This window comes from Dioscorea cayenensis, chromosome 8, assembly GCF_009730915.1.
Source record: "Dioscorea cayenensis subsp. rotundata cultivar TDr96_F1 chromosome 8, TDr96_F1_v2_PseudoChromosome.rev07_lg8_w22 25.fasta, whole genome shotgun sequence".
NCBI lineage: Eukaryota > Viridiplantae > Streptophyta > Magnoliopsida > Dioscoreales > Dioscoreaceae > Dioscorea > Dioscorea cayenensis.
In genome coordinates, this window is record NC_052478.1 from 10,407,215 (window position 1) to 10,479,303 (window position 72,089).

The following is a 72,089-nucleotide window of genomic DNA, read 5'->3' on the forward strand; positions in this document are numbered from 1 at the left end:
TTTTGAATAGCAAATGTATGACTTTTATTCATGATGCAAATGCTCTAATTTAGTATTTCCAACTAAAATGCTTTTAAAATTCTCCCTCTTTCTAATAAACTTCTCACCATATTGAAAATTGATATATATTTTCTCTTTGATTCACCTTTTTGTTGTGTTATATAAGTGGCCATAAGCACTCTGCGAGTACCATGATCATCACAAAAAACTTCAAATTAGATTGAGCAATAGTTGCCACCGTAATCAATTGTAGGGGTCTTAATGTCATTCATGTTTCATTTTCCATAAGAGCCTCAAGACTTTTCAATTCATAAAATTTCCTATAAAAAATAAGCCCAAGTTTTTTAGTCTAATCATCAATGAAGGTAATTAAATATCTTTTTCCTTCTATAGAAGATGGTTTTATTAGTATGTACATAAATACGTGAATAAACTCCAAAATACCTTTTGCTCTCTGTAACTTTCTTTGACGAAATTTAGAATGATGCCAACAACACATTTTTCACAAACATAGGAAGGAATAGAGATTTAAGAAAGACTAATTACCTTATTTTTCTATTGGAGAGTATGTAATTCACTGAAACTCAAGTGGTCATAGCAAAATGCCATAACCATGAAGGGTCTTTCACTCTAGCCATCGAACAAGGTTAAACATTTTCAATCTTCAATGTAAGCAACCTATTTGGACACATTTGAACAATAGACATGGCTCCTCTAAATATCACAAGCGCCCTTCTAAATAGTGATAACATATCTTTTTTTATTGTAATTGACTAGCATGATAACTTATTTTCAAAGTCAAGAACATAAAGAACATTAGAAATAATTTCTATGAAACCATTCTTACTTTCTTTCTTGATAGCACCCTTTCCCATTACATTCATAGTAGAATAATTACTAAAAAATTACTTTAAAATGAAAGGCTTCATTTAAATAAGTGAAAGAAGACTTCCACACATGTGGTTAATGCAACATATATTTATATGCCAAAAGTTTGACTTGAATCCATTATCAACTTTAACCATCATCAACAACATTTTTGCTTCCTTCCTCTTCAACAAAATTTGATTTCTCTCCTTTTTCTTTGGTATTAGACATCCTAGTGTGATGTTTAGAATGATAATAATCAAATTTATGACATCAAAAGGACTTTAGTTTGAATTTGCCAAAATGTTGCATATTATCAGTCTTAGATTTGAGATTGGTCATCATTAGCTTTGAAACGCTTGCGGGCATCTTTACTTTCTCAGTATCTTTTACCTTTACCTTTGCACTTCCTTGTCTTCTAGAATTTGAGGAATGAACAAAGATGGAAGGAGCTCTTATGTAGTGGAACTTTTGTTCATCTTCAGCTCATGAACTAGCAAGGAGCTTTGTAGGTCAACAAGAGTGAATGCATTTATGTCTTTAGATTCTTCAATGGCCAGCAAACAATATAATCAAACTTCGGTATTATGGAGTGAAACATCTTCACCATGTTGATATCTTCCATCTTCTCACTATAGAATCATATCTTATTGCTTATATCCATTATTCTAGCACAATAGCTAGTGATAAATTCACTATTCTTCATCTGTAGAATCTTAAACTCCCTTCTCAAGGCTTGAAGCTATACACATTTCACTTGAGTAGATCCTTAATATTTCTTCTCCATGGAATCCCAAATGCCTTTGGAAGTTTCTTTGCGAAGAACTGTTTCCAAGATGGGATGATTAAGTACCTGAAAAAGGTAATTCTTTGACTTCGAATATTATAAATTTCTCACTTCCGATTCTATTTTAAAGACATCTATTAAGACCATGGCATTTGCAATTAAGTTCTTCAATTCCAAATTTAACAACTTCCTAACACTCTTTAGACAGTAGAAAATTCTCCATAAGCATGCTCCAAGTAATAGTGACCATCAAAATGTGAGATAAATGCTTGTACAAAATTGGTAGAATTCCCTAATTGGTCCCTTTACTATTTCAAACCTACATATTTGGTCCCTCTACTAAAACTTGCACCAATTGAGTCCTTTTACTTTTTAAAATAGGAAATCTCAGTCCACACAGAGATGGTCGTTCTATTTGCCATCTATGTGTGTTGACGTGGTTTTTTTTAATGGTGGAAAGTAGCCAGCTCATCATTTATGTTTCCTACTAATAAAGAATGAATAAAGATTGATGATGATCGCATTGCACGTGCCAGAGAAATAAAAAGCCTTCGACTTCGAGGAGAAAGATGAGGGGCGATGGAGACAGCGGAGAATGAACACTAGAGGGGTCGGAGGAGCAGCAGAAGTGATCGAAGATCTACACTTACAAGGCGCCATGGCACATTTACGCTATAAATTGAAGCGTTCATTGGGACAAGAAATACCACCTCACCATTGCCAACTTGATGGAGTAGTACCTGAACCGCATCGAGATCGTCCAATTTGACAATGCCATAGGTGACATCCGCTCCGACCCCACGTTCTCCTTCTGGCCACCTCCACCGACTTCCTTTGGTTGTGGCATATCCATGATGATAGCGTCAAACTCAAGGCCTTCCTCAATGGCAATAGGAGCTTGGAGCTTTGCGGCCCACTCACCTCCTTCGACTGGAATGAGGTGGAGCCCAGTCGCATTCGCACCTCCTTCATCGACACCACCTGCACCATCTAAGGCATCGAACGTGCGGTTGTAGATACCCAACTCATTGCCCATGACAAGGAGATCTATGACATCGCCTAGGGCGGTGTCAATGTCTTCGCCTCTGTTTTCACAGACAGATCCATCCTCATTTTTGACCTCTGTGATAAGGAGTACGCCACCTTCATCTACAAGACCTCCGACCCCACTGAATCCCAGCTTATGATGCTCGGGTGGAACAAACAAGACCACTGGTACATGGCTACCATTATCATGGACAGCCCCAAGATCATGGTGCTCGATATCCACTTCCCTTGGTACTTTCCTCCATTATAAAATCCATGTTAGCACACACAGATGGCAAAGAGAACGGTCGTTTATGTTTGTACTAAGATTTTCATTTTAAAAACTAAAAGGACCCAATTGGTGCAAGTTTTAGTAGAGGGACCAAATTGACAGATTTAAAATAATAGAGGGACCAATTAAGAAATTCTACCTACAAAATTATTATTTGAAGTTATAGTGGTGCTATTCTTTCTCATGTGTTTTTTTTCTAACCTCATCGCTCTGATACCACTGATAATAAAAAGATAAATGATTTTTTTAATCAAACTGCTGTTTTTACATAGCAAAATTAATAGATAAAATGCTTTTGACAATAAAATAAAACATTAACAATAAAAAAGAAAAAAAAAATAATGATAGCTCCTCTAATAAGATCATAAATCTTATAAGCACACTTTGAAATAGTGATCACATAGTTTTTTTCTTACACTTGACCAGTGCTTATGGAATTATGTTTCAAATCAAGGACATGAAGAATATTAAAAATTATTTCAACAAAACCATTATTAGTTCTCACCTAAATATCACCTTTTACCTATCACATTCGTAGTAGAACAATTGCTAAAACATACTTTAGAATTTAAGTCTTCATTTAAATTAGTAGACTTCCACACATGTGGTTATTATGCCTGTATTTACATATTGAATGTTGACTCGAATCCCTTATCAGCTTGAACCTTCATTAACAATATTTTTATTTCCTTCTCTTCAACAAAATTTGATTGCAATTAGTTTTTTTTCATATTGGGTAACCCCATTTGATTCTAGATTCATCTTCAAGTTCTTTGAAATGTCTATTTCCATCTTTATTACGTTGGTCTCCTTTGCCTTTACCTTTACCTTTTTCTTGTTCTCTAGAATTAGAGAAATGTACCGTACCAAAAGGAAGATCTTAAAGTGGGCTCTCATATAATTGAGCTTTTGTTCATCTTTTATTAATGAACTAGTAAGGAGTTTTGTAGTTTAGCAAGAGAGAATATATTTATGTCTTTGAATTTTTCTACAGAGAAAATAGTATAATCAAACTTTGGTTTCAAGGAGGGTAATATCTTTACCGTAGTGACATCGTTATATTCTCATTATATAATTACATCACGTTGCTAATCTACATTGCTCCAAAACAATAGATAATGATATGTTCACATGTTCATCTGTTGAGTCTCAAACTCCTCTCAAAAATTAAAGTTGTGCACACTTTACTCAAGCAAATACTTTATATATCTTCTTCATAGAATTTCAAATATTCTTAGAAGTTTCTTTGCAATTGTTTCTCACATGGAATGATCTACCTAAAAAAGATACTTTGTTATTTTCAAATCTTTTAACTCTCTTGCTTCCAACTTTATTTTCAAGATATTTGTCAAGACAACACAATTTACAAGTTCTTCAATTCTAAATTCAACAACTTTCAGATGTTTTATAGGTTGCAGAAAATTCTCCATTAGCATGTTACACATCATACTCATCATTGAAAAGTGAGATGCCTACTTGCACAAAACTATAACCTAAAGCTATTGTGGTGCTACACTTCCGAATGTGTTTTTCTTTTCAACTCTTCAGCTCTTTCGCTCTAATATCATTGTTAACAAAAAAAATGAACAACATCATTAATAAAACTTTTTTTAAGAGTAAAGTTAATAAATAAAATATCTATAAAAAAATAATCACCAATAATAAGATAAATCACTGATAGTAAAACAAATCAACTAGTATCTATTATAAACAAACTCTTATTAAATACGACATTTACTAATAAAACAAAAGCTTTTCAAATCATATATCTCATCAAATAGTGTTATAAAATGTTATATAAACATTGCTTTTTTTTTCATCTCAAATCAAACTTGAAACTTTGAGGATCGATGGTACCTCCTCGTGTGTACATGAATTTTTTTTAATTATATTTAAATAAGTTTTTTTAAAAGTGAGCTTAAATTGCTTATGTGGACTCAATATCACATCTTTAAAGTAATTAGTAATTAAAGTTGTCGTTTGTTTCCTATATTGAAAAAACGTTTAATTTTTGTTATTTTTATTTTGAATTAAAGTCATTTGTTTTAATTTTGTATTTAAAAATATTAATATACAATTAATTTGTTTCAAAAATATTAATATTTCATTTGTTATTATTATTGTAGTGAAATGAACAAATATGGGGTAATGTCAATGTTGATATAATTTTTAATGCCTTATAGTGAAATGTTTCAGTACTTTTTTTGTTTTTAACATGTTATAATGGTAATACATGTGGCTTAATTTTTTTGAAAATTAATTAAAAACTTTTCCCTTAGTCTGCTAACACGGAGTCAAGTATCATATCAATATTTTTTTTTTCAGAAAATCTAAAAGTCATGTATTTATGTATAAACGATACATAAGGCTTAGAATCATACTAACATTGGAATTAAAATAAAAAATTAAAAAATGTAAATTATATTAAAGAAGAATAAATTCTTTTTTAATTCACAGAAAAAATTAAGTTATATAAATAATTGTAGAAACCACAAAAGCTTCTTGCCTTCTATGTTTAAAAATATTCATTTACCATTTTTCTCATAAAAATATCTAAATTTAATTTATTATTTTTTAAATAAAAAAATCATCTAACAATATACTCAAAATTATGTGTCAACCATTGTATAGCCCAATAGTAAGACACTTGGGTGCAAGAGGGAGAGCAAATGTTCAAATCCCTCCCCTAGCAGTATTGTTTCTGTCCTGTTCATGCACTGCACACTTGGTGCAACTCTGTATTTATATATCCCTAGCAGTATTGTGTAGGTCACATGTGAGAGAAATAGCTGTTTCACCCCTCCAAAATTACAGGATAGTGGGATTTTTTTTAGGAGATTTATAAAACACCATAATTGGTGCAACTCTGTATTTATATATCCCTTTGGCAATCCCTTAAATGGGGGCACTTGTCATTTATTAGTAAAAAAAAATTATGTTTGGTTGTATTTATAAAAATGAATACTTCTTCCAAATGGCTTTTCCAAATAATCATTTTTTTTTTAAATAAATGAAAATATTTTTTTTCAAAATAAACACTTTCTTTTAAAGACAAAGGTTGTGATTTGGCAATTTGTTTTATAAACAATCATTTGGAAATTTAAACTGAGCAAGAAGGAAAATTCCAAAATGGTCACTATACATCAAAGTCCAATAACTTCACTGCTTCTCCTCTTTCCGTAATCCCTAAGCAAGTTCTTGGAAATTTCTGTCACATTTGATTCTTTGGTGAATCACATAAGTGGAGAGCCTTCAAGCTTTTTTCAGTTCACATACTTAGACTTGAGAGAGAGAGAGAGAGAGAGAGAGAGAGAGAATGAAAGAGAAAACAATAAATGAAACAGATAGAAAAGCATCTAAATCTTATCATAGCTCAACATTAAGAATCCAAACACTCACCAATTTTTTTCTAAAGTTTATATGATAGTGGTGAGAATCAATACCATCTTTCAAAGTTCAGGAATAAAGCCACCACTAGCCTCTTTATTGGAACAAAAATAAAAAATATATTGGTTGGGCATCAAAATAACAGGTCTGCTGCAGGCTGGACACACCATTACTTAAAACTTTTCCTCTTTTTATTATTAATATTTTGCTATTACCACATATATATATATATATACTGAAAACAATGAACTCAATATCATCAAATATTTTTAAAAAATAAAGATAATTTATATATTAGATGTGAAAATGATGAGCTTGACAACAAATTGCTTGTGTTGAACATAAGGGTATGCAGAATCAGAAGCCAAAGAAGTATATAATCACTGTTCCATGCAAACAGAATAAAGTGAAGTGAAGAAGAAGAAGAAGAAGAAGAAGAAGAGGAAAAGCTTCTTTGCCAAAGGCCCTCCTCCTCCTGTAATGCTTTCTAAAAATAAACCTTTAGATCTTAATTTGCTTTTGCAATCTCAATCAATACTTTTTCTTATTCCAAACATGAGAACCCTTTCAGATGAAGCTTAATTAACACCGTGTCTTCTTTTCTTTAACAAAGCTTCAATCTTCTCCTTCAAAGAAGGCATTATTGGAGACACTGCATGATGAAATTGGAGGTGGAGGAGACTCATGAATTACCACCAAAACAAACAAATCCTTCATAGACTCAATCCTCATAACAAGACACCACCAACTGAAATAACTGTCACTGAAACATCACACATTTAGTATCAAGATGCAGCAGTTGCAGCAACAGCAAGATGAGTACAAGCTCAAAGACACAAAGCCACAACTCGGAGAACGGTGGCCGGGAGGAGCAAAAGGCGGAGGATGGCTATACGGTATCGGAGACAGGCCGACAAGCACATACGACCTCGTCGAGCAAATGTACTATCTCTACGTCCGTGTCGAGAAGGCCAAAGACTTGCCGGTGAACGCCATCACCGGAAGCATCGACCCTTACGTCGAAGTAAAACTAGGCAACTACAAAGGCAAAACTAGACACTTTGAGAAAAAGACCAATCCAGAATGGAAGCAAGTGTTCGCATTCGCAAAGGAAAGAATTCAGTCATCAGTGCTAGAAGTGTTCATCAAAGACAAAGAAATGGTGGGAAGAGATGATTATGTAGGCAAAGTAGTGTTCGACCTGAATGAAGTTCCAACGAGAGTGCCACCAGATAGTCCATTAGCGCCGCAATGGTATCGCTTGGAGGAACGGCGCGGTGAAGGGAAACTCAGAGGTGAAGTGATGCTTGCAGTGTGGATAGGAACACAAGCAGATGAAGCCTTTCCAGAAGCATGGCACACAGATGCCACATCAGTGCAAGGTGAAGGTGTCTACAACATTCGCTCAAAAGTCTATGTATCACCAAAACTCTGGTATCTCAGAGTGAACGTCATTGAAGCTCAAGACGTGCAGCCGAATGACCGGAGCCGAGTGCCGGACGTGTTCGTCAAGGCGCAAGTTGGGAACCAAGTGTTGAAGACACGGACGTGCACTGCGCGCACACTAAGCCCACTCTGGAATGAGGATCTAGTGTTTGTAGCTGCTGAGCCTTTTGACGAACACCTTGTGCTTACCATCGAAGACAAAGTGAGCGCAACCAAAGATGAACTTCTCAGCAGGATAACACTCCCACTAACGATCTTTGAAAAGAGGTTGGATCACAGACCGGTGCATTCACAGTGGTTTAATCTGGAGAAGTTTGGGTTCGGTGCGTTGGAAGGGGATAGAAGAAAAGAGTTGAAGTTTTCAAGTCGGGTTCACTTGCGCGTTTGTCTCGAGGGTGCTTACCATGTTATGGATGAATCAACCATGTATCTCTCCGACAACCGTCCGACTGCACGGCAGCTCTGGAAGGCACCCATCGGCGTGCTCGAGCTCGGGATACTTAGCGCGCAGGGGTTGCAAGCCATGAAGACACGCGACACGCGCAGCACCACGGACGCGTATTGCGTGGCTAAGTATGGACAGAAGTGGGTGCGCACACGCACGATCATTGACTCGTTGAGTCCCAAGTGGAACGAGCAGTATACCTGGGAAGTGTTCGACGCGTGCACTGTGATAACGCTTGGTGTGTTCGATAATTGTCATCTTGGTGCTGCGAATGGTGCGGCTGTGCGTGATGCGCGCATCGGTAAAGTTCGGATCAGGTTGTCGACTCTTGAGACTGATCGGATTTACACACATGCTTACCCGCTTATTGTATTGCAACCGTCTGGTGTAAAGAAAATGGGAGAACTTCATCTTGCTGTGCGGTTTACTTGTCTTTCGTTCATTACTATGATTCATCTTTACTCGAGGCCGTTGTTGCCGAAGATGCATTATATTCATCCTTTTACTGTGAATCAGTTGGATAGTTTAAGGTTTCAAGCGATGACAATTGTTGCGGCGAGGCTCGGTCGGGCTGAGCCGCCGTTGAGGCGGGAGACGGTGGAGTATATGTTGGATGTGGACTCGCATTTGTGGAGTATGAGGAGGAGTAAGGCAAACTTTTTTCGGATTATGGGATTGCTTTCTGGGGTAATTGGAGTTTGCCGGTGGTTCGATGATGTTTGTCGATGGAGGAATCCGGTGACTACTTTGTTGGTGCATGTTTTGTTTTTGATTCTGGTTTGGTACCCGGAATTGATTTTGCCGACCGTGTTTTTGTATATGTTTGTTATTGGTGTTTGGAATTACCGGCGACGGCCTAGGCACCCGCCGCATATGGATATCAAGCTGTCATGGGCGGAAGGGGTACCTCCGGATGAGCTAGATGAGGAGTTTGATACCTTTCCGACAACCAAAGGCCATGACATTGTTCGACTGAGGTACTTCATATTTCAGTATCCGTTACGTGTAGTACGTAGTCTACTAGACTATTTCTTAAGTTTGATGCTGTTGTACAGGTATGATAGGTTGAGGAGCGTGGCCGGAAGAATACAGACTGTGGTGGGAGACATGGCGACGCAGGGGGAGAGAATACAGGGCGTTTTGAGCTGGAGGGATCCGAGAGCGACATCGTTGTTTGTGGTGTTTTGTTTGGTGGCCGCGGTGGTGTTGTATGTGACTCCGTTCAGGGTGGTGGCCATGGTGGCTGGATTGTTTATCATGAGGCACCCCAGGTTTAGGAGCAAGCTGCCATCAGTGCCCAGTAACTTCTTCAAGAGATTACCTTCAAAGATTGACAGCATGCTTTGATTAATACTTTGCTTGTCTGGTTTTTGTTTCATTTGGTATGTCAGTTGATTTCATTACTTTGGTGGTACATAAGAGTATGTGTGTCTCTTTTGTGGTTATGATCTTTGTGTCATCTATGATATGGACATATTACTAAACTACTGGTTTTCTATGTTTCTTCAATGTCAATGGATGTTGCATATTTGATTTCATGTTATTTGACCAATTTTAATAATGAAACAGACAGAGGACAACACACAAAGGTAAAGCAGATGAATGGCAGATAATTCTATAAAGAAATTCAAAGTACGTTCATTTGGATTCACAGATGCTGAGGATTTGGTGCATATCAATCAGTTTATAGTTCATAACTGGAAAACATTAAATCTCCAAATTGGGATGAAGATTCAAATGACAACACATCTCTAGTAATTGTGAGACTCAACTAGGCAGAATTCTTCTCAATGAAAAGTAAATATAACAAAAACAAGTTCGGCTCGTTGAATGTTTCAAAACCAACATCACAAACTAATCTTTGGGACAAATGCAAGGACATATAAGAAAGTAGTTCCACATCTAGAAAACAAGTTCATGAGGCTTCATGCCTGACCTAAGAGAAAACCTAGCACCAAGATAGGCCTTCAAGTCTGGGACAGCTTCAATAGCCTTGATCAAGGGAGCATCCACAGCCTTTTGGTCATCTTTCTTCTCCTGGGGAAGTGTTTTCTTGTCCTACATTCATGCAAAAACACAGGATGGAGTATTAAAATGAGGATAATGGCAGAGAAACGTGTATGAAAACTAAATAAATCAAGCATACACACCTCTTTTTCTGTTTCAAAGAACTCGCCTTCAGTCTTCTTTTTCTTCTTCTTTGCTTCCTTCTTAAAATATTTATCATCAAACTTGTCAACATTCACTCCAGAAATATCCACCTTGGTCGATGTCCCAATAACATAAGACTGATTGACACGACGCAAAGGCACACCATTGACCTTAAAGGGGCCTGGCCAAAATGTATAACTTGATATTAAATGGTGCCAATAAGATAGCCTATAAAGATGTGTATTTTCAATTGAGCAAAACAAGGTACATTTGAAGATGTCAAATACAGTGATCAAATGAACACTAAAAAACAATGACAAGCGCCAATAAACATAACAAGCATTAGCAAGACACAGAATAATCAAAGTTGTTATTTGTTAAATACAATGAACAAATGAATACCATAAATTATGTCCATGCAACAATAAAGATAATATCGACATGCCATTTTACAACAAAAAATATATTAATTAGGAAACAGTATAACAAGCTAATAAACAAGCAAATCTTCAGAAAGTATAAATCATGGTTTGAAATAAACAAATATATTCCGCAAACTGAAAGTGTAAAGGTCCAATGCCCAGATTAAGGTTATGCCCTATCCATTAACATAAGGCTATTATTCAAATCAGCAAGCAATTACAACCAAAAAATAACATGCTACCAATTAAATCCATAATCATAATTCCTGTTTCTAATTCTCAATAATAATAGTACAGATGACAATCGATTATTTAATTATTTTCCTTCAAGGTTAAGCACAAATTTAATCCTCAAGCTGTTACCCAATATCGAAATCAAAGCTCAAAAACTTCAAATTCTGACTAAAGAGAAATGCTATATAGCCGAAAACCAAAAGCTAACATTCAATTGCAAGTTGCATGTACAACACTAAATCTCAACACATCAGCATACCCCAACTTCTACACAAAACACAAGTAAAAGCAGAGAGCACCACAAGGATATCATCACAATATAATGCAAAATTTGCAAACAAGAGAAACACACACAGCAAAAAAAAAAAAAAATAGCATTTTTAATCACATCAAATCACTTGCAAAACAAATGTAACTGATAACCAGTCATCAATACAGGATCAACATTACCATGTTAAATATCCACAAAGCAATTGGTGCCTACCACACATGATGCACAAACTAAATAGCATACCAAGAAGCCATCTTACTGAATCAACATTATGAATAAACCCAACTAATGCAATGACAAAACTATAAGAATCACAATGGAAAGTTTTTCGCATCAATATACCAAATGAGTTTTCAGGATATAACAATGCTATCCCTTCCAGCAAGCTCTGAAAACTGACCTGAAACTAAAAGCAACCCAGAAGGAAGCTGCTTCAAGAAAACAACTCTTTTTCCCATGAACCTCCCAACAAGCAGGATCAACACAGTCCCAGGAGTGATGCTAGCCCTAAAACACACAAAAATTTCACAATATCCATCAAAATCATAAGAAAAACCAAAATGGAAAAAAAAATCTAGGATCAAGAGCAAGACAAACAAACAAAGGATTCACTTATAAACCTGAGCTTGGTAGGCTTAGGCTTCCGGTGGTTGGCGATGGGCTTCTTCACATCATCAGCGGGGTAAAACTTGGGTGGTTTCTCGGCAGGCTTCTCCGCCGCCGGCGCTGGGGAGTGCTTGGGCAATGCACCGCCGTTCTTCGCCTTAATTGCCCAGATCCCGCGCTTGTGATACATCTTAGACTTCGAGAACTTGCCAATGCCCCGGATGAGATCCGGATTCCGGCTGGCAGTCCTCGGCTTGTTCAACGGCGGTGCCATTCCGACCGAGAGGAAACCCTAATCCCAAGAGCAAGGGGGAACCGAAGAGAGGGCGGCTACGAGAAAGAAATGAAAACCCTAGATCAGATGATTTATAGTAACATTAGTGCTAATCTTGAGGCAGATGAACGTTAGTGATTTGCTGGAGGAAACCATATAAGCTTAAACTGTTATATATATTTATATATATAAATAATCATACGAATATATAAATTATACCACTTCATAATCTTTTGAAGAGCAAGTAAACAATTATTAATATTTTAAGATAAAGGTTAATTTACCTGAATATCTTAATTTTGTATAGTTCTAACTAGGTTCATGTGGTTGGTCTTGATACAAAAACTCATGCCCAACTCCACAAGCAAGGCAGTCAAGTTTGTTTTTCCGTGAAGTTAAACACGTAAGTTGGTCTTGGCTTACCATATTGTAAGCCACGGAGACATCAAAGGTGATTTTATTATATTATTGTCATTAATATCGTAAATCCGGGGTGATTGTACTGTAACAAAAACTAAGCATAAGTAATTTTATAAAGCTAAGTCATTTAAATAGAAACACACAAAAAAGTATGGTACTATTTAGATTGTTTTAAGTGTGTGTTTGGATTGTGATAATGGTTCCCCTCTTGGGAGGAACCATTATATACAGTGATGGATACCCATGTTTGGGTATCCATCATGAGTCATGAAAACCCATTGAAGGGTAATGGTAATCCATTAGCTAGAGTAATGGTCATTACCCCCAAAAGTGGGGATAATGACCATTGCCCCCAACTAAAAAGTCTTAAATACCTTTTTTATTAAAAAAAAAAAAAAATGATTCATCTTCTTTAGCAAAATCCACTCTTGAACCCTTTGCAAACTTTCCTTTCTCTATTGTTTATCCTCACAAGTTTCATTTTCTGAAGCAGAGACACCGGCACCATCGTGCTTCTTACTTTCTCCATTGTCTATTCTCCGCACCACTCCACCATCCGTGCTTCTTCCAGGTTTTTCACAAACTTTTTATTTCCTTTTGTTAAACTTTGTGAGCATTTGTCAAAAAGTTATCGGCTTCTCATCACTTTCTCAAATTTGTAAGCATTTAATTGTGAGAAAATGTTGACTAACATGAGTTGAAACTTGTACTATATAATATAATAGCGCATTGAAAGCAACTTTGATCATATCTCCTGCAAGCCTATTGAACTTTTGTTGTAATTTCAATATGATTTGCTTTATTAAATAACATTACTTTTTCTCCTTAAATAAATATTCCTCCTGCTTGATTTTTAATGAAATTCATGCTTAATAAAAATTTTATAGAATTTTTATTTGTTATTGGTTTTATACAAGTATAATATATGTGCATATATAAAACTATTTGTTTGATGCTTAGTTTAAATTAAATATACTTATTATGATGTTATTAGTCACATTCCTTAGAAAAAAAATTTTGTTAGTGTGTCATTAAATGAGTTCCTTGCCATGCCCCATCTATTCAACATAATAACAATATTAATAATATGAGTATGATTAGTATAGTTTTAGTTCTATTTGCTAAAATTGCTATGTGTAACTATTTTTTTTTAAATATGGACGAGATTGCGCAGCTCTGACTTTATTTCGTAATGTACTTGTGCCACTTTTATATTTTAAATGTCATGACCGCCGTATGTGCAAAAAAACAACGCAACAATAAAAAAAATATGGTGCAGTATGATATAGAGTCAACGTCAACTAGGAGACATAGACAATGGGAGTACTTGAACCAAGTTGTATATGAAAGTGACATAAATTGCATTGATAAACTACGCATGGATCATAGGTGTTTTCATAATTTATGTCAAATACTGACCCACACTGGTGGCCTACGAGGCACAAGAAATATCATGGTTGAGGATATGGTTGCAATATTTTTGAATATTGTGGCACACCATGTCAAAAATAGAATAATTAAATTCAACTTCATGCGATCCGCTGAAACAGTTAGTCAGCATTTCCACTCAGTCTTGAAGTCAATTATTCTTTGTTATGATGTTCTATTAAAGAAACTTGAACCTGTTTCTGAAAATTCAAATGACCCAAAGTGGAGATGGTTTTGAACCATTGTGTGTTGAATATTTTGTTTTGTATATTATTATTTCTCTTGCGAATGAAGAAACAATTTATGTAGATCACTCAAGATTTCTAGGTGTGTGTTTTGCAATTTGAAAGTAGTGTGAGATAATTTATCATAACAATTATTATGTTATAAGTTTAATTTAAACATTTAATTATAATAAATTAAAAAGAATAATAATATTATGAATATTGTATAATAAAAAATACTTAAAACTACCAAAAAAATCATATCATTTTTGCAGTTAATTATAAAAATTAATTAAATTAATTATTAAAGTGATATATTTAATTTAAAATTTAATTTTAGTCATTAAAATAACTGTCATACATATTTTACAAGTATAAAGATTATTTACATAATACATATTAATTAAATCAATAAATTATTAGGTTTATATATTATTTTAAATATTTAATTATATTAATTGAAATTAATAATTATTTTTAAAATAGTTTATAAATAACTCACTATTTCGTACATAATTATCAATTTTTTACTTAAAAGGGTATAAACGTAATTTGACCATATTTTTTTCATCATTGTTTTCTATTCCCAATAACTTATCTTCCAACCAAACATAGTTTTTATTACCAATCCTATCACTTTATTTTCATTTCCATTACTTTCACTATTTCTAAACCCATTACCCTCATTCTCATTCCAAGAACCAAACGCACAGTAAAGAGAAACATATTTTCAAAGAATTTTTGGCTTTATCATCGATTACTCTTTTGTGACAAGTTTAGATTATTATCTTAAAGTTAAATTGTCTTTGAGTTTCTACGTCACTAAATAGAGTTGTCATTGTCATTGAGACGGTGATTCATCAAGAGATATAATCTCCTATCTTGACTTTGAATTCACAAATCCGTCCTCCGACCCTATCCCACAACTTGGGTAAAAAAATGAAATTTTCCTATCCCCACATCTAACGCAGACTACCTAGGTTCAGAATTCCAAGTCACTAAATTTATTTTTCTTAAAAACTTTAATTTTATTTTTTTAAGAGAAAAATATTTATAATTTTTAATTAATTAATATATTGGAATAATGATTCATGGATCCATTCTCTTATACTTAATATAAGTATATCAAATATATTATTTTTCAATAATATATATTTATTTAATATTAATAAGTTTCTAACTTTTTATTGACAAATCTCTCTGTTAATAATTTAAAATAAATCTTTCAAACAAGCTGAGAAAAATAAAACATAAATAATACAAATCTAGGGTTTTATTTAGTCTTTTTAATTAATAATGTTTGTTTAAAAATTTGATAATTAAATAAACATATAAGTTTCTTTAACTTTATATTCACATATTTTATAACATAATATATATAGCATAGATTCTTCATCTACGAGCACAGTCAAAAGTGGAATATATATGTGTGTTTAGATTTGATTTTGGATGGACAATGACCATCCAATTCAAATCCAACGGATTTGGTTTTGGATGCTCAGTAATTTTTAATCTAAACCATCAAATCGTGATCGTAACAGTAACTCAATTAATCCTAACTATTCAACCCTATTTCAACTAGGACATGCAGGAAGATTTATAAAAATCAAAACCTTCAAATCCTATTTCTACTAGCACCTATAAGAAATTTATAAAAACCAAAATACAAACCCACTACCCGTTTCGGAACCCATTTGTGTCTATGTCTCTCTTTGTGCATTGTACCCTACTACTGCTCCCTATTGGTGACGTTCTACCAAAGTCGGCACATGACATATCTTCTCTCTCTTTCTCTCACTATATATATATATATATAATATTTAAAATTATATATTTTGAGGCTAGGCTAGGATGAGGAGGCTATTCCGCCTCCCAGGTCTCTATTGAAAATTATATCCATACTTTGGTCTTGATCCCAACTTGGTTGAGGTGGGGAATCAAGTTTTCCGTAGATTCAGGGTAAATTGACAACCTAATCACTAGAAATTTATAAAGATAATCAATAGTCATTTTGATAAATAATTTATTTAGAAAACAAGAAAATAATTAAATAGCTTTATTGTCACGCCTCGACCTGTGGGCCCACTGGACGCGACAACTGCCACGATGATCCCGAGGAGGGACACTCCGCCACTCAACCCTCGGAGCGCCGCAAGGCTAAGCAACAACCTGGAAAGAACAATATTTACACTGTTACAAGATATAGAAGTATACTGATACACAATGGAAGTAACAACAACAACAACGATAAACAGAAATAGAGAGGTTCACAAATGCACAGGGAAGCAACAATAACAACAGCACATAGCTGATACACCAAGAGTTTCAGAGTTGTTTAGCTACAAAACCATGCAACAAGATTTGCTATACTCTAGTGGATCCATAAGTCAAACGACATGTCTATGGCAAAAAATAAACATACGTGAACTAAAAAGATACACAGAAGATAGGACAGTAGTAAATGTTCAGCACGTGATCACACAGCTGCACCTACTACCTACAAAAGGCTGGGGAGAGGAAAGCGGGGTAAGTAACTAACAATACTCAGTGAAAGGTGGTTAGCATAACTCTAATAGGAATATACCACAATAATGACATAAATCTCCCAATATGATACGTTACAAATAAAAATAACTAGTTTAGAGCATGAAATATGATTTGAAGGTATTCTACCTCGATTAGGGTTTTAGAATATCAAAGTGTAAAAATACTGAATATAGAGTTTCAATTTATGAAAAAACTAATCATAAAGCAAAGCTTCCACAATAAACATGTAAATCAAAAATAGTTCTCAATTATAAGTATAACAAAGTAAATACCATGAGTTTCACAATAAGTAAACATAATACTAGTGCCAAATCGAATTTATGGGAGACTGCCCTCCTAAGAGCGACAGCTGGGCTTCGCCCGCTCACCACAATTCAAGATGACACTACAAAAGAAACAATGAGAATAAATCTCAAACACAAAATAAAACAACACCCAACACTCACCCATCATAAAGTGATCTAGAAACTTCTCCAAGCCTTTGCCGTGACCGCGGCTAGGTTTAAAGCCATCAAGGTACTCATGTCTTTAACGGTGACCCATCAATTTACCGGTTGGTGACTCCTACTACCAGATGAATATTCATTCAAGACTCTACACTCCCACCTGAACTGACCCTCTTAGTAATCAGTCGGTCTACCACGCCACTTCAACAGGCTGGCCGTGGAGACTGCCTACTGCAGTAGGGTATCACCATACAAACTCAACAATAAGCACAACACCACACTGAGTACAATAGCCAACAATAATTATCAATCAACAACATCTCAACCATTTCCACAAGGAAATGTTAAAAGCACAAGCAAAACTCAAGCTTTTAACACAAATCATGTTACACACCTCAGCACAAGAAATAACAGAGAAGTCCTTATCTTTGAACATCCCAGAATAAGTTTCAAATTTATATTTCACAAAATCAAAGATTTTCACAAGGAAACCCAATTTTCACAAAACAATCACTTTGAAACACAATACTCTTCAAAAATAAATGCAAAGATCTCGCAAACTCTTTGAAGGGTCTTAATTACTAGTCAAACATGAATATTTAAACACCGAATAATACCTTCAAGATCTTTAACAATAATAACTATCATTCAACATGATATAAAACAAGTATAAAACAATAAAGCTTTACTTAAGGCACAATATATATATATATATAGCTATTAGTATTTTTCTAATAGAATTATGCTAATTAGTCTCACTCACAAACTTAGACGAGTATAGCCCGTGAGAGTGTTTCTTTTGCGTCGATTCCTTGCCTCAAGCCGAACCCTCACCACCTAACCAACCATGACCACACACACACACACACACACACAAACAAGAAAAGAGTAAGCCATAGAAACACCAAGGAAAACCCTAAGGGGGTGTTTGGATGTCAAGATTGGAGTGGGAGTGAGGGAGAATTGGATATAACCCCTTGTTTGGGTATACATCAATGGGAGTGAGGGGGGATTATGGAGTGAGTGAGACTCACCCATGTGAGTGAGTCTCACTCACCACACAATTGGGGGGATTGTGGAGGGATTGGGCAACTTTAATATGAAAATGACTAATATGCCCATATATATATATATATCATGTTTTACAAGGTGTTTTTAATTGTTTTGATTTTTTTATTACATTGTTGTTCTTGTGCAAAAGAAATAATTGTTATAGTTAACTTCTTTTATTGGAATTATTTTTAATTTAATTTGTAATTAATACCATTAGGTAATAGCGAATTAATGATATTATTACTTAAATCCAAAAAATTAGAATGAAATTATAGTATTATAAAGTTAAATATTTATTTTTGATAATTAATTATTTACATTTTTTAAATATTTTTAAAAGATATAATTAAAAATAACTCATTATTATATATACAATAGTATTTGTTTTGCATAAAGGGCATAAGTGTCATTTTATCATATTTACTTTCTTTACTTTTCCCATTCCCAATAAATTACACTCTCCAAACCTTATCAACCAAACACATTCTTTATTCTCACTCCTACTCCACTCCCCCTCATGCCACTCATATCCCATTCTTCCCTAAATCCACTCCTGACAACCAAACGCCCCCTAAGATTAAGCACGCAAAACAAATCTCAACGAGGCCAAAACTAATCTCAAGGGTTAGCTCAAAACTAATACCAAGGATTTCCACTAAGCCAAAGAAACCAAGAAAATAAGGAGAACTCATTGGTGCTACAGTATCCTCGAAATTACAAGCACAAGATTCACACAAGATTCCAACATTTTTTGGAAAACAAACAAGGGAATCATACTCCAATAACTTTCTACACAACAACAAGAAGATAGTGCAAGAATCAAGACTCAAATATGCACATTTACCACAAGTACTAGATTCCTCTAGCAAGGATGAAAAAAACAAGGAGAAAACAAGAAAGAATATGATGTTTACCTTGCTAGCTTCAAGATAGAAAGAGGAAGGAAAGATGAAGCTTCAATCTATCAAGGGAAGGATTTTCACTCAAGGCCTCCTTCTCCAAGAGAAAAACAAAGAGGTAATGAAAGGAAAAGCATGGCTTTAAAAAGACAAGTCATGGCTTGGAATTGACAAGGCATGGTTGGGGGTATGGCCAAAAGAAGGGATATGAAAAATACCAAATTGCCATTCTAACTCTCAAATATGCAAAAATATTAAAAAAAAATTAGGGTTAAATATAGGGCAGGTACAACATTTATTAAATTCGATATATATTATCGTAATTATAGTTTTGTAAAAATCTAATTTATACTAAGTCATATACATTAGAAAAAACTATATACACTGAGATTATACTTATTAGGGATTATTTAGTACACGTAACCTTTATATATTTGTGGGTTTGTGTGTGTGTTGCTGGTTGTTATCCATAATACATGTGACCTTTATTTCATTTTTCCAATGTTTTAAAACCCGAGTTGACTTAGCCGATTGGACTCGGTTCAATCAGACCCTGCCATGTCACAGGTTGGGTCAACCCAGGTTTATAAATAATAAATATTATTTTAATTTGGTTAGATTTTTAAATATTTGTAACATACCACAGCTAAGGTGGTTAGATGTTTTTCAAGCAAAAGTGAGGTTTTGGTTCAAATTTCAAAAAAAAAAAAAAAAGTTTCTTTCTATATAAATTTATTTTATAATAAAATTTTGTATTTTTTTTAATATAAATTTATTTTATAATAAACTTTTTAAATTTCCCATCTTTCAAAAATAAAAATTCATGCTCCTCTCAATTCCATGAACACATGAACATAAATATTCGTATCTATAATCTAATTAAATATCAATTAATACTAAATTTTTGAGAATCAAATCGGATTTATTAGAATCAATCTTAAATCTGATTTTACATTTTACATTATTTTTTTATAAGCCATCAAATATATACCTATAATTTTTTTTGGTATCTACAAATTACCAAAAGAAATTATGTCTTTTATACCTTATATTATTAATTTGAAATTCTTAACAATTATAATATATATTATATATCTATATTTAATTACAATTATATAATATATATATATATATATTATTTATAACCGGGTCAACCCCGGTTTGACCAATGACCCGTGACCCAGGAGCCTTCTCGGATCACACCCCCGAGTTTGATTTTAAAACATTGTTTTTTTGCTAAACATAAGCCTTCTATAAATCTCAACCCATAATTACTACACAGTGAAATTCATAAATGTAATTTTCATAACTAACGGTATCTTGACCTATTAATATCATATTTCTTATGTATGATGTTCATTTTAAAGAGCATCCAGAAATAAACCCCAATACCCACATATGGTAATGACACATGTGTATTGAGATATTAACTCCATACCTATGCATGTTTATGACTTCCTTAAATAGAGGTCACTTGTCATTTATTTTTAAATAATTAAAAAAAAACTGTAAATCGTTCTCCATGCTTGGACATTGTCATATAATGCCATCATTTCCATTCAAGAGTTAGCGGCAAACCAAATGAAGGAAATAAAGCCCGAATCCACCAAAAGCCAAGTATTATTTAAAGAAAACCAAAAATTAATATTCAAAATATAACATCAGCCATCAAAACTTAATAAAAAACATTAGTCTGGCAAAACTCAGCATGTAAGCATTCTCAATTTTACATAATATATATAATTAATATAAAAATAATCATCTAACTTATGTTTCTCAAAAGTATATTATCACATTATTTTTATAATGCTCATAAAAAACACAAAATTTTGCCCTCTCGGAAATAAAACCAAAAAAAAAAGGCATCAACATACCAAAGAATACACTGAACATAACAAAGTTCTGCAAGAATAGTCCAGCAAAAATAAGTTTTAACTGAGATATATATATATATATATAGCAATTAGTTTTGCCGAATATACACAGTTAAGAAATACGATTTTTCTCAGTCTCTTGAAATACCTGCAAAAACACAATGCAATTACCACATTCAGAACAAATTCATCTCAACTGCTTATCAAAATGAAACAAAATAGAAAAGCATTGAGATTCATATGGTAACAATCCCTTGATTATGTAACATATCAAGAACAAAACTCTTGCTCTAAATCCTTGTGAGCTCCTCACACCATCTAAAAGCATCAATTTTCAATTCTAATTAATTCAACAAACTGAAGATGCAATGAAGTACATCTGATTTTCATTCATCAGCAGGCTCGGCAACTGCCAAAAGATCATTCTTTCCATAAATCAGCAAACTCATCAGGCTCCAGAGGGTTTTCCATTACATGCATCTTCCTCCTTGTCTTGGCCTTGACCTTCTTCACATACTTCGTGGCCTTCTCCCTCTTCAGCTGGGCCCGTTCCTGGAACAAACATTGTGTCAAAATGATTCAACTTAAAAACATCGTGAAAATTTTAGACTGGCCATGGGATTCAGTAGGCTCTTACCAGATTTGGTGATATGTATAATGGGTTTTCATACAAAGTTGGACCACCAAAACTGCCCCCAAATATCTTGATTGGATTCAGGCAAAACCTTGGGCCAACCTGTTCACAATCATTTCCATGTTTTCAGTTCATAAACTCTGATGTATGTGGATGAAGATGACATTGAAACAGGGTGTGTGTCATATACCTCTACAAGGGTCATTTTATCTAAACCTCCGCGATCCACTTTATCGATTTCATTATGAGGAACCGAAATCTGTGAAAACATAGCATGGATTCACTGGTTTCAGAAATCACACTAATATAGTTTACAGAAGACTGTCATGTGCAAATAGTGATAAGGGAGGGATGAAGCCAATGATCCGCATATGCATATGGTTCCTTAAGTAGCACTTCATATGTTTTAAGTTGTAACCAACTCTACTATGAATTTGATCTTGAGTGACAAATCATACGACATAAAATTCCACATGGCAAAAGACACTGCATGGAGAAGGAAATTTAATAAACTTATGCACACATAGCACACAAGCTCACAGCATGCAGAATCAACATGACTAAGAAATCAGCATTGAAGGATGGTATCACCTGGTAGTTCCTAAACCAAATGTGGCGATCAACTATTGAAAACACAAAAACATGATCATGAAAAGGTTTAGCTTTTCCATGATCTTTTGGTGTTCCGAAAGTCTGCAGCAGAAAGAATACAAACATTTATTGTCAATGCATGTGAAGCAATGAAACATAATGAAAAACATATAATGGAATTTCTGGTTGAAAGAACAATAACAACATAGTAGAATTGTAGCTTAATTGGAAAGGAGGAAATTATAGACGACAGCAATAAAACTTAGAAACTCAACACACACCAGGCTAAAGCTCATAGATCAGTGTCCAAGCTCTACCAAGTAAAAAATCACATTAGGAACAGAAAGAATGAGCAATTAAGACAAATAAAAATGGAACACAGAACTGCAGGCACACATAGCAGACAAGCTAATAAAGGATTTAGATTTCAGAAACAAAAACATATTATCATATCATAAGCACACTAAGTTGATCATTGCCTTGATAAAGGATTACTATATCCTACTCTCAGAAACTGGAGCCTATATAACTTTTCACCTCACAGGTATTGCAAAAATAAAAGTCACAAATGGGATGAGTTTAAATGAGAATAGGTAGCCCAAAACTTTTTTTTTTTTAAAAAAAAGAGTATAAAACATATGTGAGACATTAACATTACAATAGTAATACATCAGGGCGACAGATTATGTTCAGACTCTACACAAACATAAAAACTGTAAATCCCTAGATTTGGATTAACATAGGACAAAGATATTTCTACAAGAAGACACACTACTGACCAAATATGTTCAGGAGCAGTTACAAAGCAAACAGACCAATTTATACACAAAAAGAAACATACCTGCATTATCAACTCCTTCAGAAGCTTCCAGTGAGGTTCCTCATCGAAATTTGAAGAGAAAGTTAATATTGGCCTTGATCCTTTGAGATGATTTCCAGTAAGCTTTAATTCTTCCATGGTATGCACTGAAGAAACAAAAAACATAAAACTTAATCAAGTAAACCTTCCCATGTTGACTCCACACAGGAAAAAACACTCTATTGACTGCTCTCTCCATTACTAATGAGATTCCAGCAGCTAACATGCATATAAAATTGCAGATCAAGTTAAAGGGAAGATCATGAAAATGGGGGGAAAAATACCAGCATTAACTAAAAACTTAGCAGAAGGTCCACCCGGGGACTTGGCCATCCAAAGATAAAGATCTTTCTGCTTTCTGCACTGCAATATAAACAAGTAGAAATCAGATACCAAAACAACAGCAAATTCAGCATAACTTCAAATGCCTAAATTTGATGCAATAACTAAAACAAAACACAGGCCTTCACCTCAAAAAACAAGATGGATGAGCAATTCCTCAGCTCAACAATTTCATTAAGAGTAGCCCCTTTAGTCTCCTTGGATTCAACCTTGCTATCCTTCTTGCAATGTGGCAACAAAGACACCACATCCATCATCAAATGCCGATACCTTCACAATGCCCATAAAACTCATCTCAAACGAAATTCATTGAAAACATCCAATTTCCACACAAATTCATACAAAAAAATAAAAAAAAACCCTCCCAAAATCACTAATCACTAATCACAGAGCATAAAGATTTCACCTTGAATTAATTCTCCGCGAGCACGTCACAAGGACCTTCTCTTTGTTCCTAAACACCGCTGAATCGCTTTTCTTCACAACGGCTCCATCTTTCCACCCTAAAAGAGTCCTTTTGGGGCGCGGCGGGGCGGTGTCATCCTTCTTCACCACTTCTTGCACTTCCGCTTGCTTTCGCTTCTTCCCCATTGAATGGCAACCCTAGCAACAACCCCTAGGATGGATGGCGAAAAGCGGCGGTGAAGGAGTCGCCGGCGAGTGGCTGCTAGGGTTTTGAAGAAGAGGAGGGCAACTTTGTTTAAAACCCCCCGAGTTTATTTTTATTCTCAAAATACAATTTTGTTCTTTTTTCTTCCTATTTTAGCCCTTTTTTTTCTTTAAATTATTAAAATGACTTTAAAAAAAATTATTTATTAATATTTGAAAGCATCATTAAAATCATATCATCACCAAGATTGAACTCTTTAATAAAAAACCAAGATATTGGTCATTTTTCAATAACACTTTTTTAAAAAAAAACATAAAAATAAAATAAATTTAATTTTTTTTTAAGTTATTATTATGTTTTAAAATTTTAAAATTTTGAACCGCATTATTTTAATAAAATATGTTACTTATTATTATCATCATCATCATCATTATTATTATTTGTTTATATATTTTTTTTTATTTTAAGGTAGTTTTTAAATTAATAATAAATTTTAAAAATAATATATTTTTAAAAAATGATAGTACTGCCATGGAAATATCTAGGTAGTCAGAACCGGACAGGACCTTTGAACCGGAGGAGGCCAACGTTCAAGGGTCAAGAGGTCCAACCGCGGTCGAACCGGGTCTAACCGGATTTAATAAATAAAAATATAAAATAAAATACATTAAATATTATATTAATTTTTTTAAATCAAATACACAACCTATATTAATTTTTTTAAATACAACCTATCAAACAAAAAGTTACAAAAACAAGTCTTGATTCCAATCATTCCACATTCAAAAACACAACATTTAACAACATTTAATTAAACTAAATCCATATAAAAAGTATAAAAACACTAAATAAAAATTAATCTTATCAAGTTTTTCTCAAACACTAAAATCAAATCCATAAAATTAAATCCATAGCTCATAATTCTCAATAAAAGATACATTTATATAATACTATGCAATAAGCATGGTAAGAAAATTCAAAAATCGATAGTTTACATACAAAAAAAGTTTTCCACATTGAAATGAAATCCACATGACGGCCATGCCCATTGGCTTTTTTTTTTTTAATTCACTGTTGAAACCGGATGAACCGGTCCGGTTCATCCGATTCACGGTTGAACTGGCCGGTTCATCCGGTTCAACTGCGGTTTTTCCTCTGCCCAGTTTTATAGGCTGAACCGGACCGGCCTAATGCCCGGGTCCGGTTCAACCGGCCGGTCAAACCCGGTTCTGACTGTTGGTGGAGATGGTTCTTTGAGGAATAAAGAAGAAGAGATTAGAAAGAAAGTAATGCACAAGTCTTCAAGGCGTGGGAAACACTTTCCTTTAGGCTTAATTCGCCTCCACCTAATTTCAAACCTTTGATGCAAAATGGATTGAATGACGAATTTCCTTTAGGATACAATGAAGACCCTTGAGTATGGTTTGCACTTCCAAACTCAAGCAAAGACAACAATGGCTTTTACAAAGTGAAAGTTTGCTTCTATCTTTTGTGCACTCAAAGAACAAAGCAAATGAACTTGTGAGGAATTTGTTTGTCATTCAATTGACTTGAATGATGGTAGGAGATTATTTTTATAGGAATGAAGTGGTGTTTAGTAAAGAGACACACCACTTCAATAATGAGTGTCATTTAAAAAGACACATCATTTCATTATACCACTTCAATAAAATGACACATTATTTCATTAATGAGACACCACTTCATTAAATAGACACACCACTTTACTAATGAGACACTATTTCATTAATTAGACATCTTTTCAAATAGAATAAAATAATCATTCATTAATTAATGAAATTACAAATGATAAGCTCTCATTAGTTGTCTTACAAGTGGTGCTTATTACATTAATATCTTTTCATTTTTAAATCCTCTCACAATCCCCCACCATTTTGAAAATGAAGACAAATTTCGATCACTTTGGAAATCTCATGTTTTTAGTAAAAGTGTTTTTAAGACTTAAACTTTCACCTAGCAAAACACAGTTTCACCCATCCGAAATAATATGGTAAACAAGCTTTGAACCAATTATCCCATTTGAACAGGTGTATATGCCTTACGCATAAGATCTCGAACCATTGTATGTCACTGAAGTTGACACAATTAAGATGGTCTTGTGTCTAGTATCCCTTTCATGAGAGCTTTTAGAGTCAATCCCTTAAACTCCAAGAAGCGGCCCCACTTCACTCTCACATAGGTAGACTCTATCAAGAGCACCACCATGACAGGCACTCCAACAAATATATGCTTATAGGTCTATTAAGAGCTAAAAGCTCAATCTTCCTCTTGTAAACTCATGGTAACCAAGTACTTTTCAATCTTGGGATGTATACAAATCAAGTACTTACAATTACTCTAATAGTGTACTTTCACCATTGAACTCAAGACTTGATGTTACTCAAGTGTGAGTTGGGTTTCCACCATTGGTAATTATGATTTTATGGGCTTCAATCCCATCCCCTTTGATGTTTTTAACACCATATCCCTTGTCAATCCTTTCGTCAAAAGATCCGCAAGATTTAATTCGGACTCGTATATAATTAATCGAAATTACCCCACTTATAATCAACTCTTTTACAAAGCTATGTCTTAGTCCAATATGTCGAATTTTCCATTATAAACTTGGCTATAAGCCTTTGAAAGTGTAGACTCGATTATCACAATGTATAGATATTGGTGCCATTGGCTTGGGCCATATAGGAATTTCAAGTAATAAGTTTCTAAGCCATTCCGCTTCCTTACTACATGCAGCCCAATGCTATAAACTCGGATGCCATGGTGGAGTCTCGCAATACATGTCCGCTTCTTTGATCCCCAAGAAATAGCACCCCCACCAAGTGTGTAGACCCATCCACTTGTAGAAGCATGATCCTCAGTGTGATTTACCCAACTAGCATCTGTATATCCTTCTAAATTTAAAGGATTACCACTATAAATTAGATTATAATTTATTGTTCCTTTCAAATATTTTAATACTCTATACACAGCATGCCAGTGGTATTTACTTGGATTACTTGTGTATCTACTTAACCTTCCTACAACATAAGCTATATCTGGTCTTGTACATGTCATGGCATACATCAAGCATCCAATTATTTTAACATATTCTAGTTGTCTAACAGGACAACCTTTATTTTGTTCCAACTTGATACTAGAATCAAATGGTGTAGAAACAGGACAACAATTAAAATAATCAAACTTCTTTAATATTTTCTCAATGTAATGAGCTTGGGACATACTAAGATAATTGTTATCCTTAATTATTTTAATGCCTAGAATGACATTCGCTTCTCCCATATCTTTCATGTCAAAGTTGTTAGACAAGAATTTCTTTGTTTTCATAACTTCATTGATATCGGTGCCAAATATTAACATGTCATCTACATATAAGCAAATTATGACACCTTTTCCGTAATTAAACTTACTATAGACACATTTGTCGGATTCATTAATTTTAAACCCATTTGCTAGAATCACTTCAACAAATTTTTGATGCCATTGTTTAGGGGCTTGCTTAAGCCCATAAAGAGACTTAATTAATTTACATACTTTGTGTTCTTGACCGGGAACAACAAACCCTTCCGGTTGTTTCATATACATTTTTTCTTCCAATTCTCCATTAAGGAAGGCTGTTTTAACATCCATTTGATGTATTACAAGATTGTACATTGAAGCAATTGCTATAAGCAATCTAATAGTAGTAATTCTTGCAACGGGTGCATATGTGTCAAAATAATCTATTCCTTCCTTTTGTGTAAACCCCTTAGCAACTAATCTTGCTTTAAATTTATCAATAGTTCCATCTACTTTTATTTTCTTTTTGAAAATCCATTTACAACCAATTGGTTTAGAACCAGGTGGGAGATCAACTAGTTTCCATGTTTTATTCCCCATTATTGAGTCCATTTCATCTTGTATGGCTTCTTTCCAAAAGGCTGCATCTTGAGATTTCATAGCCTCTTCAAATGTTTCAGGATCACCTTCTATATTAAAACAAATTGGTGTATGACTTTGAATTCTTTCATTTGTTCCTTCAATAAGGAACATGAAGAAATCCGGGCCATATGTTTTTGCCCTCCTAACCCTCTTAGTCCTTCTAGGTTCTACTTCTTCTAATGTATCATTAGAAGAAATATTATTCTCTAGATTGCATTTGTTATTTGAATATAACATGTCATTTGGCCTAGGAATAGAATTAAATCTATTTTCTTGAAAAATAGCATCTCTTGATTCAATAACTGTATTTATAGGATAAGAATCATTTGGTTCAATTACTAAGAACCGATATGCTTTACTATTTTTAGCATATCCTAGGAAGATACATTCAATTCCTTTTTCACCAATTTTCTTCCTTTTGGGTTCCGGAACTTTAACTATTGCCCTACAACCCCAAACTTTAAAATAGTTAAGATTGGGTTTTCTTTTCTTCCAAAGTTCATATGGGGTTATCTTGTTCCTTTTATTAGGAACCCTATTTAATATATAGCATGCAGTTAGCAATGCTTCACCCCAATATCCACTTGTCAAACCAGAGTAAGATAGCAAAGCATTTGTCATTTCTTTTAACACCCTATTTTTCCTTTCAGCTATACCATTTTGTTGTGGTGAATAAGGAGCAGTTACTTGATGAATTATGCCAATAGACTCAAAATATTTTGGATCATAGTATTCACCTCCTTTATCCGACCTCAAACATTTAATAAGAGTTTCACATTGAAGTTCTACTTCAGTTTTAAAAATCTTAAATTTTTGTAAAACTTCATCTTTTGAATGCATTAAATAAATATAACAATATCGAGTGCAATCATCAATAAATGTCACAAAATAATTTTTGCCACCTATAGTAGGCCAACTATGTAAATCACAAACATCAGAATGAATCAATTCTAATATTTTAGAATTTCTTTCTACCCTAAGAAAAGATTGTCTTGTTATCTTAGTTAACATACAAGTAGTGCAAGATTCATGTTGTTTAGAAGTCATTGGAATTAAATCAAGATTCATCATATCATTTAATTTGCCAAAATTAACATGACCCAAACAATAATGCCATAAATCACAAGAGTCAACAAAGTAAACAGAATTATAACTATTATTATTAATTTTAGCAATGTTCATCTTGAACATGTTCTCACAACAATAACCTTTGCCCACAAACATCCCACCCTTAGAGAGAATAAACTTATCTCCTCAAAGACCCGACTTAAACCCAAACTTATTAAGTAAAGGTACGTAAATTAAATTCTTCCTAACTTCCGTAGATAATACACATCTTTCAAAGTAAGAACCTTTCCAGAAGTAAACTCAATTTCAACTATCCCTTTGCCCTTGACTTGGACACTTGAAGCATTTCCCATGTAGAGCACATGATTTTCATCTTCTTCCTTGAGTGTCTTGAAGAGATCTTTATTTTTTTGCACACATGACGAAGTTGCACCGTAATCAACGCACCATGATTCATTATCTTCAACCATGTTGATTTCAGATATCACGGCCACAAGATTGTCTTTTGAGGAGGAATTCTTCTCTTGCATCTTTTTGTAAAAGCGACACTCTTTCTTGTAATGGTCAACCTTTTTACTGTAAGAAAACAACTTCTTTCTTTTTCTTGTTATTGCGGCCATCTTGTGCATGTAACTCTCCATTGTACTTTTTCCTTTTCTTGGAGTTTTTGTGGGACTCCCCTTCTTCCAATACATGTACTTTCTCATGAGCCTTGATATCTTTTGTATCATCTTGTTTTCTATACTCCTCTTCCAAGCGAAGATGATTTCCTAATTGCTCAAGAGATATATCTTCCTTTTTATGCTTGAGATTCTTTTTGAAATCTTTCCATGATGGAGGAAGCTTGTCTATAATTGAGGAGACAATGATAGACTCATCCATATGCATGTTATGTTGGTTGAAGTTATTCAAAATATGTTCAATTTCATGCATTTGTTCCATGATAGATTTTCCATCAATCATCTTAAAGTTATTAAAACGACTCACAAGAAATTTCTTACTTGTTGCATCCTCTTGCATGTACCTTGCTTCTAGTTTCTCCCAAAGTTCTTTTGTTGAGATTGAGTCTTGATAAACATCAAAAAGTGCATCACTAAGCCCATTGAGAATATGTCCAATGCAAATGAAATCATCATTTTCCCACTTTTGCCTTTCTCTAATTTCCGCAACGGTCTCTCCTTCTATTTCTTCGGGTTTGGAAGTAGTGAGAACATACGCCACCTTCAATGTAACGAGGAGAAATTTCATCTTCTTTTGCCATCTTAGAAAGTTTCCGCCTTCAAACCTCTCCAACTTCACAAAGTTCATGGTTAAATCCTTCAAAGAAGCCATTTGTTTGCAAGACGAATTAAGCCTAAAGATTGTTGGTGGAAATGGTTCTTTGAGGAATAAAGAAGAAGAGATTAGAAAGAAAGTAGTGCACAAGTCTTCAAGGCGTGGGAAACACTTTCCTTTAGGCTTAATTCGCCTCCACCTAATTTCAAACCTTTGATGCAAAATGGATTCAATGGCGAATTTCCTTTAGGATACAATGAAGACCCTTGAGTATGGTTTGCACTTCCAAAGTCAAGCAAAGACAACAATGGCTTTTACAAAGTGAAAGTTTGCTTCTATCTTTTGTGCACTCAAAGAACAAAGCAAATGAACTTGTGAGGAGTTTGTTTGTCATTCAATTGACTTGAATGATGGTAGGAGATTATTTTTATAGGAATGAAGTGGTGTTTAGTAAAGAGACACACCACTTCAATAATGAGTGTCATTTAAAAAGACACATCATTTCATTATACTACTTCAATAAAATGACACATTATTTCATTAATGAGACACCACTTCATTAAATAGACACACCATTTTACTAATGAGACACTATTTCATTAATTATACATCTTTTCAAATAGAATAAAATAATCATTCATTAATTAATGAAATTACAAATGATAAGCTCTCATTAGTTGTCTTACAAGTGGTGCTTATTACATTAATATCTTTTCATTTTTAAATCCTCTCACACTGACTACCTAGGGAAATATATACGCATTTGCTCTATATACAAAATAAAATATATCATATACAAAATAAAATATATAATTGATATGTCATCCGTGCATGTCATTTTTAATTAAAATTTAAAAATAAAAATAAAATATATACAAAATAAATTAATATCTTTTGTATCTATGATAAACAAATTTATTCGATATCCATTAATATATTTATAGAGAGAGATGATCAATCCTCCATAGACATTTGTATATAAGAAATCTATGGATATTCATTATCAATACGTTGGATCTCGATCCAACAGCTAACAATGTAATTATTACAACATGTACATAATTACTTTTGAAACAGTATAATACTCCTTCCGTTCCTTTTTATCTGTCATAAACCCATGTTCCTTTTTATGTGTCATTTTTGAACATCAAGAAACATTTATTATTTTTTTTTCCAAAATTACCCTAACACTCTATTCAATTTTCTTTTTGAAATTTAATATGAGAGATAAATGTGAAGATATAAATTATGGGTAATTTTGGAAAGATAACTAATTTTTTATCAAATTATGTGAAATAACCAATTTTCTTGGTATGTGAGATTCGGTTATTCACAACCGATAAAAAGGAACGAAGGGAGTAAATAGTAATAATGTTCATCAATGTCAGCTGATAATTGAACATCCATAGAGGATGTAAATTGATCCTTTTTATTATATATATATATATATAAGAATACAAGCAAGACATGTGGCAAGTTACAATGAATAATTGATGACGGGCGCATAGACGACGTGGCATGTGTGTACATGGAGAAGTACGACGCAAGGGCATTTCGGTAATTTGGCGGATGACGAGATTTTATGGTTGTACTGGGTCTATTTGATGGGAAACGGATCAAGGAACAAAAGTCATGAGTTTGTGGGACACAAACTCGTGGGTCATACCAAAATTTGGTCAAATTCCATCATTTAGGCCTTGAAAACCCTAATTTTTTAATTTTTAGTAATAATTGATTTCGTTATATCTTAGGATAGAAATTTTTGATTTGAGGGCTGTTTGTGGCAATTGTCTTTATTTTGTTAGATCTTTATTTTCTTGTTGATATTTGAAAATTTATTATTTTGGTAAAATTTGAAATTATCTCCTTTCTTAGTGCTATTTTCGCTTATATAATATAAACATACGGGTAAGAGAAAATCAATTTTGTAATCCTTATTTCCTTGAGTAATAAGATTTTACTCTCTTTCCCAGTTTCTGGATATCTTTGATCAACAGGTGTTGGAAGCTTGTTACCGGGTATTCATGCGCGAATCAACGGTCTCGAATATACAGCTGCATCAATAATTCTCTACCAAAATGTAAATAAAATATTATAATAATATTAAATATTAAATATTTATATATATATGAAGGTGAAGTTTTCATTAATCAATCAATTATTTAGTTTAATATTTTTTAATTATTATTTTATTTCTTAAAATAACTTTTTAAAATTTAAAATATGAAATATGTTAATTTATATCATGATAAACTAAAGTCTTTTATTTGTTAAATTATAATATTATTTATCATATTATATATATATATATATATATAGGGGTATTAAATTATTTGAATATTTAACTTTTAAAAATACAAATAAATTATCTTTTTAAATAAATAAAACTATTTTATTTATCGAATTGAAATATTAGTTATCAAATTATAAAATTAATAATAAATATCCTATCTTATTTTAATTTAAATATTATAAATTCTGTCTATTTCTCATATTATTTTATTATATATATATATATATATAAGACCAGCATGACACGTGGTAAGGAATAATTTTCTACCGTAAATAAAATATAATAATAATATTAAATATTTATAATATACTAATATTAAATTAAATTATCTTATTATATAACTTTTAAAAATACAAATAGATTATCTTTTTTCATGAGTTTTAAATAATAATAAATATCCTATTTTATCTCATTTTTACTAATACAGAATATATATATATATATATGAAGGTGAAGTTTTCATTAATCAATCAATTATTTAGTTTAATGTTTTTAATTACTATTTCATTTGTTATTTTTTTAATTGTTATCAAAATATATTTCTAATTTAATTTTGTATTGAAAATCATGTTTTGATTAAATTAATTAATTTTGGTTATTAAATAATTATTTTTCTTATCTGTAATTAATCTTATTGCAATATGTATTTGGTAACGATGATAATTAGTTGGAGGTAATTTTGATATTGTCATTTATAATTTTATAATAATTTTCTTTAAACGATCTCATTCATTTATTGTTGAAAATGATAGTTTAATTAGAGTCAAATGAGTAATGATATTTTTACCGAATAGGTTTCCTGAATGATGTGATGCAGCATCCACACCATTCTTTCTCTCTTTCTTTTTTCTTTTTTTTTTCTTCTAAATAAATTCCTCTTTATCATTTAAATCTTAAATTTAAAGTCTTAACTATAAATGGTAAACCGAAAACTCTCCCCCTAAATCCTAAATTATAAATCGCAAGTTTAGGGTTTAAGATTTAGGGCTTAGTATTTTAGGGTTTAATATTTAAATTCAAGCTTTTAGAATTTTTAATATCAATTCCATAGTATTTGGGTTTAAGGTTATTGAATTTTAAATATGATTTTATAATTTTTTATAATTTTAAGAATTTAAGAATTTTTAAGTTCTAGATTTGAAGTTTTTATAAAAAAAAATAACGTGAATGATTATGTGGATGAAAAGTTGGCATCCATATCATTTAGGAAACTATTCAGTAAATTTATTATGCAAATATAGCATCATTCTATATGAGTAATGTTATTTAGATGGAATAGATAGGTCGAATTAGTAGTCTGAATGATGTGGATGCTAAGTTGGCATCCATGTCATTCTTTATCTCTTTTTTTTTTTTGAAAAAAATATATAATTTCTTTTTATAATTTTAACTCTTAATGATTTATAATCTAAACCTTAATACCCAAAAATCTTAAGCTCAAACATTATAAAATCTTACATCTAAAACTAAAACCACATTTTACCTCTTCATTTTCAATATTTTTTTTTAGCTATTTCTTAATATTTTGTCCAATTTGACAATGACACTATCAACATCTTAGTTTTTTTAATTAAAAAATTAAACTCTTAAGAAGGCAATGCTTTTTCTCCCCTTCACCTTCCAAACTACAATAAAGAATCTAATTAAGCTCTAAAGATAAGTTTCAATTTTTAATTATTTGATATAATTTTTTAAATATAAATTTTTAATTAAAATTCTTCTGTTTTATTTTGTTATTTATATTATTTATATTTTTAAATATAATTGTATATGTATGTATGTATTTTTTTTTTGCATTATAGGTAGTAATATTATACTTATACGTTGACCCCACTTAATAAATTGTCTGGCTCCGCCATTGTAAACATGTGATAAATCTATCAATGTCTAGTATAAATCAAAGTAGTATTTACAAGTGGATGAATTATAAGCCATTGTTCTCAATGATTATCAAATATATAATAAAACCATTATAGAGCAAGTTGTAAATTCAATATAAAATAAGCTTTCCTATAATAGAATTATGCATGAAAACCTATCCTTAATATATCAATACAAGCACTAGTCTCTCAAATTACCTGTGTACAAATAAAAGAACTTATATTTTCAAGTAGCCACAAAAATCAATTTACATACTATCCCATCATTGACCACCCATATTGATTTTCCCGAGTATTATCACATCGTCAACGGCCTCCAATTAATTTCAAGAAATACTCATATACTTACAAACAACGATAATCACCACACATTTAAACCTTATTCAGAGCTAAAATTATACATGCATATAAACATCAAATAATAACTCTGAGCTTTTCATTTACATACATCTACACTTATGCAAGAAGATACATACATCCCATTCTACTTACAAGTATATACTTACACATCCATCCTAATCCTTAATTATTATTCATATCATTCATATCCTAACTTCAATTCTGCACTTAATTTGAGAAATTTGTCAAACATAAATGAAGCCAAATAAATATTAAGAATTTCATTCTCACAAATAGATGCAATCACAAACACATTTAATCTTAACATTTCCAATAATTTTTCAATATACACTCTTAAGCACAACATTTTAGCCCCTTCATCAATCATAAAATCCAACCCATAACCCATGAAATTTAACAAATTCAAGCTATACAAATACATATAATTAGGAAAATTAACTCGTTTGCAAGAATGGCCAATAAGCTAACCCTTTTATTAACTTGTTAAGTGCTTGATCACCAAGGCATTAGAAAGCCATAGTGGTGAATCTCCACATGGATAACACTGTGGATACCTTGTATACCAACATTACTAATCATTTTGGTTCACTACAATAAACTCACATCAGGGATAATGACAATCCACCTGAAGTCTAGTTTTGGGCCACAAAACAACTAGACAACCCACTATTTGGCTAGCAACAATTGTCATATGTAAGCAAATTCCCATGAAGGCCATTTTCAGATTAGTCACCTCTCAAAAAAAGAAGTTGATGGACACTAAGGAGTATTTAGAAGAATAGATGTTGTTCCCTACATCCCATCCTAAAAAAGATATAGAGGCCGAGGGTTTGCCAAGAATAACAATCACATCATCACCTAAGGAAGTAATGTTGAAGGAGATGTTATGAGATATAAATCAATACATCACGATGATTAATACATATAGCTATACTATGATTTTTGAATCAAGTTAGATACATAAGGGTTTTGAGTAGCAACTTCTTGAGTTTGAATGGGAAGTTATTAACTAAGAATAGCAAGCTTATAAATCTGTCTGGGTAGCTAGCTAATGGGGTCATATCAATTTAACATCTTTGAACGGGTGGCTAACCATTTTGATTAAGTAACTTCATAGTCAGACAAGGTTAGTGACGATTACATACCATAAGCAGACCTATCTAAGGAGGCAAATGTATTAACTATGTAGAAATCTCTAGTTGACCACCATTATGAACTGATAAACTTGTTAAAGGGAAGATATAGAATTCATTCATGTAAGTGATCAAGATATATTGGAAAAAGATGAATCTTGCTGGGTAAGGTTCTGATTTATTCCTTTTCTTTTCTTTCTCATGATTGCTTGTGAAGTGATACTAGATAGGGCTAGGGTTTGGTGAGAACCTTGATTTGACTCCTTTGTTCTCATAGTTAGGTTAATCTTATAGAAAGTCTTTGGTATTGGATTCTGTTATGATCATCTTAAAATTTATATTAGTTTGGATTATAAGAAAATGCTTGAGCCATCCATGCTTTCTTGTGAAGGATTTGATTTATTTGAGGATAAGATTCAGAAATTTGCTTTTAGCATAGCAGAGATCTCTCTTTAATTAGTGAGACTTAGAGGCTGAAATTGGAGGAGATAAAAATACAGAATTTGTAGATCTTAATCTTAAATAGCTTGCTACAAAATTTTACATTTTTTGCATGTAATGGTATCAGAGCTAGTGTGGTATTTCAGACTTTCAGTCATTTCTAGTGTGTTAACTAGAAACTTGGGTGAGTTTTCTTGCATTTGCCTTATTAGGGCTTACCGAGTGATTTAGATTGCGAGAGCCAAGTTGGCGTTGGGGTATATTTGAACATTATAGTGAACATCAATTTGCTATAGTCTGTGAATAATAATTCACTGAAAATCAACCAACCTGTGAAGTGCATGGCATGGAGCACTCCCGTACTTTGGAGTTGCTTGCTCCCTTGCTTCCTTGTTCTTGTTTTAGATTGAAGCCAAGAACCCTTATGAACTCTTTGGAAACCCTTGAACCCAGTTTTGAGCCAATCCTACGCCTCGATTAGGGTTGCATTGCATTGCATTTAGCCCTTAATTAAATTATTTTCCTGGCTTTATCATATTTACAATAAATATTTTGATTGGTTTAAAAAGGTGTTGATTTGACCGTTATAGCCTACAGTTATGATGAGAATGGTTTTGGGCATTTTACATTAAATTTTGTTGTGACCTTGAGATGTGATTGTCAAGTTTGAACCTGTTGGAATATATATCTTTTGAATGAATGGGAATTGTTGAATATTACAATGACTACGATGCACTTATTTAAAGAAGATCGATCATGTATGTTTTGATGAATTATTTTGTCATCTCAACAAATCAGTGTATGGTTATAAATAATTAAGTTAATGAGGAATAATGGGTATATTTGATGTATGCTATTGGGTAGTCTTTATGTGGTTGATAGCAAGACTTGTTTAACATTATGTGTAAATTATATAAAATCTAATTACTCTTGTATTATCGAATCACAAAAGTTTTGAGGTATAATGTTATGAGTAAAGCGCATGGAGCCTGAGTATAATTAATCTAAAGGTTGTATGTTAGCAAATATAATTATAGTTTAATTGAAGTTCACAAGCTTGATGTGTATATTTGATATTGTGGAAAGTTGGGAAAGATTGTCCATACAGAGGTCTTATTCCTGATCTTGTACTTGTTACCTTAGGTTGGAGATCATATTATTTCTTGATGATGTATTCATTGAACTTGTGAGGATTACATTTGGAAAATCTGTTAATTCTATTTGAAGATTGATGAAAAAAATTTATTTAGGTTAATCGATGATGGAATCTGATGGCAATCAAGATCCTAAAAGCATTATTATTTATGAAAGACGTGGATGATTTCTTCACACTCATAGGTACATGTAATGACATAAACATATTTGTAGGTTCATGGTGGCTTTGGTATATGTAAATCTGTTTGATTGGCAATTATTTTCTTATGAGTGAGTTAGATTCGTATTTTAGCAACTAAGGTTGGTAATGACTTACTTGTGCATTATTATAGATTTTTGGTGAATGTCTTTTTATCAAATTGTGAGATGTTGTAAAGGTGATATCAAGTTTGAGAAAAATGTAGGTAAGGTAGTACTTTCATACTTTCATGGAAGACTTGGATATTATACTTGAATTGTTCTTGAAATTGCTCATATATTTTGGTGATGTTTAATGAAATGTTTAAGAGGTGAAGGTAGCTAGAATGATCATGAGTATTGTGTAAGTTTTAATTGGGCCAAAAGCCAGGATTTGTTCTAATGAACTTCATTATTTTAAAGATATCTAAAAAGTATGTTCAATGCTTTCTATCAATATTATTGGTGTTTACATTTGGAAAATGGTTTGTGAAACCTATATCCGTAGAATTGTACGGCTGACATTTCTGAATCTGAAAGAGTTTTTCTTTCTGAAATGCAGATATTTATCCTGGATTTGGACCGTATGTCAATTAATGAAATTTTGTGCCTAATATGGTGTTATTGATATCGGTGCATATAAAAATGATTTCATTTGTGAAAATGTGAATGCTATCCTGGGTAAGGACTTTATGGTGAGACATACATGTATTTCATTGTTTTTGTTGGTGACATCCTGCTGCAGTAGGCGATCTTCACGGCCAGACTGTGGTGTGTAGACCAGCTAAGTTATTCGTCCAGTTCAAGTGAGAGTGTAGAGCCCTGATTGGATATTCATTGGGAAGCCAAAGTCACCACCCGGTGGACCGATGGATCAATGTCAAGGGTGTGAGAACCTTGAAGTCTCTGAACTTAGCTACGACCATAGGTGGAGTTTAGAGAGATTCGTAGACCACTACTTGTTTGCTTGCGATGCAAACTTCATATTTTGTTAAAAGAACCTATGTTTTCATGCAAAGTAAAACTTGAGAGGTGATCTCTTGTAATTATTTGGAAATTAAATTGATTTGATGTTGAGTATCTTGTTTTATGGTTTAAAAGTCATATTTTACTATTCATGAGTTATGATGTTGAAACCCTCACTTGAGCAAAAGTGATTCTTTATGCTATTCATGATTTCTATATGTACATATTTATTGAAGGATGTACAGAAATGTTTAAAAGCTATTTGTATTATTTCGAAAGCTTGTCTCTTGGAAATTTATTGGTCTATTTAATATTTTCTTAGAATTGTGTTAACCCACTTATTGAGTGACTTAAGGTACTCACCCTCTCCCTCCCTTCTAGGCTTTAGCTTCTAGTGGCATGGTGGTGGGATGAAGTGCTAAGCATTGCTTTTTCTTTCTTATTTCTAGCCTTGTGTATGTGTTTCTTTGAATATTTTGCATTGTATAAGGACATGGATCCGCTAGTGTATTTGTCACCCTATTTTGCATGTTTTATATGTTGTTGATTTCTTCTTGAGAATCTTGTGTTATTGTTGACTAGTACATATATTGAACCCTATTATCAGGTCTTGGTTATGTTGCTTCCTCTATGTTACCCACATGTTCCATCTTTTGTATATTTTGAGTTAGGATTTTTTCTATTTAGTGCTGTTCATTCCAGGTATTTGTTAGCCTTGAGATGACCTGAGGGTTGAGTGGCATGGGTATTCTTCCTCAAGTTGTCACGTCCTGTGCCCGTGGGTTAGGGCATGACACTGCATGTGTATAATATAAGTTATAGCCTTTAAATTCAGGTGCCATGAATAAGATTTCTATACGGAGCTTGAAGAGTTATTGATATTTTTCATGAATTTAGAGTTTGAATTAGATATAGAATTATATATGAAAGTTGTAGAAGTCGACATTATCTATGGATCTTCAAAATTTTAGAATTTATGCCTCTGTAATGTTTGAGTTATAGCCATATTACTATATTTGTGCTTGATTGACATTTCTGCAAAAAGAATTAAGATTGGTTAGACAATTTCATTATCTTAGATTTGGAATCATGGCTCATTCTGAGTTACAAAGTTGTTCCATTTTGAGTTAGTTATCTGCTCCTAAAGTTTGATTTGATTTGATGGTTTATGTTGTGAGATATTCTTGCTAGGAAGGGTGTGTCTGAATTTTATAATTTGTTGAAATAGGTTTACTCAAATTTATGGTTTAAACTCTATAGATCTCAAATTATTATGAAATTTGATATGCTAATAATAGATGTAGATGTCTAGTTTGTTAGAAGGTAGAAATTCCTGATTTGGATAGAAATTCACAAAGTTACGCCGTTTTCTATCGTCAAGGGCATGATGGAGTTGTTTATTAGCCACTTGACTTTAATAGCTTCATGGGTGTCATGAAATACTTCTTGCATATCTTTGGTTTTTTTTTTTTAATTCTTATTATCAGTAAATCTGATAGGGTTTCTTCCAAATATAGGATTCCTCCAGAGAAATTGATTGGTGTGAGTTAGAATTTTTTGGGTGTTAGACAGGTAAGTACCTATATATAAATTCTATATACATAATGCATACAAACTTTTCATTTTCCTCACTCCAAAAATTTCTGAGGAAAATTATATTATTTTTTTATTTTTATCTAATATTTTAATGGATTACATATTTGCTAGTTAATCATTTTGATGACTGATTTTGTTATATTGTTTTATTTGAATTATTGTTATCTTATATTATCATTGACTTATTTTGATACAATTGGAAATATTTTCATTAGAAAACAGGATCATCAAATTTCAATATTTCTGCGTTAACAACGATTTTGAACCCAACATACTTCTGACATAGAAACTTGCAGTCCCTGAATTAACTTTGCACTAACCCTATCATTAGGAGATAAACACTGAATGCATTGACATGTAACCCTTATAAAAAACTATAGTTTGACATCATTCTGTCAGTGGAGAATAACTACTTCTTGTAATTTGGCTCGGGTCACTGAGGGTAAACAAATGAACTCTGAAATTTTGACTCGGGTCACCGAGTTTAAATTTATGAATTCTAATGTTTTGTTTTGGCATTAGTTATTTGGGACACATATATGCCCGTTCATTTTAGTAAATTATATTTGCTTGAAATATTTTGATTTCTAGGTTTATATCTGATAATTATTGTACGATGTCACGCTTAAGTATGATTTTGAAATTTACAAAATTTTTATGTAATCCCGATATTTTTAGTAGGTGTTTACTGGGCTGTCAAACTCATAAATAGTTGTTTTATCCTTTTCAGATTAGGAGTAAGTGTGTGATGGATAGCTTAGTGGGGACCGTTGAGCGAACACCAATTAGTTAGCATGTAACTAGTTCTTCTCCTTGTGAACTTGGAGCTTTTATTTGTTTAAACTTTGACTCTTGTATTTTCAGATTTTCCTCTGATCGATAGTTGTAAACCTGGTTATCACATTCCTTGAATTCTTTGCTTTTGTGAAGTTAGAATTTTTTTATATTTATTGTTTTTGAGACAGATATTGAGGCCTTGCGTGCCCATTTGGTCTTGACCTTGTGAATTTGTGGCCGTTTGTCGATGCATCTAGTCCAGTGAACCGAGTTCGGGGCATGATAAGTCTAATTAATGCTAAGTTGGAATTATGTCAGCATTTATGTTGCTCTTTCTCCCTCTTTTTTAAACTTAATTTTTCATTATCATCAAAACTTTAGTGTACAGTAAACTTGAAACCCCACTAAACACTAAATTGTAAATCACTTTGCGGTTTACTATTTAGAGTTTAGAGCTTAACATTTAGAATTTATGTTTTTTGAATTTTGAGTATAAGATTTTATAATATTCAGATCTAAGATTTTATGGTATATATTAGGGTTTAGAGTTTAGTATAAATCTATAAATGTTAAAAATCATAAAATATTAAAGATTTAGGTTAAAAAAATTATTTTTTTTAAAAAAAGTAAGATAAAGAATGACTTGATGTTGACATTGATGCCAATTTGTCATCCAAGCCATTTGAAATATTACTTCGGACTATCTATTTGGCTTAAATAATATTACTCTTGTGTGTATATATATATATCAGAAATAATGGTTGATATTAATTAATAAATTAACTAAATATCAGAATGTTTAGGGGTTTTAATGTTATTTTATTGAAACAAGCCTATCAAGCTAAAAAGATTATAATTCATTGATTATGACAGTTTGATAGAAACTAGGGCCTATACTCACAAAAATCCAATAAAAACGTCTCTTCATAGTATCATAGTATCATTCGCCTAACCCAAATATTTTAAAAGAAATTCTATTAGAAGTGAAATTACACTTTTGGATTACTCATCTTCTCTTAGCCTAAAATTATATTATTATGAATAAAACAAAAAAATAATCCTTCAATTATAAAATAATTAATAACCCTAGTTCCATGATATATACACACACACCAAATTACACTTTTTTATATATATAAATATCATGGATCAAAATGCGATTATATATATATAGAAAAAGTTTATATCATTTTCAAAACGTCGGTCGATGATAAAAAGTAAAAAAAAAATGATGAAAGCATAGATAAAATTAGAATTTAGAGAGGAAAGACCAGAGTAGAAAAATCAGGAGATGGGAGTGAGGAGCGGCATCATTGGATATTGACCTAGCAATGTCCTCCGAGTTCCGTAGATTGAGTAACTCAAATAACTCAAAAAGTTTTTTTTCCTAATTCAACCCAATTTTGATTTCAATAACTTAAACCTATCTTAATTTAGTGTGAAAGTAGAACATCATTCTAGATTGAGTTTCCTTCTCACTAATAAGTAATACAAATTAATAGATTTTTAAGATAATATTATATATGCAAATATTTTAAGCTATTAAGTCTTTCCAATCTCCCCTCCCCACCACTTATGGTTGTGTTAAAGGACAGACATATATATAAGTGCATTAATTACGGTGGCTTATCAACATCTTAAGGACTTATTAACTCACCAGATACCACATGGAGGCAATGAAAGTTCTTCACATGCATGCTTAGAAAATTTGTAGAAACAAACTGCGTGAGTTAATAAGTCTCCCCTATATACACCTTTAGAGGATAGAGATGTAACTCCTCCCACAAGAGACACACTTGAATCCATTTGAAAAGTATTGTGATGGTACATGAGCCCCAGGAATAGTATCAGAATCCATTTTGACCTTACGCCTGCTCACCTACTTCCACATGACAATCTACCATACTAGGTGCTGGTTATCCAAGCTATCAAGCTTTGCTCAATCAAGTTTTGCTAAAAATTAATTTTGAGTCGAAAACCAAAGTCTGCTCAAACACTTGAAATTGCGAGCCATGCTCAACCTTAAACCAAATCGAGATCAAGTTGGTCACAAAGAACTTGTTCATTTGAAAAACCCTAATTATAAGCAATGCCTGCAACAACCCACTGCTATAGATATTCAACCGAAGAATTATTGACAATTAACTTTCAGTTTCTTTATCATTTGAGTGATGGATATGATTTACTATATATAACAGTGAAAGAGAGAGATAAATGTGAAACAAAGAGATAATACAAAGAGATAAATGTGAAAGAGAAAGAGAGCATCAACATTCATCACCTCTCTCATACACGTTTTGTTCAGCTTCACATTGTTCTTCATACTTGAAAAAAAAAGGAAGAAGAAGAAGAAGAAGAAGAAACTTCATACTGTCATTGTCTGTCATATTCTTGTTTCCTTCATTAACTGCTAAGTCCTAATGTTCATCTCAAAACGTCTATTTGTAAATCTAGAAAAACTTGAGAGAAATCTCTCTCATTCCTGCCTAGGTCTAGAAAGCCAGAGAGAACTAAGAGCTCGAAGACGATGAAAATACTCAGCGATAATGAGCAAGCAGCGAGCCATTTGCCGACTTGTCAAGATCTGGTTTAACCTATGCAATGTTTGCTGCCTCAAACTATCTGCCTGTAAAAATGGAACACACGCACAAATAAATTAAGATATTCTTCTTTATATCATTTCATGTAGAAAAATGAGGAAGTAGGTTGAAAAGAAAGTGAAATTAGGTGACCAACTAATAATTAATGAATTGAAGTCTCTAATTAGCATCATAAAAGTGTTGACAAAATGCTTACTTGTTTAACAAAGGTCTCAAGGGAGGAGAGCTTGTTCATTGCCATGGCCATTTGGTCCATGTAATCAGCCATGTTTGATGGGAAGCTCAAAGCTTCAGAGAGAATGGTGTTTGATAGTGATTGTTGAAGGGATTCAAGTCCTTGACTTAGAGCTTCTTCATTCTCTTGTGCCATTTGTTGTAGGTTGTATATTTGTATTAGTTGTTGCTCTGTTAATGGCTCCAAATTGCTCATGATAATCTACAAAAGTAAGCACAAATTATATATATGTCATATAAAAATTAATTAATATCAAAGAGTAATAATATAATATATGAAAACCTTCTGCATCATTCATCTACTTCATTACTTTATCAAGCAAGGAAGGTTCATCTCTCAATAGTCTACAGAAACATGAACTAAAATCCAAAGTGTAAGGCACAACTTTTCCATCAAAAGTGACCTTCTAACTTTTTTTATGTTTACCCTACACTTTTCGGTCACTTTTGCAAAGTAAAATATTCAATTAGGGTTAGGGTTAGGGTTTTGAAAAAACCTTGATGATTTTCGAAGGCCGGAATCCTCCCAACCACATGAAGCATCGCTCGGCTGGAGCCATCCACACGCCGGAGAGTAAATGAAAGACATCGGTTTTGATGGCGATATTTTTGAGGTTCATCACCTCATCATAGTGAGCGAGACAGTGTCCGACATAAATTTGCAGCTCATTCTCCTGCATGTGCTCATCCACCGCCGCTCTCAACTCACACATTCTCCGGTGATGCTCTTCAAGCCACCGAGCATACTCCATATCAAACATTGCCGGATCTACATTAAAACTCAAAACAAGCTCCAAACTTCAATGATGAACATATATACATACATATATATATATATATATATATATATATATATGATTTTAGAGCTGATTATATGATCAAGAGTTTGCCTGAGCTAAGATTGCCAAAGCCAGGGTGGAGCCCGTGCTCACCGATAAGCCCTTCGGCACCGAAGAACAGACCCTAAACAAGACAAATTGAATCAATAACATTAGTAAAAATCAAGAAGAATGTAAAAGCAAAATGTTATCAAGCCTTCACCTGTGCTCTTGACCTTTGCAGCTCTTGTTCTATTTGTGCTAGTTTAATCCTACTGCACTCAAGTTGTTGAACATATGCCTGTTGTTAAATTCAACAAGGCAATTGAGATGTCAATTGAATCTAGAGAGAGAGAGAGAGAGAGAGAGAGAGAGAGAGAGAGAGAGAGAGAAATATAATGAAATTGTGTTTTTGCCAACCTTCTTTCTGAGTCTGCTTTTCCTGGCCGCTTCTCTATTTTGTGCAAGCCTTCTCAATGTCTATAAATTATACACACACACAAAGAAATTAAAACACAAACAAAAGGCATGAATATATTGAAAACTCACCTTTGGATCTGGTGTTTTTGGCCCTTCATGGTCTGAGCTTGATGTAATATTTTTTCTCTGTTCACAAACAAAACAATAACAATAATAAACATGTGTGTAGATATATATTTGTTTATCAGTTCATGTTTGTAGTTTTTCACCTTCACCAATGGCTTCACATCGTTTGCTATCTCAGAAGAAGCTTGAGGATCACTAGCACTCTTTGAACTCTTCTTATGAAAAACAAACGAAAATTATGTTTATATATATATACATATATTAAGATGATCATCAGAGAGCTTTAACAAAGTTAATTAAAAAATGATTTGACATACTTTCATAGATGGCTCTTCATGCATTGGTTGAGAAGGGAAGATATTCAGAGTTTCTGGCATTAACTCTCCTGAAGCTGCAACTTAGAAACAGTAATTAAACAGTAAAAGAAGTTAGGACAAGATGATGATTTGTGTAAACTTATTAATTGATTACCTCTTTGCTCTTGAGCATCAAGGTAAAGAAATAGAGCTTGATCCAACTCCCCCAAGTCATATGCACCATTGCTCTCTTTGCTGATCCTATTCATAAAACCAAAGGAATCATATCAACCTCAAGATGTTCACTGAAAAAGACATCAACACCACCTAATTTTTCCAAATCAAAACTCTTCCATTCATAGAACAAAATTAAGTGAATTAGAATAAATAAATAAATAAAATCAAGACATGAATCTCATCTCAAACAAATAATAAATAAATCAATAAATTACATGAAGTTTGGATGAATTGAAGAAGAAGAAGGTTGAGCCATCCCAAAAGAAATCTGATGCTCTCCTTGCTTCTGTGCCATTGAAGACAACCTTGAAAGCTCTATCTATATCTGTTTAATTCTCTAACTCTCTAATCTCCTAGAGACTGCAATTGAAAGGAAGCCATTAATGGTGAAACAAACTTATGTTTGTGCTCTCAAAGAAGAAAAGTTCAACAAAAGAAATTGGGAAAAAATGAAGAAAGAAGAAGAAATAACTTTAGTTTTGTGGAAGTGTTGCTATATATATATATATATAATTTTCAATGTCTTGTTAGATTATCTTTGTTTTCAAACAGAAGAGTTTGGTTGGAGATGGTAAAGTCACCGCTCTAAAACTAATGGGTGGGATGAGGACAAAAGCCACCGTAGACCAATGGAAAGGTACCGGTGGAGAAGTTGGAAACAACTTAAGATGGTGACCATAACACTGGTGATGAGGGTTTTGCTTATCAAATGACTGAATTGCCCTTGTGACCATTATTAGGGTTTCTATATAATTTTTTTTTTCTTTTAATTTTAAGCCATAAGAATTAAGGTTTTAAAGTCATCCTCACTACCGACCTTGAACCTAGTGGGGTTTAATGTTGTTTTAGTGGCTGGAATAATTTTTTTTACTTTTATTTTTGAATTATATAAATGTGATTGTTTTGGGTTATTTTTAGTGATGAAAGACCATAAGAATTAAGTTTTTTAAAATTATTACTTATTGCCGGCTTTGAAGTGGGATTTAATGTTGTCGTGGTGGTTGGAATAAATTTTTTCTTTTTTATTTTGATTCTTGAATTATATAAATTTGTTTGTTTTGAGGCATTTTTTTTAGTGATGGAAACTCATATATATTTATGGAATATGTATTGGATCTATTAGCTTAAGAGATAAATACTACTAACAAATTATTCTAGTTTAGGAAATTTTTTATTCTAAAACTTACATGAGCAGTTTGAACTATTTTTATAATTTTTGAAAGTAAAATTATGAGCAAATTTATTCATGCCTAAGTGAAGAACTTGAAGAATAATTTTATAATAAAATATAATGGAAAATATTTAACAAACTATATAAATCCTCTATTCATATCTACCAAGTTACTGCAAAAAATAAGGATGAAATTATGTTAATTAGTCCATTTTAAATTTATTATGAGAAATAACGAAGATAATTAGGTTCTTTTCTATAAATGCAATATATGTATAGTGAAAGGCTAGTTTAGTCATTTAATCATTTTTGGCCAAACAGCCGAGGAAAGGTCACCCGCACGTGTAGATTGGATGACACGTGTCAGGAAGTCTAATTTATATACTTCAAAAAAATATTTCCTATTTTTTATGACTTTTATCAAAATACAAACATTTATGTATCCTTTATATATAAAATGAGTCATTTTATTTATTTGTTGATTTAATTAATTTATTCATTGAGAATCATCATAAGTTAATTAACACCTTAAAGTTCAAACTTAGCAAAAAGTTATATATATATATATATATATATATATATATATATATATTACATTGAATTCTATCAAATGAAGATGCGAAAAGTCATTATTCATAATATATAGTCAACAATACTAATTGTAAACTATGTTAATTCTCATCATATGTATTTATTTATTATTTATTACTTTATTACATATATTTTATGCATAGCATATATATAAATATATATATATATATAGCAATTATGTTATCCCTAAACACCTTGCATTTTTTAATGGAAGTTGAATTTATACTAAAATTTTGCTTAAGAAAGTCAATTATTCCAAAAAAAAAAAAAAAGATATTCTTCAATGATACAAAGACTTGTAGCAAGGAGAAGGGGAATATTTTTATGTTTTTTTTCTTCAATTCAAATACAAACAAAAATAAATCAAAGAATTAGAAACATCATAAAAATGAAATGAATAAAAATAGAATTAATAGACGAAGAATTCTCTTGAGAACTTAATAAAAATTTCAAGTTTTTTTCTAAAAAATTCTCATGTCATTTTCAAGGGAGTTGGAGTATTGGCTTAAATCATTTCTTTTTTCAAGTTATTGTTGCTTGTTCTGCAAACCAATTCTTTAAGTAAGTCTTTGGAGGATAATTGGATTAGGTAAAGCCAGACACATCCATGAAAACAAACTTAATTAGTCAGTGTAGATTGTTGTACTTTTGGCATTTAATTAGATAAGGGGAGCTCTCTCTCACCCACTTCTTAAGAAACCAAAAATAAGGGAATTAGGTTTTGTATTCGATTTATTATATAATTATTGTTATCATTATCGATATTAATTTATACTGTTGTTATTCATATCGTTATTATATATGGTTTACATTAAAATCAATGCTACCATGTATTTTGATAAATTGAAAAGATAAAAATTTCAAATCACAAAAAGAAAAGTTCAAACTTACTAGTGACGTGGAGAAACATATGAAAAATAATATTATTTATCTTCATATTTTTCATTATTATACCATACTTGTGTTTACAATAACATCAAAGTTATAGTATTTTGGTTTTTTTTGGTAAATTAACAAGATAGAAATCTCAAATCATTAAAAAAATAATAATAAAAGCAATAAATCAAAGTTATCTATTGATCAATTTGGTGGGAAGAAATGCTTGTAAGGTGCCATGTTGCATTTGTATTGATGGTGGATATGTAGACACAAGATGATATATTTTCATTTATGATATTTTGAAAAATAAAATTCAGTTAAAAGTAATGTTTTCTATAGATGCTAATATAAATTGTATACTTCTTTTGTACTTGGATTTAATTAAAGTTGTAGGATACCAAGACTCTGGTTGGCTTGATTATGAAAATCATCTGACTGAAAAGTTTTGATTGTATAAAGCTAAAACAGCACAAAAATTTTATTTCATTTACTAATAATAAAATAAGTGCAAAATATACAGTTAATTTAATATATTTGATAAATTAATAAATATTGTTTTATTTAAGATTAAATCATGTGAAATTTATGGTATAAATATATTAAATATAAAAATATAAAAATATGACTTTTTATAAAAGCAAATCTAGAATCCGACTTTACTCCTAGAAAAAGAATAAGAAAAACAATAAATAAAGTAATGTTGTTCTAACGAATTAGGTTTATCAAATAAACTACTGAATTCATCCAAGATCATTCAATATATTCTCAAGTCATGATGATGGTGACCTTAAGAAAATGTTAATTACTATGAATTGATTTATACTTTGCACAAATTACATTAAGCTATGTATCTCCATATACACATATAATAGAATTTTAATGATTCGGTATGCTTGTTTCAAAGATGATTTTAACAAAGTTATATATGCAATATATGCAAATCGAAAATTCAAAGGTAATACGCTTAATGTATATATGGGGAGAAATGCCTTCTAATTTTAACAGTTTTGATATATTAACATGTTTTTTATTAAAAAAGAATATTAAAAATATACATTAAAATCAAAATTTAAAATTAAGATTGTGAGATCCAGACGATAAATTAATGGTTTCTAAAAATATGAATAAAAAAAATATCTTTTTTATTTTTTATTTATAAAATTTACAATATATATACTATAATGTAAGGAGCAACATAATATAATTCATAATGTTATTTTATCAAATTTAATGCATTTATATTATAATTAATTGGGCCACTTCAATTGCCAAGCAGCAATCAAACAGAATTACTATTTTTATTTAAAATTTTTGCTTTTATCAATCGAAAAATATTTAAAAAAATTATACTGATTTAATTATATAAATTCAATTGTTTAAATTATTTTTAAACAAATAATGCACAAATTTAATTAAAACACCGTAAGTTTCCATAAACCAAATTTATAAAAAATATGACAAAGTCACCCTCATGGAGGACCCAGTTAAGTTAATGTCAGCATTTAATCAATTAATCAATGTCCAATCTAAAGAAAAGCACACATTAATTCCTAATTATCAATATCATAGGGCCCATGGATTATTCTTAGGGGTTCAATAGCAAAAGAAATGAAATATTAGGGTCAAAAGAGCACTCTTATATCACATCAATGTATGGGGAAAAGGAGAACAGAAAAATAAATAAATAGATAAAAAGGAAATTCAATTTCTTCTGCTTCAATCAGTGGATTTTTCACTTTTGAAAATTAAATTTATATATTAGGTCAAGCATATGATTAGTAAAGATTCATTATCTACACCAAAGTTTGCTTACCTAACCCTTTGGATGTTCTTAATTGATGATAAGCTTCTGCTTTGAGTTGCATTAGCCTAATTAACTTTAATACCTAATCTTCCATCAATAACTGTAGTTAATATTTATTTGTTCCTGTATTATTTCAATCAGTTAGGCTTGAATTTAGAAAACTGATGTTAAGTTTAAGTGAATTATGCAAATCCCTAAGAATATATATATGTATATGGACACACCACATTACCCAAAGAAAACACAAAATTGCATGTATTGTCATGCAATTTTTATTATAGTCTTTGGTTACCAACTTTAATTAAAAATGTTTTAATTTTTAATCTGTCTTCTATTTAATTAGCCACTCAAGTTATTTGTATATTTTTTTTATTAAAATGTTTCAATTATTTTCATTTGTCAAAGAGCCTTTGGTATGGTGGGCATTAGTTCTATTGTAAAAAGTATTGCCCGTGAGACTCTAATTGGCTAAAATTGAAACACGCTAGACGCAAGTGGGTGCCAAGAGTCCTCGGCTGTTTGGGCTTATAACCCAATTTCTTTACTGATTGGGTAAGAGGACGCACAAGTAAAACCTCAAAGCTTCCTGTGTGAACACTTCTAATTAGTCTGTTGATTTTGCATTCAATCTTGAGGCACATCTAAAAGATGTTTGACCCAATCTATATTAACCAATTCCAATTACTTAAACATGAAGCAATATAATTTGGATTAAATTTACTCCTGCATTGTAAGAACTCTTAGCCTAATCAATATATATATATAAATAATATAGCACTTTGGTCTTTCTCTCCACTCATTAACCTGTTCTCTAAACTCTAATTTTAATTAGCTTTACAACAACGATGTGAATGTTTTGTTTGTAAATTGTTGTGACAGGTTATATCTAAATATTAATTATGTTGTTCAGTTAAAATAAAATAAATATTTTATCAAATGAATATATTAAGTATATTTTGGTGGTTTTGCATTATTAAAATTTAACATGTATATTGTCAAATAAAAAAAACGTTAAAATTGTCTAAAATTGACAATAAAATAAAAAAAACGTTTATCTTCAACCTCATAGAAAAAAAAAACAAAGAGAGAGAGAGAGAGAGAGAGAGAGAGAGAGAGAGAGAGAGAGAGAATGTGAAAAGAAGAATTATAGGTCAAGATATAGGTCAAGGAATGAACATGAGAAAAGAAAGATAAGTTGGAGACCACCAAAAGAAAGGCGAAAAAAATTAAGAAAATTTTAGTTTTCCCAATGCAAAACAGGTGATGTCCTTAAAAGTAATTCTATTTTTCTCAAAGGCAAACGTGTAATTTCTTCTTTGTCAAAGGGTATACATAATAACCATATTGTGAACTGAATGAAAATATAAGCCCATTAAATGGATTAGAATTTAGAATGATATGCTTAACAATGAAGTGATATGTTACCAAATTAATATCTTGTCATTAATCACAGTGTTCATATTGAAATCAATGCTTGATCTTCAAGTGATAATCCCACCAAAACATTCTTTCTTCAAATCAAAACATTGAAGTTCCAATTTTATTCTCATATTTTATGAAAACAACAACAACAACAACAACAACAACAAACAGTAATGAAGGAAACTTTCATAACAAATATCAATTTCTCATAAATTTTTTGCTCCTAAAACAGTAGAAAACAGATTGAAATAACCACCACTAAATATATAGTACTGAAATTATTCAACCAAAAAAAAAAGGAAAGGAAAAATCAAGGAGAAAGGGAGTTAGGTGCTTGGTTATGGTGGATTGGATCAGGACCGGTAGGAACAAGCCTTGCAGATGTTGTTGGTATGATGCTTCTTCTTCCCATCAATGAACCCTTCTTCTCCACATCTTCAACCTTCATTACCATTCATTCAGTAACCAATAAATAAAACATCAAAACAAGCACATACTTGTAAAAGTTTAGTTATTGCTTTGCTGACCTTAAAGATCTTGTTGTGGAATGGCATGTTCTTGTCCCCTTGCCAACCTGCCATTTTTAGGAGACATTAAAGCATGAGAAACAGTAAAGAAAGAAAGAATGAATGAATGAAGAATGAAAAATGAGGTTTGGTTTATACTTACTAGTGGTAGAAGCGAGGGTATGAAAAGGCATTGAAAGAACGAGAATGGTGAACAAAAACAATGTCCATGAATTTGCCATTGAAGAGATAAAAGAGAACTTAAAACCCTACCTTTTCTTTGTTATGTTTCAATGGAGGGTTTAGAGGTTTTCTCTTTTGGTTTGGATTTTTAAAACTCAATGGAGGGTTTTTGTTTGTTTGTCTTGTTTTTTTAGCTGCCATGCAGAGGGCACGCGAGAGTGGGGACAGAGAAGTGGTGTGGTGGTCGCTTTTTGGACGGAAATACCCTTGGTTTGGTTGAGGAATTACGAGGTATACCAGTGGCTAGTGGTTTATTATAACAAGATGGGATGGAGGGTGATTTGGTAATTCCATATTGAGGTTTTGTTCTTTTATGAACGGTCTTGTGTTCTTTTCAAGTGGGAATATTGGTTATTTATTTGTTTAATGAACAACTAATTACGAAGGAAATTAAATTTAAAATATATGAAAAGTTGAAAAGTTTTTAAGATGAAACCAGATTCAATAAAGAAAATTTAATTGCGAAGTTTATGCTTCTCACCTCTTGAAAAATAGCAATATATATTACTTGGCGATTTATCTTTTAATTTTATTTATTTAATTACCACTTTCTAAACAAATTTTGTTGTTCTAATTTGAGTTGAAATAATTTTTTAAATTTTTATATAATTTAATTTTATAATTCATATCATTACCTAATAAAAATGATTTTTATTAAAATTAATTATATACCTTAATTTTTAAGAAAAAACTCATTTTATTGGTTAAAATTTATAATAAAATCTAATATTTAACTTTACCTTTTGTGAAATAGATTTTTAATTAAATAAAAACTTAAAGGATCATGTTTATTTGGTGGCAAGTAATTTTGCTAATTTCAAGAAGAGATCGTAAGTAGTAATTATATATATATAAATATATAGGTAATGTCCTGGAAGACGCTTAGATAATTGCAATTGACTTTAAGATCCGTGCAAAATTTGTGGGTGATCTCAATGTCAATTCTTTTTCAGTGGGTTTTAGGGAGATGGGGCCAATAATGTTGAAGTAAATGACACTATTATATATGTTCATTTGCAAATTTCAAATTCTAATACTCCCTCCGTTTTTTTTTTTATCTGTCATTAACCCATGTTCTTTTTTATCTGTTATTTTTGAACATCAAGAAGCATTTATTATTATTTTTTTTTTCCAAAATTACTCTAACACTCTATTCAATTCTCTTTTTGAAATTTAATATGAGAGAGAAATGTGAAGATATAAATTAGGGGTAATTTTGAAAAGATAACTAATTTTTTTATTAAATTATGTAAAATAACCAACTTTCTTGGTATGTGAGATTCGGTTATTTACGACAGATAAAAAAGAACGGAGGAAGTAAAATATACTGTAATAAACGAGGCTTCGTCTTCCTCACTATGTAAAGATGGAGGGGAAGTGCCCATTTGGGAAATTTCGTGATTTGAGTTTTTATAATCTGTGTAAATTATTGACATCACGATTAGGCAGCTTCCAAATTTTTGTAAAACAATAGCATCTGTGAACCCACTTTCACATTGGGCAAGTCAGTGGACACATATATTATTGATGTACACCTTCACATATAAAAAACTCCCTCCGTTTCGAATTAGATGTCATTTTAGACCTTTGCACAAAAATTAAGAACGAATATAAATTTGTTATATTTTTACAATAAAAACAAGTTTAATTATCGAATTACCTATTTTTTGGGACCAAAATTATACTTAAATATGATTCTCCCTATTAATTTTTCCACCCATTACTCCATCGTTGGGTTTTTTTTCCTCTTTTCAAAATACTTCAATTGACATGTTTTACCACCAAATTTTTCATTTTAAAATTTTGAAAATCCGTACTTTTCAATGTATAAAATTTCTTCCCACTAAAATTTTTAATTTAAAATTATGAATATGTATAATTCCCACCAAAACTTATCCTATTAAATAAAGCACCAGTAGGACAAGGTTATCATTCAATGGATTTACATGAAATAGATTTAAATATAGATGGAGATAGGCCACAAAGGCAAGTACAAATTCAATTGTCAGATCTTAATGTTGATGCTACTATCAAATCATATTGGTAAGTAAGTAAAAATGTTAACTCTTATTTTCATATTATTTTAAAAAATTACTAATATGCTAGTGTAAACAAAGATAAAAAAAATAAAAAGTTTTTATTTAAATTTAAATTGTTCTTTAGGAATAAATTAACCTAGAATTTTACTAGTTTTCTAGTGTAAACAAACGTCGTTACAATAAAAACAGTAATTGAGAGATCAGTCAATTTGTTATCAAATAAAAAGAGATATTTATTTAAATCAAAATAATTATTTATGGATAAATTATGGGTAATTTATCCATAAATAACTATTATGATTTAATTAAATCTCTCTTTTTAATTTATCTTATGGAGAGAGTATATAAGATAAAAATAATATAGTTTTATTTAAATCAAAATAGCTATGGATAAAATAATATGATCCGAGTTTTATTTAAATTAAAACTAGTTTGCATGGTACAAGATAAAAATAAAGTTTTATTTACTATTGTAGGATTAAAAAGCTTATTGTTTATTTATTTTATTTAATTTTATGAATATCCTTATTTTTTTAAAATTTTCTAATAGAAGGATGTAATGATGACAATCAAAATGTGGAACTGCCACAATCACAAAGTCATACAAGTAAAAAAGATAAGTTTGAGTAATGAGCAACACAGAGCTATATATGATATGCTTCTATAGAAAAGCATTAATGGAAAGTTGAAAAGAGAGGGAAGGGGGGATGGGGGAGGTGGCAACTACTGTAGCATCACTATACTATGTTTCCATACTTAGTGTTCAACGCATTTGGAACTAATCAAAAAGCTATGGCAATGTAACTCATTGGAAAATTAGAAATTGTGGTCACAAAAGAATGCAAATTGACTTGACTAGATTGCAAGAGATCCCTTTACAAAAACGAACAACCCTTCATTCTTTATCATGTGCCATGAAAGTAAGCAAGACAAATTGTTTCACCTTCTAAAGGTAGGAGCGATACACCGGCATTCAAATGCTATAAAACCTTTCCTCAAGGAAGAAAATAAAACATCTAGACTACAATTTTGCATATCAATGATTGAGGAAAGTAGGATGCCACATGATCCAACTTTTAAAGGAATGTATAATGTTAGTCATATTGATGAGAAATGGTTCTATATGACAAAAAAAACTAAAAATTACTACTTGTTACCGGATGAAGAAGATCCACTGTGCAGCTGTAAAAGCAAAAATTTTATTGGAAAAGTCATGTTTTTAGTTGCTATAGCTCGGCCAAGGTTTGATTCACAAGGTTTTGAACTTTTCTCTGGGAAAATTGGCATATTTCTTTTTGTCAAAAAGAGGCAGCTAAAAGGGGTAGTATTAATAGACCAGCAGACACATTGGAGACTAAATTAATAACTTCAGTAAATAGAGAAGTTGTAAGATGCTACTTGGTTGAGAAAGTATTGCCCTCCGTCAAGGAAAAATGGCCAAAAGAGGATCTAAGAAATCCAATTTTCATTCAACAAGACAATGCAAGACCCCATATCGATCATGATGATGATATGTTTCTCCAAACTGCTGCACAAGATGGTCTTGATATTCATTTGTTAAATCAACCAGCAAACTCTCTATATTTGAATGTGTTAGACATTAGGTCTTTTAGTGCTATTCAATCCTTACAATATAAGGAGTCACCTAAATCGGTTAATGAACTTATTGATGTTGTTGTGAAGTTATTCGATGCTTTTCCTACAGTGAAGCCTAATCGTATATTTCTCACATTGCAATTGTGTATGATTAAGATCATGAGAGCAAGGAGATCCCATAAATATAAAATTTCATATGTCAAGAAGGCAATGTTAGAATGTGAAGGAAATCTTCCTACTCAACTAAAATGCCCTTCTGCATTGGTAGAAGAAGTTCTCAATTATTTAAGCTAAATGTAGAAGGATTCTCTTATACAACATTGAAAAATCTAATCCATTTTTTTTAAAATGATCTTGTTCTTGCATCAGAATGACTTCTACAGCTAATGTTTTCAACTGTTTAGTATAAATCCGCAAGTCATTTTATAAAATATTTCATTTTCATTCATAAACCAAAATGTGTAAGAAAATATGGTCTTAACATATTATCATATTCAAAATTGTAGACAAATAGCGTTTATACACACACACACACACACACATATATCAACATAAATTAAAATGAAAATACACTAAACAATCCCGTGAGACATAAATAAGAGATAATCTTTTTTTGGATAATTTGATTTTTTCCCCCAAATAATCCTTAACTACTATTTGGATTATTTGGAAATAATATTAAACATCAACAAACTCAAAATCTAATTTTAACAACAAAAGAAATTACTAAAATAAAGGTGTTACTCAATAAAAGTTTGGAAGATAAACTTTTAACATGACCTTAACAACTTTTTACAATTCTTTCTCCTCAAAAACTTTTTCTCCTTCATCAGGGAATTTGGTTAAGTCAAACTGAAGATATGCTGGTACATTCAAGTTGAAACGTCGTACATCTTCTTTTTCTTTTACAAAAACCTTTCCCTCCAAAGCTTCTTCTCCTTCTGTAGAGGATTTGTTCAATTGAAATCCAAAATCTGCTGGTACATTTAGGTCAAAACATGGTGTATCTTTGTTTTCTTCTTTGGTAAACATTATATCAAAATCAAATGAAGGTTTAGATCCCACAACTATAGAACATGGAGTTACATCTTTTTAATTTTTGTTGGTCTTTTACTTAAAACTAATTTTATAAAATTATTTAGTGGATTTCATTAATAGATATTGGAAATTGAAATTGCTTATTATATAAGGGTAGAGTTGGGGAAAGAAAAATCTTATCTTGGTAACATAAAACGACAATCATTTTGGATTTTTTTTTTTTAACTTCTTAAAGCGAAATCTAATTCGGAACAGAGAGAGTAAGAGCTAGTAGCAACATCTATGGAGAAGTAAACAGAAAGGATAGCATGAATTTGTAATGCAGTAGAATGGGAATCATTGCTTGTACAAATGCACATCCATGTTTGGGTATGCATTTGGGGGGTAATGATTATCGCAATGGGGGTATCTCATTACCCCCTGAGTGAAATCACCATTCCTTCTAAAATGAAAGGGAACTGAAAGGGGATAGGCATGAACCAAACTCACCCTCAACATAATTCTAATTAATAATACATTAATCTAAATAGTGTAATGAGGATTTGTACATGTAGTTACCACTCCAAATCATAAGTAATTAGTTGTAAAACTATTGCATCATCTTGAACTGAAATAAATGAACAAAAGCTATAGTAAATGAGTTAGTAATTAAAATCACCACCTAATTTGACGTTATAACATCCATGCAAGAATAATGATGGAAACAATAAATTCACATGGGAATATTTTGTCAGATATGAAGGGTCCACCAATACATGTAGTGTGGAGATCTTATTAGACAATTAAGTAATTAAGCAACATTTCAACTACTATAGCATCCCTAATGATCTTTCCTTCAATGGTTTCTTCATTGTTTTCCCCTATGTTATGATCTTCATCTTATACTTCATCTCTGAGTTCATTGTCAACTTGAGAAATTAAGTTATCATCAAGGTCCACACCCATTAAATAATTGTGCAAAATACAAATGGCAAAAATAATTGCCTTCTGTGTTTCTAAACCATAATGAGGCTTTATTGAGCTCCCTACGATTGGAAAATGCTTCTTGAGGACACCAAATGCTCGTTCGATAGCATTTCGTAGAAATTCATGGTGAAGATTAAATAATTCACTTGGATTATGTGCCAGATTCCTTGAATACTCCTTCAAGTGATATTTCTCCCCTCTATATGGTGTAATAAGCCCTCTTCTTAACATGAATCCAACATCAATAAGATAATATTTTCCTAAACATTAAATGGAACATGTTATTACATTGTCTATGTATATATGGTCTTTAATAAAATATTAGAGCTTATAAAAAATTACCTTCAGGAATTTTTAGTGAAGAAGCTCTACTTAACGCATTTTTCATAATTCTCGAATCAGAGGCTATGCCTTCCCATCTAGGTAATACATACGAGAATTTTAAATCGAATGTACATACAACCAACACATTTTGTGTTGGGTATTCTTTTCTTTCATGATACCTAGGGGCGTCGGAATTGGAAACTTTTACACAAATATGCATTCCATCGATTCTACCAATATAATCCTAAGATAAATTTAATATTTCATTCACACCGCACACATAATTGTGATACAATTATAATTCGGTGGAGAGTCAATTACCTTAAAATATGGATAGAATCTATTGCTGCTGAAAATTTTTGTTGGAATTTGTGAGCCATCCGGTTGTACTAGGTATTTTTCTTTTATCTCCACTATAGCTTCCAATATATTATGAAAATTAAAGAAGATTGTCTCACAAGAGCGGTAGAAGAAGAACGTTAGTTCATGACGAGAGACATTATGTAATATCCTGAACCTTTGGATATCTGTTGGAAAATATATTCAGGGTATTACTACAGTTGCATTAAGATTTTTCTACAGAGCAATCTTGTTGAGAAACCCCAAGTGGAAAGAACAAGGACCTAGATGTGAAAGTTTCTAAAAGACTTTGGGTTAAAGAGTAAATGAAAAGGATTTGATTTGAAATATTTCCGGAGGACAAGGACTGAAAGGTAAGACGGAGGGACCTTTCTGAAATATTGTGTCATAATCCAGTGACCGTTGGACAGTTTGTAAGGATCTTTTGGAAATATTATTTTATGATTCAGGGACCATTGATGAACTTTTCAGGGATCGTTTTGTAAGAGATTGTATTTTCAGGGACTAACAGTAAATTTCGATAGAAAACTTAATGCCTTGCTTGTTTGGAGGGTTTGTATGGTTTTATAAGGTATGGTTTTAGATAAAACCTTGCTTGCATCCAAGGTTTTTAACATGGTATGGTTTATGGGGTAAAATGGAGGTTTGAGAACCTCCACTTTACCTCCACTTTTCAACCCTCCAAATTGGGGGGTTGAGAGGGATTTATATTTTCATTTGACTAAACTGCCCTTTAACTTTTATAACAATGACATACATGCCATTTCTTTTAACTCACTCCATACTAAGACCTTTGTTTCATTTCTCAATGCCCTAGCTAGCAGTTACGATTTTCCCATTCTTGCAAGTCACTCCAAGCTTAGCCGGAGCTTCATCGGACCTCCGTCGGACCTTCATCGGACCAAAGTTGAGGTGAGCTTCTATGAGAACCTCAGTCTGAGGGGTCTTGCTCACTAAACAATGTGTGGTTGTTTGTTGGAAAAGCTTTGTTTTGTTGTTTCTTAGATTTGATCTTATGCAGATCATGAATTAGTATATAATTCCTTTCACTTGTTAATAATTACTTCCCCTTAGTTTAATTACACATCTCATTATTTTCTTTGACAATGTTTGTTTATTGCTTCTTTTGCATTCCTGTTCTATGTGATAGCATCTCTAGCTCAATTAATGAAACAAGAGGAGCGGATGTTAATTAAATTGAAACTAAAAGGTGACAAAATAGTTAAAGCAAAAAAATTTGAAGCAGTATATATGTATATATATTCATGTAAATTCACTCACAGTAAATTAGATTGACAATGGGGTGGTGGTCAATGCTTAATTTTTTTAGTCATTTGGGACCTTGATGCCAATAACTAAGTGCATGATTGCTAGAGGGCCTTGTTTAATTTATAAAGCTTAAAATATATTAATTGTGGTGTCCATGGTTTCATCTTCTGGGTGTTTTCTATGATGAGATGATTTAGACTATATATCTGTCTTGCTTTGTGGATAGTAATGCTAGATGCTTAATTTGAATGGCTCCACAGTTGGATATGTCTCTTTTCAACAATGATGTGATGAATGGCACCTTGTGTAATATAATTAGTTAATTTCCACATCAACTTTGATAGACCATGTAATATAATTAGTTAATTCAGTATAAAAAAATGACAAGCTGTTAATTCCAGCTCACATGTCCTGCTTTCCAAACATTGTAAAACAATTTCAACAAATCATTTAAATGTATAGGTTAAACCAGAAGCCTTTGAGTGGATGAACAAGAGTATTAGGAATTATGAAAAATTAGCTCAACTTTATGGCCAAGTTAGAGCAACTAGACATATGCCGAGACCGCGTCAGAGATGAGAAGAAGAAGACTTCAAAATTCGGGAAATACATCACGTAGCCCTTATTCGGCGGACACAATCAATGATATTGACTTTATGGTTTCCCAAAATGAAGCAAATTTGGAGAATTTGTGAGAGAATGAAAATATGACTTCACATAACAATGAAGTTGAAGATGAAGCTTCACCACTAGGTCAACCATCACAATTTGAGGCTCCAAGTTTTTCTAGGTCCAAAAGAGTTAGAAGAAATGACAACCATGAAGATGCAGACATGTCCATAGCTCTTGCGTCAATAGCTAGTGCTCTCGTTCAATCAATTAAGACAATGGAGAAAACAAACGCAACCATAGAAAGATCCACAAATGTGCTAGAACAATGTGTTGCAAATCGGGATCCACTTAAAGATTTTGATGTATGGGATATGACATAGGAATACCACAATCTCTCCATACGAAGGCATATGTGTTCCTTGTCAAAGACCTAAAAATGTTAGAAAGTGTGATTAGATGCTCGGACTCGCATCGCAAATCAATGTTGTTAGAGTTAATGGGCCATCATCATGAATCACAAGACTAAAAATGGAAGGTTCGTAATTTTTTTTGGATATTCATATCTTCATTTGAACATGAAAGTAATTTATTTTATATAATTTATTTGCTTAGCGTATTCTTTTATTTATTTTCTTTTATGTTATTAGTACATGAATTTAATTTTTTTTAAATTTTTTTTCCAATTTATCAGGGCAACTATGGTGGTTACTACATCATCGCAATGGTTTGTTACCCAATGTTTTGTGATGTAAGAACTTGCCTTTTGTTAAATGAAACAATGTTAAGTGTGGGATTATATTATATGGAGTACTTTGTTAATTGTGAACAAATTGTTGTTAAGTGTGAATTTCATTATGTGGACTATTTTGTTTTTTGTGGACAAATATATATTAAGTATTCGTTACATTATGTCGACTATTTTGTTAATTGTGTAAATTGTTGAAATTCTTTGTTTTTTTATATGAACTTTGGTGTTCATTAGACTTTGCTCATTGTGTAAATTGTTCGATTTTTTTTTTAATGTGAAATTTGTTTTGTATCAAGATTTTGTATTTGAAAAGTTTTATCATTTATCGTTATAACTTAATTGTAATAATAAAAATACATTATTAAAAATTTATGTTTGATATGTATATATTTTAACATTTAAAGGGTCTTTTTCGTAATTTTAATATATAACTTTACCTTACCTTACTTTCAAACCAAGCATAACATGGTTTAAAAACTTCCATTTACTCTACCTTTGTCCCAAGCAAGATATGGTTTACAACCTCATTTACCACACCTTACCATACCTTACCATACTTTATAAAACCTTTCCAAACCTTCAAACAAGCAAAGCATTAAGTTGAGAGTTTGAAATTTGTTTTGGAAAAATCTTGTATTTGTAATGGATTTTGCTTGAAATAGAGATGGGATTTTCGGTTTTACTGTAGCATTATTGTAGTACCGAGATTAGGGTTTGGTTTGGTTAATTAAGTGTTGATTATGATGATAAAGATGGTAATGATGATGGTTGGAATGGAGTTGGTTGGGTTAGCCAAATTGACTTGATTGGATCAAACCAAGTTGGTGGAGTAAATTGGTTGAGTTGGGTTTGGATGGATTGAAGTAGGTTGGGTTCATTGGGTTTGAATGAGGGTGAAGAATGGGCTTGATTTTGATGTTGGGCTAATGGTTTTGGGCTGAACTAATTGGAAGAGAATTGGGTTTAGTTGAGTCAGCAATTCAAGAAAAATTCGGGTTCAGTTGAACCAAGCTGGTTCAACAAATTTTGTATAAGAATTAGAGTTGGTTCAAGGCTGGTTGGCTAGATTGAGTTTGGTTCAGTGAAATTGAGCTTGGGTCAGTGGAATTAAGTTTGGTTCAGGTTGGTTCAGCAGTGTTTAGCCTAAATTGAGTTGGTTTAAGTGCAATTGGAGACCAGTTTGCTTATATAAAGTCGAGTTTTAACCGATTGGAGTGAGTGGGCCAATTAGAGAGTCAGTTACTTGTTCCTTGCATTTTCTTTTTGCGTTCAATTTTGTAGTTACCCTCTATTTATTTATTTTTATTTCGTTCTTCTGTTAGGTGTTGATTAGGCTTGGGAGGGAGTTCCAGGTCTAGCAAGAAAACCAAGGGAGACCAGGTGAGTTGATAGTGGCTATTATTTTACATAATTGGTTAATTATTAGTATTTTGGAAATAATGGTTTGATTATTTCATTTTATTATGTTTAATTGTGCATAATGTTCAAAGATACTTATATTTATTTAATGTTATTGTGCAGTGACAATCGTATTGAACACATGATTTTGTATAATTATATGTATTTTCAAATAGTGGAAATACATGTATATCTGATTTAATTATTCGGTTCATTTATTTATTTTATTGGTTGCATATGATTTGATTTGGAATGATTTGTGAAACTATATGCGCATATTAAAATGTTTTACCGGCAATATTTGTAGAATTGGTTTTCATTCCTAGTATAGGAATGATATCATGGATTTGGACTTTACTGGTATTATGCATTGTTATAGTTTTGACATTGGCTTTGTGGAAAATAATGTTTAATTCTGATATGTGAATACTTGTCCTGGATAAGGATCATGTGATATGATTTATACCGATTGTATTATTGCTATATCTATTTGATGGTTTGGACGGTGACGGCGGGCTAAAGCCCGACTACTGCAGTAGTGGGTCTCCATGGGCTAGCCTTTAGAGGTGGCGTGGTGGACCTGCTTGTTGATTTCTACTAGGGCCAGTTCAGGTGGGAGTGTAGAGCCCGACTGGATATTTACCAGGTAGCCGGGGTCACCGACCGGTGAACCGATGGGTCAACGTTAAGGACATGAGTTCCTTGACGGCTCTGAACCTAGCCGCGGGCATGGCGAAGGTTAGAGGGGTTTCTAGACCATGTTATGATGGATGATTGTTGGGTATTGCTTTATTTTGAATTTGAGATTTATGTTATTTTGAATTGTGATGAGGGGCGAAGTCAGTTGTCGCTCTTAGGAGGGCAGCCCCTTACAAAATTTGTGTTTTCTGAGAAATCCGATTTGATGTTGATTTCTGTTGAATTTAAGTTTCAAAAGCTCTTTAAAGTTGTATTTTTTTTCTACAATTCTGGTAAAAGTTGGGAAATTATTTGAGAATTGATGTTTATACACTTTATGCACGCTACACTTAATTATTTGAAATTATTAAGCCACTATCGACCAACTGAATGTGCTGTAGTTGCAGGAGCAGGACCCTAGTAGATCACTGTTCGACTATAGAGCTAGTCAGGGTTAAGCCCAAGATTGCAGTGGGTCACATACCTTTCTTTCTATTTGTTGTTGTCTTGATCTTGTAGCGGTTGTACCCGCAAATTTAAGTAATTATATTTGTTGTATTTATGTATTTAAATCCTGTAGTTGTTGTAAAGTTGTAAATTGTGATTTGTTAGTCTAATTTGGTTTCTGAGGGGTGTCAGGTTTCCAGTTAAAATGGATTTTTAACTGATGGGTGTCACATTTACCTCGGTAGAAGGGGTGGGTGTGACATTATGACCTAGTAAATAAAATGTTTTTGCAACTTGTTCCTCCACGGACACTTGTAAAGTTGGTCGGAGGCCTCCGTCTCTAACTAATATTTCACATAATCCTAGGAAAGCTCTAGGACTCATTCTTATCATGTTATGACATAGATCACTTGTAAGCAAATGTGACATTAGTTCATTTCTTGGTTGGTCTCCTTGAAGCCGTAATTCACAGGTCATGTGATTGCTAACATATTTATGTTCCTTCGTGCGCCTTGCAATCCAACTAATTACTAGAATTATAACTTGAATTGCCGCTAAATGGTGCAACGATTGCAATTTTATGAAAGGATTGTCCAACAACCTTTTTTTTATCAACCATCTAATAAAAATTAATTATAAATATTTGAAAAAAATAGAAGGAAAACAATGATAGCAAATTAATTATCAATGTTCGCATGCAATATATGTAACAACATCATTTATATATATAATAACACACAATAACAATCTCACTATTAATTAAGACTAAGAATAGGCATGGAAAAATCAGCCAAGACATTAAAGACATTAAAGAAGGATAAAGTCATACTACAAAACAATATTAAGGATGAAGGCATCACGCACATCGCTGTAACAAAAGAAAAAGACTCAGTATATCATGTACATTTCTTTTACTTTTCTCTATTGCATCCATAATTCCAAATAGAAGAAAACATTTATTTTTCATGCTATCCATTTTTCTTTATGTATATATAGTAACAATATCATGATCAAAGATCGAAACTTTTATATTGTGTATATGTATGGAAATACAAGGGTATATAAACAAATCAATGAGATGAATATCATTTAATCCAAACACTAAACCAATTTTTCTTTGTTTGTTTTGCCTTACTATTTGTGAATTTGAACAAATTCTCAATAATTAAGATCACACAAAAAAAAAGAAAAAAAATCTCAAGTTGTAGCTCAATTTCAATGAATCCATAAATCAAACATACAACCACAATATGATGAAATAGAATAATAATAAAAAAAAAAAGAACAACAAAAAGAAATAGAACCAAATCTCTAATCACCTTTACTCACTTATTTTCTACCAAAAAGGATCAAAAGTTCACAAAGGGAAAAAAAATGTTTTAAATACAAAAATACTGGAAAATCCAACAAACACAATGCCTTTTTCCATTAATTCAAACTAAAAACAATCAAGAGATTCATATTATCAATTCAGAAGCTTTCTTTAAATTAAAAGAAAAAAACCCTATAAATCAAGATGCAACTCCATTAAACCAAATCCATCACTAAACTCACAACAAAGAGTGGCAATTAACTCCAACTGCTAACCCGATCACCTTAAAAAAAAAACTCCCGATAAAAACCCTAGAAAAACGAGAAAAAAGAGCAGAAAAATTAGAAGAAGAAGAAGAAGAAGAAGAAGAAGAAGAAGAAGAAGAAGAAGAATATATGGAAATGAGGAAGACAATACCTTTGAAAGGCAATGAGGAAGACAATACCTTTGAAAGGATGGTAAGCAAATCCACAGCAACCCTGGGAGCAATCTCCCAGATTCAACGCTCTCCTGGAACAACCAAAACCTAAACTTTTCTATAAGGCATGGATGAAATTATTCAAATTCATTAAGGGCATTTCGGTCTTGTAAAATATGAAAACCTCCAAAACCCCCCATTTTGGAGGATTGAGAATTTGGGTTAAATGGAGGTTGGTTTTCCAACCCTCCATTTAACCCTCACATACCCTCACCCCCATTTAATCTTGGATCCAAACATGGGTTGATCCAAAACCTTATCATACAAAACCCCCAAAAAACCTGTAAACAAGAAAGCCCTAAGTGTTGTATTTGAATATGGGTTTATTGTTTTTTGTAATTCATCGAATATTCCCAAGTACAAAATAATAACTTTTATACTAATTATATAATTTAATTGATGGAGCTTGGAGACATAACACCAAAAAACCGTGACTTTGTTAGAAAAATGGCATCAACTAATTTCTAATGAATAACTATCATGACATCATTTATGCTAAGCTGTTTAGTTGAGCAAGCAAATATTAAGCTTAAATATAGTAAAAGATTTAAAAGTTTTGGTATCACTATTATTGCTAGAGCAATTAGTGCAAGGTTCAATTTGGCCATAAATGATACACATGTCAATGATTGTTTTTTAGCATGCAAGAGCTCAAGTGGTGTATTAAGGGTTGACGTGGAGAAAAAATAACCATGGCGAGGAGAAATACCAAATGTATGTATATATATAAGTAATAACCTAGAGTTTATGATTAATAGTTTGTGTAATAATTATACATTGAATCTTATTATAAAATGTGTGTTTTATATTTGTAAGTGCATCCTAGGGAGGAGGTTTATATCAATAAACCAATTTAGGCTACTAGGAGATAGTTGTTGTTTATGGAAATGACCAAGCAAAGGAATCTTTTTCAAGAACAAGTTCTCAAAGCTCTAGAAGCTTGGGTGCATGCATGGAACTACCATAGACATCACTATTAATCAATTTTAACAACCAAATTAAAGGTTTAAATATTTTCGATGATATTGCAATTCAACCTCCTAATTTAGACTCACTAACAAGCTCTATTTCAAAATGCTAAGATGTATAAGTAATAATATGCTAAGGTAGAGGAAAAAATTATGTGGAATGTTTTACTTGAAATAGAAAGAACTAAACTTACACTATAGGAGGACAAGTGTGTGTGCAATGTTTATAGCTCAAGTATACACTATCATAAACAAGTAATATAATGATAAGAGAGTATCGTCCCATGAGGATTGAGTTTATTAACTACCAAAATTACTCTAATCCTAATTCTACTTGATTAATAAAATTGAAAAGATTTAATTTAGAAAGATCTAATTCAATGAATAGAGAAAGATAGTTAGACAAAGAGAAATCAATGCTTAGATATTCTAGGGTTTCTGAGTTACCAAAACTAATTCCACCTAGATCATCTAGTTCAATCAGTCAATGCTTATTTCTTATGTTGTCATCAAATTTCTCTAAATTAACTATTGATTTTTCTCAAGCATCAACAACATATTCCATTAGATAAGTTAACATATCTATGAGATAACTATGTATCTATGAAACTTATTAATCTCTAGAAATTTATAATGATTTATACAATCTCATAAATATCACTATCTTATGATGATTGTATAATATTTCAATCAAGACTTAACTCAATTATCACCTCTTGGTCTCAAATTGAATTATCATTCATGCAATTTTTGATCAAGCAATCACAAGCATTAAGTATAGATTAAAATATCTAACATAACATTGAAACAAGCATCAATTAAATTAAACAAAGACGAATCTAGGTTTTTATAGTCCAGCTACACTGAAACCTTAGAAAAAAGGTATGTAGAACATGATAATTGCAAAGATCGGTATATTAACAGGGTTTATAAACACATAAAGAAGGAACAACTAAAAACTAAAAGTTTGAAATCAATCTTCGCCGAATTTTTAATCTCGACCTTTTCTTCTTGGAAATTCTCCTCCTTTAGTCTCTAACCATGGTCCCTTTATAACTTGAATATTAGGGTAGTACCTACGCGCCAAAGAGTGTAGCGCCTAAGCACTACATTTTTTGTTTTGCATCTCTTAATGTTATAGCGCCTAGGTGCTACATGCTAGCTACTTTCTAGGCGGTAGACTTTCCATTTTGCTTGTTCACTCTTTAGTGAAACTTGTTCCTTTTTTGTCTAATTTTTGTGCTTTTGATATGTCCTTCTTTTAAATCATTTTCTTTCATTCCTACAATACAATAACAATAAGATTATGAGTAAAATTGATTTAAAGAATTCACATTTTATTCATCATGAGTTGAGTGCAAATTATACTCATCAAATACACCCAAACATAGAGTTTTGTTCACCCTCTAACAAAAGAAAGAGAAAAAAAAGCATCATGAATATAGAGTTGAAAAATAACTCAATATGACTTACGGCAACATTAAATGAAACTCCTGCCTCAAAGTTGAATTTTTCAAACCCACAAAAAAGAAATTTTAAGCATGGTCTACAATTTCAAATGTAGGGCAAATCTTACCACATTTAAGGTTCTATACATGTCTGAGTATGTCCAGTCTTTACTACTTCACTATCCTTTAACCCTTATTGGTTTATTCAAAAAATAAGAACTCACCTAACTTCTAAGTGAACACCCAAACTTATTTTCTTATGTATATTTGGCCTTTTTTTTTTCCACTTCATCATCAATTTTTTTTCTTTGTTTTTGTTTTTTTTTAATATATGGAATATTAGCTTTCACACATCCTTTGAGGTAGCCCTTTCTCCTAATAAGGTATACCTAGTATCTGATTTTTCGAAAGCAGCTTCACATTAAAAGTGGTAGCTCTTTCTGTTTTTTTTTTTCTCTTTTTTCACACAAATGACTTGGGATGTCAATGGGGTGGGGATTCACCGGGGGACACATTCCCTGGCCTTGGCCCCGATTTTCCACTCCCATCCCCGACCCCGGCCCTAAACCCAAATACGAGGAGATTTTTTTTCCCATCCTCAACTCCGACCCCGCGGGGATTTTTCGGGTTTTGGGATTCCCCAGCCCTGATTAATAAATTAGATTATTATTATTTAATATAAAATTTATATTATATTATAAATTTCCCACAACTCAATGAAAATTCGACAACTCTACTTGGTACAAAAAAAGAAAACACCCTAAAAAGCAAAAACAGAATCATGTTAGACAAGTCAAATAATAGAAATAAAAAAAATAAAACATTCAATAGTTCAAAGGAATCAATAAAAACACAAAAATCAACTGGAAATGCAAATTTCTTCAAAGAATATTCATTAGCAAATCAAAATCTAATAAAATCAAGACTTATTATCCAAAACAGGATAAGCTTTCATCTGATATATCACAGTAAACATGGCATTCATCAACCTATAATTAAATTATGTCATCAAAAAACAATAATCAATCAAAAAAATTTCTGTTGAATCAATGTCACTAATAAAATATATTTGTGGCTTTTCCCACCCAATCACAACCACTAGACTGAAAAAGTCAAGCTGAATCCAAGCAAATGGATAGTTTAACCAAAGAACATGAATAAAAGAAAACCCAACTTTTCAAGAACTTGAGAATGGAAATAATACAGTTGGCCAAATGAGTATTGAAAACATCTGAAAATAAGCCAAATTTAACATCTCCCATACATAGTTAAATAGAAAAGGTAAAAGCAAACATAAAACAAAAACCTTAGATCATAAACTTAACAAAGCACTTGAAACACCATGACAACCTGCTCAAAATGCAGAGTAACCTTACATTAAGTTTTACCAGAAAGAGCACAAGGCCGCAAGATCCATATGCAAGCAAAAGTTACAAGAGCTCATCAGTGATTTAAACAAATGATATGCCATAATAAATTGTGATGAGACACAATATTAGTAATAAAACATGATTTTATAATTCAAGGTCAATCATCTAAATGCAACTCCCATGATGACCACATATTATTTTATATGACCACATTGTATAATTAAAATATACCTTTATTTATTTCAACTCTTCTTCAGTCTCAAAATCTTCATTAATAGTTCCATATGCATCTTCTTTTTTGGAACACTCACCTATAAAACAAAATAATATTCAATTATAATTTTTTGCAAGTAAATTTGATTACCTTCAATATCTTTCAACAACCAACTTTGTGTGCACATCAATGCCTCCAAAGTATTCACATGAAGCTTACTACGATGAGGACTCACCAACCTACCACCAGTACTAAAAGCAGAGCCACTGTAGAAATTAGAATAGCCAAGATGTCTTTAGCAATCATTTGCAAAATCGGATAACAGAGTCCATAACTTTTCCACCAAGCTAAAATGTCAAAATCCGGAGTTCTTGACAAGACTTTTCCCTCCAAATAATGATCTAACTCCGACTTCAATATATTTTTATTTGAATCACTCATATAGAAATCAAAACCATCAAGGAAGCTTGAATTAATAATATCATTCTCCTTTGGCCCATTACATGAAGTTTGCCAGATAATTTTGCTAATTTGTGTAGAACTTTCATATTCATGTAACAAGTCATAACAATAATTTGTAATCCTTTGAATTTCATAATCAGATAAATACCCATAAAGATGAGGAAAAAAATATTCCATTAATTTCAACTTATATCTTGGATCAAGCATGGTAGCTACTCCAAGGATTCCACAAACCGTTTCGCAATATTTATCAAATTTTATTGACATACTTGTGGCCATATTCTAATAGTTTCAATAGGAGATTTAACCCAAGTGCTCAAAGAAACTTTAATCTCACACATCAATGGAAGGAAAACATTGGATGTGGGATATTTTCTCCCCAAAAATGCATTTGAAGAGATATAAAACATGTGCAACTTTTTACAAATCTCCTCGTCTAACATCCAATCTTCTTCAGCTGGTGTAGAGATAAAATGTGGGTTCGTTTGCTATAAATGATAAAAAACATTTTTATATTTCAAAACAACACTAAGCATCAAATATGTAGAATTCCATCGAGTCTTACAATTAAGTATCAATTGTTTGGAATAATTTATGTTCAAAATTTGCACATTTTCCTTGAAAGTTTGTAGCCTTTTTGGTGTGGCCATCCAAAAAGCAACATTATCTCTAACCCTCTCTATTCCATCATCTATAATCTTTAACCCATCTTAAACAATTAGATTCAAAATATGTGCACAACAACGCATACGAATCAATTTTCCACGCGACAAGAGATGATTAGGATTGAGCTTAGACACTAATATGTCAACCACATCATCATTAGTAGTGCAATTATCAACTGTCAAAGTGAAAATTTTTGTTTTCTATGTTCCAGTGCATCTCCAACCTAGCTCCATATCTGAAGATTTTCTTCAAATTTGGTGCAAGTGTTGCTCCAACCCAGCGCAACAACCTGCGCCAAATTTGAAATTTGTTACAATGACACGCAATATCTTGCGTGTCACTATAACAATGTTATTTTTTTTTTCAGTTTTGATTTCTATTGTTTTCTATTTTTTATTTTTATAAAATTTATATTTATAATTTTATATTTTAATTAAATTAATAACTTATTGATTTCTGTTTTGATTTTTTTTTAATTATGTTTGTTTTCTATTTTTTTACTTTTAATTAAATTATTATGCACAACATTATTTAACTTTTAATTAAAATTTTCTTTTTTTTGTATTTGTATTTTTATATCAATCAAATTTTATTTTATATTTTAATAAATATTTATAGTAAATATATAAATTAAAATTTTATTTTAAATAGTATAATATATAAATTCAATGGTTAAAAGTGAAAAATATATAAAGATAATTAATTTTTTTTTGATAGTATGAATATATAAATTATGAAATGAGAAGAAAATTTTTAAAATATTTTATTTTAGAGATAAAAATAGAGATAGTGGTTGGAGAAACTTTCACTGTAGAAACTGTATTTTCAGTTTCACTGTAGAAACTGTATTTTTCAGTATTGAAACTTCAAATATAGAGTTTTGGATTGGAGATGGCCTTAGAGAGAATGGCCGATGTATGTGGACAAGGCACATAAAAAAACCTAATAAGTTAAGAAAAATTGCATAACTATAAGAAACATAATATCATATAAGCTTAATTTTATAATTCTAATAATGCAAAATAAATTTAATAAATAAACTATTAAACATACCTTAAAACCAAACTTTGCAAATTCCAATTGTTGTCAATAAAATGACCCATGATAGCCATAAATCCTTTCTTTTGATTTGAAGACGTCCACATATCGGTAGT

At 31.8% G+C, this 72,089-nt stretch overlaps 5 protein-coding genes and 1 pseudogene across 10 annotated transcripts; 2 read left to right on the forward strand and 4 right to left on the reverse strand.

Annotated features, from left to right (window-relative positions):
• The window catches only part of LOC120267263, a 13,552-nt pseudogene extending 10,601 nt beyond the window's left edge, over positions 1-2,951 (forward strand).
• Positions 2,952-6,651: 3,700 nt separating this feature from the next.
• On the forward strand, positions 6,652-9,755 carry LOC120266499 (FT-interacting protein 1-like). 2 transcript variants are annotated; one of them, XM_039274131.1, is made up of 3 exons: positions 6,652-6,836; positions 6,973-9,227; positions 9,306-9,755. In XM_039274131.1, the coding sequence occupies exons 2-3, from the start codon at positions 7,150-7,152 to the stop codon at positions 9,595-9,597; spliced, it is 2,370 nt and encodes a 789-aa protein (XP_039130065.1). In that variant the 5' UTR covers positions 6,652-6,836; positions 6,973-7,149; the 3' UTR covers positions 9,598-9,755. The 2 variants fall into 2 exon arrangements, with proteins under 2 accessions (XP_039130065.1, XP_039130064.1); XM_039274130.1 differs by having other exon boundaries at positions 6,652-9,227.
• A 245-nt stretch (positions 9,756-10,000) lies between these two features.
• LOC120266500 (60S ribosomal protein L6-like) lies at positions 10,001-12,284 on the reverse strand. Its single transcript, XM_039274132.1, has 4 exons — positions 11,949-12,284; positions 11,729-11,835; positions 10,401-10,582; positions 10,001-10,308 (listed from the first exon to the last, which is right to left on the reverse strand). Exons 1-4 carry the CDS (start codon positions 12,206-12,208, stop codon positions 10,153-10,155), a joined length of 705 nt encoding a protein of 234 aa, XP_039130066.1. The 5' UTR covers positions 12,209-12,284; the 3' UTR covers positions 10,001-10,152.
• An 8,990-nt stretch (positions 12,285-21,274) lies between these two features.
• On the reverse strand, positions 21,275-24,215 carry LOC120266408 (ribosome biogenesis protein BRX1 homolog 2-like). Its single transcript, XM_039274034.1, has 8 exons — positions 23,932-24,215; positions 23,654-23,795; positions 23,468-23,546; positions 23,166-23,290; positions 22,325-22,426; positions 21,924-21,992; positions 21,737-21,835; positions 21,275-21,651 (listed from the first exon to the last, which is right to left on the reverse strand). The coding sequence occupies exons 1-8, from the start codon at positions 24,114-24,116 to the stop codon at positions 21,520-21,522; spliced, it is 933 nt and encodes a 310-aa protein (XP_039129968.1). The 5' UTR covers positions 24,117-24,215; the 3' UTR covers positions 21,275-21,519.
• A 5,500-nt stretch (positions 24,216-29,715) lies between these two features.
• On the reverse strand, positions 29,716-30,474 carry LOC120267265. Its single transcript, XM_039274943.1, has one exon. The coding sequence runs from the start codon at positions 30,472-30,474 to the stop codon at positions 29,716-29,718; it is 759 nt and encodes a 252-aa protein (XP_039130877.1).
• Positions 30,475-43,381: 12,907 nt separating this feature from the next.
• LOC120266579 (bZIP transcription factor TGA10-like) lies at positions 43,382-46,371 on the reverse strand. Of its 5 annotated transcripts, none has more exons than XM_039274221.1 (11): positions 46,142-46,371; positions 45,865-45,944; positions 45,711-45,790; positions 45,537-45,608; positions 45,397-45,453; positions 45,268-45,327; positions 45,071-45,148; positions 44,920-44,992; positions 44,527-44,798; positions 43,992-44,231; positions 43,382-43,821 (listed from the first exon to the last, which is right to left on the reverse strand). In XM_039274221.1, the coding sequence occupies exons 1-11, from the start codon at positions 46,219-46,221 to the stop codon at positions 43,672-43,674; spliced, it is 1,242 nt and encodes a 413-aa protein (XP_039130155.1). In that variant the 5' UTR covers positions 46,222-46,371; the 3' UTR covers positions 43,382-43,671. The 5 variants fall into 5 exon arrangements, with proteins under 5 accessions (XP_039130155.1, XP_039130154.1, XP_039130152.1 ...); XM_039274220.1 differs by having other exon boundaries at positions 45,711-45,784; positions 45,865-45,950; XM_039274218.1 differs by having other exon boundaries at positions 45,865-45,950.
• Between the last annotated feature and the right edge of the window lie 25,718 nt (positions 46,372-72,089).

Bases quoted from the DNA above. Each gene is read 5' to 3' on its own strand.
- LOC120267265 (XM_039274943.1), bottom strand. From the start codon at position 30,474: ATGGCTTCTTTGAAGGATTTAACCATGAACTTTGTGAAGTTGGAGAGG.
- LOC120266500 (XM_039274132.1), bottom strand. From the start codon at position 12,208: ATGGCACCGCCGTTGAACAAGCCGAGGACTGCCAGCCGGAATCCGGAT. The intron at 11,836-11,948 runs GTTTATAAGTGA...TGTGTGTTTTAG, and splicing joins CCTAAGCCTACCAAGCTCAG to GGCTAGCATCACTCCTGGGA. The intron at 10,583-11,728 runs GTCAGTTTTCAG...CATTTTGGCCAG, and splicing joins TGGGTTGCTTTTAGTTTCAG to GCCCCTTTAAGGTCAATGGT.
- LOC120266499 (XM_039274130.1), top strand. From the start codon at position 7,150: ATGCAGCAGTTGCAGCAACAGCAAGATGAGTACAAGCTCAAAGACACA. The intron at 9,228-9,305 runs GTACTTCATATT...GCTGTTGTACAG, and splicing joins CATGACATTGTTCGACTGAG to GTATGATAGGTTGAGGAGCG.
- LOC120266579 (XM_039274218.1), bottom strand. From the start codon at position 46,221: ATGGCACAGAAGCAAGGAGAGCATCAGATTTCTTTTGGGATGGCTCAA. The intron at 45,951-46,141 runs GTAATTTATTGA...TTTTATGAATAG, and splicing joins TCAATTCATCCAAACTTCAT to GATCAGCAAAGAGAGCAATG. The intron at 45,791-45,864 runs GTAATCAATTAA...ACTGTTTCTAAG, and splicing joins TGATGCTCAAGAGCAAAGAG to TTGCAGCTTCAGGAGAGTTA.
- LOC120266408 (XM_039274034.1), bottom strand. From the start codon at position 24,116: ATGGGGAAGAAGCGAAAGCAAGCGGAAGTGCAAGAAGTGGTGAAGAAG. The intron at 23,547-23,653 runs GTGAAGGCCTGT...TTTATATTGCAG, and splicing joins CATCCATCTTGTTTTTTGAG to TGCAGAAAGCAGAAAGATCT. The intron at 22,427-23,165 runs GTATGTTTCTTT...TTTCTGCTGCAG, and splicing joins TGAAGGAGTTGATAATGCAG to ACTTTCGGAACACCAAAAGA.